The 69,661-nt window shown below is 33.1% G+C and overlaps 11 protein-coding genes and 1 pseudogene across 11 annotated transcripts; 6 read left to right on the top strand and 6 right to left on the bottom strand.

Annotated features, from left to right (window-relative positions):
• Positions 1–5,437: 5,437 nt before the first annotated feature.
• On the top strand, positions 5,438–6,946 carry LOC139882243 (11-beta-hydroxysteroid dehydrogenase 1A-like). Its single transcript, XM_071866602.1, has 5 exons — positions 5,438–5,620; positions 5,710–5,902; positions 6,009–6,094; positions 6,208–6,504; positions 6,656–6,946. Exons 1-5 carry the CDS (start codon positions 5,438–5,440, stop codon positions 6,944–6,946), a joined length of 1,050 nt encoding a protein of 349 aa, XP_071722703.1.
• Positions 6,947–7,317: 371 nt separating this feature from the next.
• Positions 7,318–10,334, bottom strand: LOC139882233 (recQ-mediated genome instability protein 1-like). Its single transcript, XM_071866593.1, has 8 exons — positions 9,837–10,334; positions 9,533–9,703; positions 9,309–9,454; positions 8,871–9,004; positions 8,028–8,503; positions 7,806–7,916; positions 7,595–7,723; positions 7,318–7,491 (listed from the first exon to the last, which is right to left on the bottom strand). The coding sequence occupies exons 1-8, from the start codon at positions 10,332–10,334 to the stop codon at positions 7,318–7,320; spliced, it is 1,839 nt and encodes a 612-aa protein (XP_071722694.1).
• A 304-nt stretch (positions 10,335–10,638) lies between these two features.
• Positions 10,639–14,678, top strand: LOC139882234 (ACT domain-containing protein ACR6-like). The gene is made up of 9 exons (XM_071866595.1): positions 10,639–10,673; positions 12,441–12,467; positions 12,858–12,899; positions 12,986–13,031; positions 13,112–13,226; positions 13,312–13,379; positions 13,460–14,023; positions 14,105–14,209; positions 14,292–14,678. Exons 1-9 carry the CDS (start codon positions 10,639–10,641, stop codon positions 14,676–14,678), a joined length of 1,389 nt encoding a protein of 462 aa, XP_071722696.1.
• A 520-nt stretch (positions 14,679–15,198) lies between these two features.
• LOC139882231 (SWI/SNF complex subunit SWI3A) lies at positions 15,199–17,749 on the bottom strand. Its single transcript, XM_071866591.1, has 6 exons — positions 17,689–17,749; positions 17,085–17,605; positions 16,213–16,701; positions 15,912–16,084; positions 15,501–15,639; positions 15,199–15,396 (listed from the first exon to the last, which is right to left on the bottom strand). The coding sequence occupies exons 1-6, from the start codon at positions 17,747–17,749 to the stop codon at positions 15,199–15,201; spliced, it is 1,581 nt and encodes a 526-aa protein (XP_071722692.1).
• Positions 17,750–19,513: 1,764 nt separating this feature from the next.
• LOC139882235 (DEK domain-containing chromatin-associated protein 1-like) lies at positions 19,514–23,398 on the top strand. The gene is made up of 11 exons (XM_071866596.1): positions 19,514–19,918; positions 20,021–20,054; positions 20,278–20,357; positions 20,487–20,546; positions 20,728–20,838; positions 20,928–21,008; positions 21,092–21,160; positions 22,161–22,668; positions 22,907–22,995; positions 23,105–23,135; positions 23,232–23,398. The coding sequence occupies exons 1-11, from the start codon at positions 19,514–19,516 to the stop codon at positions 23,396–23,398; spliced, it is 1,635 nt and encodes a 544-aa protein (XP_071722697.1).
• Positions 23,399–27,214: 3,816 nt separating this feature from the next.
• LOC139882236 (protein TAPETUM DETERMINANT 1-like) lies at positions 27,215–29,096 on the top strand. Its single transcript, XM_071866597.1, has 4 exons — positions 27,215–27,338; positions 27,541–27,645; positions 28,545–28,861; positions 29,016–29,096. The coding sequence occupies exons 1-4, from the start codon at positions 27,215–27,217 to the stop codon at positions 29,094–29,096; spliced, it is 627 nt and encodes a 208-aa protein (XP_071722698.1).
• A 1,404-nt stretch (positions 29,097–30,500) lies between these two features.
• LOC139882244 (glutamate-1-semialdehyde 2,1-aminomutase 2, chloroplastic) lies at positions 30,501–32,548 on the top strand. Its single transcript, XM_071866603.1, has 3 exons — positions 30,501–30,683; positions 31,149–31,322; positions 31,481–32,548. Exons 1-3 carry the CDS (start codon positions 30,501–30,503, stop codon positions 32,546–32,548), a joined length of 1,425 nt encoding a protein of 474 aa, XP_071722704.1.
• A 906-nt stretch (positions 32,549–33,454) lies between these two features.
• On the bottom strand, positions 33,455–34,579 carry LOC139882245 (membrane-anchored ubiquitin-fold protein 3-like). The gene is made up of 3 exons (XM_071866605.1): positions 34,450–34,579; positions 33,772–33,942; positions 33,455–33,510 (listed from the first exon to the last, which is right to left on the bottom strand). Exons 1-3 carry the CDS (start codon positions 34,577–34,579, stop codon positions 33,455–33,457), a joined length of 357 nt encoding a protein of 118 aa, XP_071722706.1.
• A 2,990-nt stretch (positions 34,580–37,569) lies between these two features.
• LOC139882237 (F-box protein At5g49610-like) lies at positions 37,570–38,380 on the top strand (annotated as a pseudogene).
• Positions 38,381–40,364: 1,984 nt separating this feature from the next.
• Positions 40,365–42,207, bottom strand: LOC139882238 (bidirectional sugar transporter SWEET10-like). The gene is made up of 6 exons (XM_071866598.1): positions 42,174–42,207; positions 41,566–41,602; positions 41,240–41,450; positions 40,980–41,141; positions 40,756–40,875; positions 40,365–40,652 (listed from the first exon to the last, which is right to left on the bottom strand). The coding sequence occupies exons 1-6, from the start codon at positions 42,205–42,207 to the stop codon at positions 40,365–40,367; spliced, it is 852 nt and encodes a 283-aa protein (XP_071722699.1).
• A 4,528-nt stretch (positions 42,208–46,735) lies between these two features.
• Positions 46,736–48,471, bottom strand: LOC139882239 (bidirectional sugar transporter SWEET12-like). Its single transcript, XM_071866599.1, has 6 exons — positions 48,420–48,471; positions 48,258–48,294; positions 47,938–48,148; positions 47,637–47,801; positions 47,387–47,506; positions 46,736–47,080 (listed from the first exon to the last, which is right to left on the bottom strand). Exons 1-6 carry the CDS (start codon positions 48,469–48,471, stop codon positions 46,736–46,738), a joined length of 930 nt encoding a protein of 309 aa, XP_071722700.1.
• Positions 48,472–68,534: 20,063 nt separating this feature from the next.
• LOC139882240 (S-protein homolog 6-like) lies at positions 68,535–68,993 on the bottom strand. Its single transcript, XM_071866600.1, has one exon. The coding sequence runs from the start codon at positions 68,991–68,993 to the stop codon at positions 68,535–68,537; it is 459 nt and encodes a 152-aa protein (XP_071722701.1).
• Between the last annotated feature and the right edge of the window lie 668 nt (positions 68,994–69,661).

Consider the following 69,661-nt stretch of genomic DNA (forward strand, 5'->3'; position numbering starts at 1 on the left):
TATCAATCAAGAAAATGAAATCAGTATTGCTATTAAAAACCTTAAAATGGGCTTTTTATGGGCTGGTTTTATCCCATGATGATAATGAACGTTCAAGAGGGCTCCTCACGTTTAACTTTTTTTGTCGTGTTATGATCATGGGCTATTAGAACAAAGACTTGTGGGCCATGACAACATTTTCCATAAAATCCTTTTGTGACGAGAGCTGATAGCGAGAGTAGACCCCACTGCTATATCAATAATATCATGTAATCAACAAAATTCCAACTCCATTAATTTTAGTGACCAGTTGATAAACGACACTTAAGATCATCAGATCGTCAACCCAAATCTTTCATTATAATTAGTGGAATAGTTAGAAAACGACTGTGTAAGTGAGCCTTTATTTAATTTAATTTATAAGTTTCAATCATTACTTGAAGCGTGGACATTATAAAACTATCATCTGTTTCCAAGTTTTGAGTGTTTTACATCGGACCAAGGAAATCATGTCGGCCGACTGTTTTTAAATCTAGTAACATGGACACGTGGCTTCTCCTCGGGAGAAAATAACAAACAATATTGCTGTAGCTTTCTCAATTTCCAGATCATGAAATCGACATTAAACTATACTAATACGGAGTATTACTTGAAAGAATTGGAAGGTCCGATATATACTTTATTTATTGTATATCGAAACCCACTTAAATACAGTCTGGACTGTGCTAAATCTAGTTCGATGGGTTTAAGGCAGAATCGGATTCTTGGCTCAAATCTTGCCACGTGTCTACTTTTTTTCTCTCCTCCCCTATATATTTACTCCACAAGTCACACCATTATCTTCCTTCAACAACCAGCTTCCTAAATAATATCTCCAAAACAAAAGTAAAAACTCTGATACATCTCTTCAATTTGGTTTTGATTGATTCAAACTTTTTATTAAAACCACAAAGATGACCCGATTTTGGACTTTTCTCACAAATGCTCACTCAATTGCTGGGTAATCATTATCTTCTTCTTCTTCTTCTTCTTCTTCTTCTTAATTTTGGATATTATGGTGTGATCAATTAGTAATCAGCTTGTTATTTTGTTAATTTGCAGGCCTGTGACTATGTTGTTATACCCCTTGTAAGTATATATCTTCAATTACAATCTTAATTGTCAGTGTACTAAATAAATTTGTAACAATAATTAATATTGCTAATAATATTTTGTTTTTATGGTAGATATGCTTCAGTTGTTGCTATAGAGAGTCCAACAAAGGAAGATGATGAGCAGTGGCTTGCCTATTGGATCTTATATTCATTCCTAACTCTTGCCGAGATGGTGCTTGAACCAATTCTACAATGGTACATGTCGTGACGTCACCAATTTTTGTTTAGTTTCTTGATCATGAGCAAAATATAATTAATTGTGATTAATATTGTAGGATACCGATATGGTATAGCGTGAAATTAGTATTTGTGGCATGGCTTGTTCTTCCACAATTTAAAGGGGCAGCTTACTTGTATGACAAGTTAGTGAGAGAGCAAATCAAGAAACGTCAACAACAGCATCAAGGAATTGGGAGCAGCAGCAACAGCAATATTATCAAATCCTCTCCCAATGGCAAAGGCAAGAAAAAATTTGTTGATTTCATAATTCCCAACAAAGTAAGTTATCACATTTTTTAATAAAATAAAAAATCAATTACTCCACTCTCTCGCTTTTCAAACACGAATAAGCCGACTCCACATGATAAAATCGAGCCTTGCGGCTATTGTTGTTGTTTCCGTTTAACAAGTGAGTGTTTTGGAATTTTACAGGATCATGAGGCTTACTAAGGAAGAAATACATATATGGGGCTCTTTTGCTTTCTCTGGGTGGCTTTCAGTGTATCTTCCTCCTCTTAATGACTGCTTTGACCTTTTTCTTTTCCTCTTTTAATTGTAATTCGCTGAATGTAACTTATAATACAAGATCACACTCACATACATACATACGTAATTGTGTGATCTTTCTGTCTCGTGTATTTGTAAATCAGATACAATTAATGTAATGAATCTTGAAAAACAAATCTTTTTCTCGATTTTCTTGATGTTAATACACAACCTAACTTCACCTAACCTATGAGTATGACGCTTTTTTAGATATTGTTACCTAACATACAAAATTTGGTAAAAGTAGTGAATGATGTTGTCCGATAATATCTATAGTTTTCGTCTAATTTTGAGGAGTATACATTTTATTTGGAATTTACTGAACGCGAACACGATTTTTTTTTCCCGATGATAACAAGAACACAAGTTAACTCGGGCATCTTTAACTCTTCAACTAAAAAAAAAAAAAACTGCTTCTTGCTACCTTAAATTATGGTAATTGGGCTGCATTCAACTGATGGCTCATTAGACGATTTCCTTTCAATTTTAACAGTCGAACTCTCGTGGGCTAAGGCCCATTATACATCATTCAGATCAGTAATAGTAGCACTCTAACGGAATTCTAATTCTATCCGTTAATTAATGAACGGAGGAATGTTGATTTGTTGGCTTTTAGGCTGTAAAGCTTTTTGTACTTACCTTTGATGATACGGAATCTTGTTTCACTAATGTCTATTATTCACTTGGCGCCACAGACTATACGGTACATGCACGTACTGATATACGTACTTTGTTTATTAGTACGAGTAATTAATCCACTAATTAAAACCCACTCGTGCACTTTGGAAAACTCTTAATATATATTGTGAATCTGTGATGATCCCAGAGCCAGACTGGAGATTTGCAAATTAATCAATTTATTTATCTGTGATTTGCAAACCTATACTAGAAGTCTAGAACTACCCAATAAGATAATCCCAGAGGTGGTGGTCTGGAGCCGTTTCCGACCCTCAACTGGACCAGAACCGAAACTCGTCGAACCGATTAATTCGGTTTTCGCTCACGAGTAGATCTTGATTCTATTCTATGCCTGTTAATGTAATATGGAATTTGAAATCAAGGATGTTGAACCGAAACTACTAGTTCATGAACCGAAATGATATCGTCTATAAAATTGTCGATTTCAAACCAATCGTGATTCGGACCGATCTCGTGCGACCACCTTAATTAGGCGATTTTAAATTACACGATTGATATAAATTAAATATGATAAATGACTTTATCAGACAAACAACTTTAGTACTCCACTTCCTCTGAATTATTGAACCAACTTTTTTCCTTTAAACAAATGTATTATGTGGGGTTGGTCGATATATTTGGAGAAAAGGATAGACAATTCCTTTATGACACAGTCCACTTCTTCTCCAATAAGCAAACTCAGTGTGTAAATAAAAAAAAAAAAAAGTAGTTTTAGTGGACATTTCCCTTCAATTTAGTTAAGATCCATAATTCATAAAAGCAAAGCTCGTCTATAATCGAGTCACTGTCTCATTAAACACTGTGTTCGTCTAAAATCAGAACATTAACATTTGAAAATTGCGACCCCCCTACATCATGAAAGGCAAAATTAAGGATATATACACTGGACTAAAAATAACATTAAAAAAATCTGGGGACTAAAATGAAAAACTTTAGGGCCCGTGTAGTCCACCAACATATTCTGATGGGACCTGATTATAAATTTATTTATACTAGGGACTATAAATAAAAATGGTAGGAGCAAAATTCCTACCGATCCTACATATCATAACTAAAGTTACGTTAGCACACATTCCTAGAGATAGAAATTGGAACGCTAGAAATTGAAACGCTTGCAGATTTCGGAAGGTAGAACAGCCCCATTTTATATTTCGGAACGGGATTTTAACTACATCAATTTCAAATGTGGTGAATTCATGAAACATGAGGGGAAAAAAATTGAAGAAAGCAAAAGTAAATAAATAAAAAACATAAACGAAAGTGCCTAATGTACATTAACATTGCCATATAACTTTTACAAAAGTCATAAAAAAAATTCATGTGATTAATGTTCCACAAAATAAGTTACTTTTCCAATTGCTATAAAATCCCAGTGTATTTTGTTTGCTTTGAATTCAGTCAGACGGCTTCTCTCATTTTCCTGCCTCTGAACTCAGAGTCTCTCTTCATTTCTTAAATGGCAGGGTAATTTTAGTTTAATTAATTAGCTCACATACAATATATATAAAATCCTAAAGTAAACCCTCATTTTAATTACTCCAAGATGCAGAAGATTAACAAGCAATATCATTTTTTTGACAGTTTGTTGCTGTATTTTTTCATAGCATTAATCTTTATTCTAGTATTATGCTTCACCATATCTTCTTCTATGAAATCCATTATTAGCTCAGCAGTCTTGCTTACACCAAAGTCTTTATTTCTAGTATTAGGCAATCTTATAATTGTTGCCCTAATTGGAGAATCTAAGTTCTTTACTTCCTCCGGTAAGTCTAACTCTCCGGCTATAATTAGCGACGTGTATTACGACGAGTATATTAGCCGGAGCCAAAAACTCCGACGGTGTGAAGTGAAGACGATGAAAGAGATGGGAGATAATAATTTGTCACTAGGAAATGTTGTGAAGAAGCAAGGTGAAGGAAAATCCTGGAAATTATCAGGTCAGAATCAGTACTTCAGGGAAAATCTATGGAGAAACCAAACAATCAGACGGCTAAGATTACTTCATCTGATGTGGAACTTAGCAGAAGAGCTGATGATTTCATAGCAAGGGTTAATAGAAGAAGGGTACTTGAAGCTAAATTACTAGTTTAATCAATAAATTAATGTGATCAACTAATTATATTAGGGGGGTACTATAGTATTAATAATACTATATGTTTGTTATACCGTCTACTCAAGAGAATGAATTGGTCTATATAGATTAATATATAGATCGAAGCTTAATTATATTATAAATAAAATGGTACTTTCATGTCAATCAGGACAGTCATGATTTAATAGTTTTACGTTTATTTTTTTGGAATGTTGGTGTTCGGCTCTTGAGAGCGCATAATTTTGAAGATTTATAGGTGGAAAAAGTATAAAAAAAATTTGATAATTGCGAATGAATAGAAATTTGATGATTGTATTATCTTAGTTGGATATTAAAGTTCGAGAGGGACAAATTTAGCTATTCAAGTGTAGTAAAACTAAAAATTGTAGACCCAATTGTAACTATAGCAAAGTTAGGTTTGTTTGCTAAAAAATCATAAATACAAGGAGTTCATATTTAGTTATTCCAAACTAATTGCATAATACTTTTTTAAGAAAAAATAAATCAAAGCGGCAAAAGTATCGGTTACAAGATATACGAAAAAAAAAGACAAAACGCTAAGCTAAGCTTGGATCTCACCAGTGACAACGTGTCGTGTTCTTAACAAACATGCAACACCGCCATCCAGCTCCTACTCTCTTTTAAATTCTATCCATGGCAATATCTCATTTATAAAATCCATATTCATTCAACAATTCACATTTTATCCTTAGAATCTTTCTCTGTCTCTTAATTTTGGTCCATCAGAATGGATTTGATTAATCAGAGCTTAAACCTAATGGCACCCATGTTCAGTTTCTTCTGTTTCTGTTTTCTTGTGCCTCCAATCTACTTCTACAAGTGCTTTCTCTCTGTTTTAAGCTTCTTTACCAGTGAAAACGTCGCCGGCAAAGTTGTGCTCATCACTGGAGCTTCCTCCGGCATTGGCGAGGTATAATCTTGTTCATTAATCCAAAAACAATTAAGGTAATCATATTTTTAATTTGAGTTATTGATGATCAAAATATATTTTTTGGGCAGCATTTGGCGTATGAATATGGAAGCAGGGGAGCATTTTTAGCAATAGTGGCTCGAAGAGAGAAACAACTAGAAGAAGTAGCAGAGACAGCTCGCGAAATCGGTTCGCCTGGTGTTATTACTATTCGTGGAGACGTTTCCAAAGTTGAAGATTGTAAGAGAATGGTCGATGAAACGGTTAACTATTTTGGTAGATGTAAGTGAAAATTTTAATTATCTTGCCTTGTACTACACGTTAGTTACTCTTGCTTAGTTACTTGTATATGAAGATATCAATAACTTGATATGTATGAATGGTGCAGTGGACCATCTTGTTAATAATGCTGGTGTGACACAAGTTTGTTGTCTAGAAGAGGCAGATGATATTACTGATTTTCGGACCGTCATGGTAAATCATCAATTTTCCCAATCTTATTCAATTTTGATGGATGCAAATTGTAAAATGAGGTAACTAAGTGATTATTCTAATGAACAATAATGGTGTCTGCTTATACTTTTTAGGACACAAACTTCTGGGGATCGGTATATTCAACTCGATTTGCAGTTGAACATCTGAGAGCAAACAATGGCAAGATTGTGGTTCTTTCTTCGTCTGGAGCATGGCTGCCGACGCCGAGAATGAGCATCTACAATGCAAGTAAAGCTGCATTGTTGAGTGTGTTTGAGACGTTGAGAACAGAATTCGGTTCGGACATTCCGATAACAATCGCCACACCTGGGTTCGTGGAGTCGGAGATGACCCAAGGCAAATTTGTGAGGAAGGAAGGGGAAACTGTTTTTGACCCGGAGTTGAGAGATGTATGTAACAATGTACTTGCATAATAAACCTAGTCCTCCGATGAAAGCATAGTCCTCAGAACTAGGGCCGAAGCATACTAATTACATAGTAATTTTTCTTAAATGAATATTAATTACTTAATATATACTAACTACATGTTCATATGTGTAGGTTCAACTGGGAGCATTGCCAGTGGCCTCAGTAAGGAATTGTGCCAAGGCGATAGTGAATGGAGCTTGCCGAGGAGATAAATACGTGACAGTTCCAGGTTGGTTCAAGATGAGCTATTACTGGAAAGTGTTTTGCCCAGACGTGCTTGATTGGACTCTCAGGTTCCTCTACTGCACTAGACCAGGTGAGCCTGCATACCAGGCTCCTTCCAAGAAGATTCTCGATTTCACAGGAGCCAAACACATTTTCTACCCTGATACGCTCCACAACACTCAAATCAAGTCGGAGTGAATCACTTTACTGCTACTGGAGTAGTTTTGTATTTTGTTCTGTGATGATAGGATTAGCTCACTGGTCAACAAATAAACTTACGTTGTATTTAATCTACAAACTTACACCAGATGAATACGAACTTATGTAAGTAACATAAATCATAGATTGCGGAGAAGTTGAACTTTACATCCCTGTCATTAGGAATCTAATTCAATCATAATCTATAAATAAACCTAACTAATTCTGACATTCAAACATCCTAACAGGATCTTTTTGGTCCTGAATCTGAAAAGCTTTCCGAGTGAAAAACGTTTCATAACCTAGGACGAGTGGTTCCATTATGGACTTTTCTACTCCATTCGAAAATTGAGCAACTTAAAGCAAGCTTCTCAAGGGGATAAATCAATGGCCTCAATAGGAGCTCGTACTGGTGCTTGTGCCGGAGCTAAGGACTTCTTACATCTTCTAAGAAGTGACCTTGCATCATAAGCGGTACATCCTTGACTCATCTCGTGGGCGACAGGAAGATGAGAACTCTCATTTATCTGTACAAGCATTGTGCCCTGAAACGAAAACATGATATGCTATTAAAGGATAGGCAGATCCACAATTATTCCAAAGATATCACACAAAAAGACCATTAATAAGCAGATGAGACTATATGACCTCGAAATTGGCTAAAAATTTCTGGAATTGTTTCAGAGTGTGTTTCATATCACTGCATATTTTCTTGTCTGAAGAACTAAGAGCAGCAGTTACTTCTCCCGGAGAATAACCTATTCCTCTCTGCACAACCTGAATATAGCACAGATGATGTCAATAACAAGAAACTTCAAAGGTCATAAAATCAAAAAGTGAAAGTCAGAGCTGAACTCACATTATGATCAATGAGGATCTCAGAAATGAGACTGCCATCATCAACATAAACGTGTAGTTCATATGTTGTCCTCTGCTTGTATTGGAATCCTTTAACACCAGTCAAAAAGCACTAGAAGATATTGGTTCACATATCAGACATAGATATTAAGAAGGGGGTTCAAGTTTTATTATTAATTTTATACACATCAAATTGACAAAAGAAAATCGAAATCATGCATACCTTAATTTTTCCCTGAACAGAGGGTGCTCTCCCATTCATTGCAGCCCACTTGGAAGATAAACGAGCCATGTACGTGAATGGGGTGTCAGTGAATCCAGACAGCATGTGGGGGTTCTCAAACTCAGTTGCCATATGAATATCCTCCGGAGCTATTTCAGCATTTCGATTCAAGTCATTAGCAGCATCTTGTCTGCGGACAGGAGCAGTATCAACATGCATGGTAGTGTCGGAATTTATATGAGAAGTAACATTATTCCTGCTGACAGGAACTGTATCAACATGCATTTCAGAATCAGAGTTCATGTTATGAGTAACATCAGTCCTGCTCTCCGGACCAGAATTAGTATGCATTTCCTCGACATCTGGAAAAATAGTAGATGATTGATTGGACATGGAAGTTTGTACACGAATGGGAACAGATACAGTTTCCGTAATTCTTTGGCATCTTATTGTGCAAGATCCAACCGAAGTAGCAGCTGCAGTACACAATAAAGACGACAGAATAAGTTTGAGGCTTGAATTAGGACTGCTCCCTCATAAATTCATAGTGCATTTTTGTATACCACAATGCACATAGTACACAGTTTGATTGAGATTTCCAATTTATCTACAGTTTCATGAAGCTCATTATATAACACAGCTCCAGTATGGAATTCTAAAAGTTTATATAGCCAACCCATATCTGACAACCCTCAACTTCCAAACTCAAATCAACCATAACTATTGGTGTCTTAGAAGTATTCCTAACGATCATTTTCAGAAAAGAAAACACCGAAAGAAAAAGAGCAAGAAGAAACAATTGACAACGATAGAAACTTGCTAGGGTAAGGGAAACAAACCAACCTCGTTGACTCGCTTGCAAAGGAGTTGCAAAATGAGCAGAAACATTAGGCTGCTCTTGAGTATCGCCGACATTTGATGGCCATGCAGCGTGAGTGGCTCGAGTTGATAAAGGAGTTGCAGCTCCTTCTCTTGTTCTGCATCGAGGACAGAGAACTGAACATGAGTTTACGTTAGATTATGGATTCCACAAATCAGTGTTGACCAAAGACCTTTAGAGGACCATAAATCAATTTATTGTGCAGACCAACTGTCGGAGACAAGACAAGATCTGAATTTAACCAATTCAAGGATGGTAACAGCCAGTAATTCAAAACAACATTCTTGAAAAACAGATTTTTCCTACCTGCCATTCTCACTCATGACTCATGCAACATGAACATCAGAATTTCAGAAAAATAAAATAAAAAATACTAGACATCCTGGTCACTTAGCAACTACCTTTTCCCCCTTGGTGGCTTATTAACTTCAGTCACGAGACGCTCACGAGCTGCTTCTAGCTCTTCAACCATCCCTCCTAAAACTGTGAAAGCTTCAGGCACCAGCATTAGAAGACCACGCCGGACATGTACGTTACAAATAGCAACCTACAACTAACAGAGACTAAGAAAAACGTCCCAGAATAATAGTCTTACAGTAACAAAAAGAAGATGAAAATGAAAAACCTTCAACCCAGCAGGGGAGAAAACTTTGAGATCATTAATGGGCTTGTATTCCATGGCAAAAACACGCTGGACACCATCTGTCATGGACAACTTGAGACACCTCTTAATTCCGGGCGGTGTCTCCTGGTATCTGCCCCTCAGAGGACAGCTGATATTAACTATCTCATCTACCTACAAATTGAAAATTTACATCAGGCATGCCAAAAATAGTTCATATGAAAACACTCTCCTACTCACTAGCACAAACACATTTCATATGAAAAAATATATATATATTATCTAAAACCAAATACACTATGCGCACCTGCAAGACAAAGGGTCCCTTTAAATCGACCATGTTTAAAGTATGCACATTTTCAGGCAACACCCCGCCACCAGACCGATTCATGTCGGAGAACAAAAACTGCTCAAAACAGAGCTTTGCTTTTGTATTCAAATCAAAAATTGCGAAGCCCTGACCAGAACCTTCAAGTCCGCGAACGCAAGCATCCAACCACTCATTTTTAAGCCTCAATCCCATTCCCGCCAGAAGATCCCCAATTGGAGAGCCAGTGCTCATGCTAGAATACACTGGAGGAGCAGAAGTGGTGGGATTGGGCGGCGGCGGCGGCGGCGGTGAAGAAGTAGGAGATGGAGTTGACAGGTTGTCTGAGACGTCGACAAAGTCGTCGTCGGAGATGATTGTAACGGGTTCCTGATTAGCGGGTGCGGGTGGTGGGTTAGGAGGGTTTTGGATCTGGACTTCATCGTCGGCTTCTTCGTCATCAGAAACGCATGTCAATCGAAGACGTCTTCTTGGCATTGTAAAGTGTAGATCGTCCAAATAGTTGAATTAAATTGTTTTTTATCCCAATTGGGAGTTCTTTTTTGCAGAGGGTTTATTGATTTTCCCTCCATTTTTAAGTTTCGTGGAAAGAGCTGAGGATGGAAATAACTAGAATTTGGGCTCTCAGGCCCATTTGACTACATGCTTATTACGGATTGGGCCGACTATATGTACCTCCCTCACCCGAGTCTCACAATAAATTTTTTTCTTTCTTTTTATTTATTTTATTTTATTAAACTTGAAGTAATAGTTAAAACTTAAAATCAAGTTACTATGAAGAATGGATGAAAGTGTGAAACGTAAAATGGTAGAAATGTAGAACCAACGAAAGTTCTCATTATTGGACTAAAAAATAATATTATAGAAATCTTGAGACTGAAATGAAAAAATTTTAGACCGTATAGCGCTTCGTCAATACATTCTAATTAGACTAAATAATAAATTTAATTTTTTATCATATACCAAAAATGAGAACGGGAACGACAAAGTTCTTGCTGATCCTACGTGTCGAAATTAAATGCTGTCGGCACTTATCCATCCGCTCTAAGAGATAGGAGCTTCCGTCCGCTCTAAGAGATAGGAGCTAGAGCGGTTGCCAATTTTAAAACGTAAGAGCGATCGGTTCTAATTAAGTTTTAAAACAGGCTTTTAACTACCTTAACAAATGGATTATATACGATTTTTTTCATTAATAAATGGTTGCATTTGAATTCAATATTTACAATAATCATATCACCTTATTAGTGAGTAAGTGATCTCTAATTAACTTCTCTTGTAATTTAGCTTAGCTAACATGTCAACTTTGCTCACCAGAATTGACTTCAACAATCTCTATTCTCTAATGCTCTATCAAACTAAATAGCATAAATTTCAATGACGTAGAGTCGTAATATTTGGAGTAGTTAGGTAAAATAATGCCTTGGTCAATAAATATATGATATCGTCTTTATTACGGAGTATTTAATTAACATGCATACAATAAAATTAAACCATTACCAAACCCTGCACTTATAGCAGTTGATATATCGTTCACCCAAAAATTTAAAAAGTTTGGTGTATTTTTAATTACATTGAGAATAACCTACGTGGATAAATTAGAATGTCTCGTTTTTTTTCCTTTTGTAGTTGGGGAAAGTTTTTCTGATGAACTGCATGCGAATATTTGCTTGCAATTAGCTGGTATATTAATTATCGGCAGATCAATTATCGGTTGCGTGGTCATTATATTAAATCTCATAAAGTGACCAAATCTCATAAAAACTAGTACTATTAGGGATAGCCAGTTTAGTTATTTTTTGGCAAAAATAACCGTTTGGTTTATGTTTGAAGCGTTTTTGAATTGTTTCGTCCCTTTAAATATAAAGTTTATTTTTTATCTTAATGTTTATGTTTTTTTAAATTCTTTAGTCCTTCGATCCTAACGGACGTTAATTTTGGCCGAGTTGGCACTTACAGTCAATCATAGAGTGGCACGAGTCACTTACGTGTAAAAAAATTCCACATAGACTTTGTTATTCTAAACCTGATTATAATCGGACCGAATCGAAATTGAACCAAAACTTAAACCAAATCAAACTTAAAAAAAATGAATAAATAATTTTTTATCTATCGTCTCTCCTTCATTCCGAAACACGTTGAAGGAGACGAGAGGGAAAGAAACTCGATAAACATATTATATTTTTAGAAATCGTCAGATCAATCTTCATATACGATATTTATCGGAAAGTACACCGCTAAAAAAAGTAACTTTCTAATAAATAGTTGTCGGGATGGACTTGTTCACCAAAAACCAATATATGAATCAGAAATTCATTTTCTAAAACCAATGTACTATGTGCAGTTCCAAAGTTTTCAGTTGCAATATTTTTTTTGAATTACATTCAGTTGCAATATTGATTTACTTATATTTCGTCACTTTTATCCAAACTGTAGGATAATATACTCCATCCATCCTAAAAAATGCACTATGTTTTTTTATGTCATTTTAAATTATTTTGATAATCTTTTTTTTTGAAGTTATTATTTTGATAATCTTGAGGAGAAATTATGCTGAGATGGAAATCGCCGAAATTGATTGAATAGCGAATTGCATTCCACGTCATCTGATGAATCATATCACGTGGGGATTTAAATTCCCCGCGCGGGACACAAAAAACGAGGAGAAAATACACATACTCCAATATTTTATCCAGCCAGCAGTCTACTCGAGATAATAATAAATTAATAACAATTAAAAAGGAATTATTGCAACTAACGCCTTTTAACTGTTTACTTGGGACCAACGGAAAGTGTCCACGTCATCTCCACCGCCAATTACGTTGGAACTTCCTTTAACCGCCTATCTCTCTCATCCATCTTCTATAACCCTCCACAACAATGCGATTTATAAAAATGGCCAAATACTCATTCTTCAGCTACAAGTTTTCTTTTTCTTTCTCTTTATAGCTTTTTTTTTTTGGCTGATAGCTTCAAATCGATAGTAATGGATATTGATGTTGTTGATGAATACACGAAGCTTGTTAGGAGAATGAACCCTCCTAGGTAATTAAGTAAAATTTCTAATTTTGGGGTTCTTAATTTTAATTTCTATATCCCAAATAATTTTTTTCCTGATTCGTTTGTTGCAGAGTTGTGATTGACAATGATGCTTGTGAGCATGCAACTCTGATAAAGGTAACTTAAGGCGCAAAATATATGATTATTATCAAGTGTTGTGCATTTCCATTGAATCTAAATTGGGTAGTTTTAGCTAGGTTGACAGTATCAATAGGCATGGTATTCTGCTAGAAGTTGTTCAATTCTTGACAGATCTTGACCTTGTTATATCAAAGGCTTACATATCTTCTGATGGAGAGTGGTTTATGGATGGTATGTATATATAAAATTTATGATCATACTCTGTTTGTGAAAAGTACTCTCTGCCTATTTTTGTTTTTCTGAATTCTGTTTTTAGTGTTTCATGTGATTGACAATGGAGGGAATAAGATTCAAGATGAAGATACACTTAATTACATACAGAAGGTAATTCCCAATATCACACTATTAGTTTATAAACTAGAGCTAGCTATATCTGAATTATCTTTTACAAACTTCTTTTGCAGAGTGTTGAAGCCAAAGCATGTTTCCAAAGTTCAATTAGAAAGTCTTGTGATAAACAGTATACGTTAATAGAGCTAACTGGCTCAGACAGGCCTGGATTGCTATCAGAAATATGTGCAGTTCTCTCGGACCTCGGCTACAACGTGGTAGATGCGGAGATATGGACTCACAACGGAAGAGCTGCAGCTATTTTTCATGTTAATAGAATTGAAGAACCCAGTCAGCTGTATATGGTTAAAGAACTCCTATACAATGTCCTCAAAGGAAGTTTTGATTTCAGGATCCCACGAATAACAATTTCATCAGTTGGGGTTATACATAGAGGCCGAAGATTGCACCAGATGTTCTATGATGACAGAGACTTTGAAAAACCAGAGGTCTTAAACTATAGTACCTCTAGTCCTCACGTGACCATCTTGGATTGTTGTGATAGGGATTACACGGTTGTCACCATCAGGTCTGAAGATCGGCCTAAGTTGTTTTTCGATATCCTCTGCACTCTAACTGATATGGAGTATTTAGTTTTCCATGGAACGGTCATCTCTGGACGAATGGAAGCTTACCAGGTATGAACAAACTTAAACAGTGTTAAACCCAAAAATGTAAAGTAACCATTTTTCGTCACTAATGATTTGGCGATTTAGCAGGAATACTATATCAGACACGTGGATGGACTCCCAATTAGCTCAGAAGCAGAACAGCAACGTGTTATAGATTGTCTAGAAGCGGCAATTCAACGAAGGGCCACAGAGGTATATATAGCCATACACTACCTTGTTGAACAAGGTTTTTCCAGGTTTAGAATGAAGAAGTAATATTGCCTAAATGTTGCAGGGCCTGGAACTTGATCTGTGCACAGATGACCGGTTTGGATTGCTCGCTGATATTACCAGGATATTTCGTGAGAATGGTTTGTGGGTCAGAAGAGCGGAAATTTCTACTATGAATGGGAAAGTGAAAGATAGTTTCCTAGTGACAGACGTGTCAGGTGACCTTGTAGACACCAAAATTGTGGATTCTATTCGGAGACAAGTAGGGCAAACTACACTACAAGTAAAAGGCAGCTTGAATCTCCCTCCTAAGCTTATCCCAGAGACCTCAGGAAGTTTCCTTTTCAGAAAACTTTTCAAAGGAGGAAGTTTCCAAAACTTCAAGCTAGTCAAATCCTACTCAATAGTCGATTTGCAAAAGTCCCTCTCAACGAAAGTGATGGAAATTTGATATGATATATTATTAAGCAAGTCCTAGAAGTAGCATATGATTAAAATTTATGAAGCCAGCAGTTAAATAGTTAGCTTTGTACATAAAGTTGGTATTTGCAGTCTGCAATTGATTGAGTGTAGAGAATGAGAAAGTTGTACAGAATTGGTTAATAAACAGAATAGGAAATGTAAGTTTTATAAGATGAAAAATGCTCTGTTGCAGTTTACACTAAGAGTAGTCCTAATATCTCACCCTTGTGTTATGACAATTTCCAAAAAAGAACTTGAACATTTGTTTGAGACCATGACCTTACATTGTTTTGACAAGTAGAAAAGGCCACAAATTGCAATGGGCAAAACAAAGATAATAATTAAAAGGACTTCGTAACAACATGAGTTTATACTAGCCCTTATACAATACAACAGATTAATAGGGCAATCACATAGGCACATACAAGAATTAGAATTCTGAAGTTCCTACCTTAATCTGATCTAATTGGCGCGTGTTTAAATTGTGAGGTACAAGTACAACCACTTGATTAGTTGAAGCCACTGGTTTCAGATTTGACAATTGTATGATCCTTTGATTTGGATATGCCGGCAGAGAAAGCCTTTTGTAAGACATCTATCCGCTCTGCTACAAGCCTCTCTTTAACCTTGTCTATTTCAAGGCTATCCTTCTCCATCATAAGCTCCAGATCATCAATATGCTTCATTTTGCAATCCAACTTCTTCATCTGAACAAGCATTCATTCGAAGAAGAGGAAAATTAGAAATAAGTTTTACAACTTGAAAGTACGAAAAAGGAAACATGAAGATCGTGAAGCCTTGACAGACAGACCTGGGCATCGATTATGGTTGCAACTAAAAGTTCAATCTCTCTTTCTTCCTTGGCAGCCAACAATCTAGCATGAGCAGCTGCTGATCCAAAAGCTGTTCCAATTGCAGCTCTCATTCGTAAAGTCAGAGGTATGCCATTCCTCCCTTCGACAATCTCATCACTTTCTGCAATCCAAGAAAGAATAACCAGATGGATATAACATGAAATCTCCAGGATGGAACCATTAAACAATAAACAGAAGCACAAAAGCATTCATGTGGCAACAAATACCTGTTTGATTAGACCCTTTTTTCATATCTAAATCATCTTGCTCAATGACCCTGAAACATATATGAAAGTATAAGAAATTTTCTACAGAGAAGAAAGTTGGCAAGAATTCAACAGCTAAACAAATCCTAATGAATTACACACCTCTCTGATTCATGAGGCTGAGGAGCAGACTGCCTTCCGTTAGGTAAAACATCATCATCATCAGTATCAAATATTTCTCTTGGGCATGAACTTTCATCACAAAGAGCATTGACTGCAGCCTCAGCAGCAGCCGCTGCAATGTCTGGGCCGACCATAGTTGAGATACGGGCCACCTAATGCCAAAAGTAGCCATATTATTTAAGTGATCTTTAATCAACAGGATAAACATTCTTCCATTTTTCAAGTAATTAATGTGAGGAATAGTAAATACGAAAGTGGAAGACCATGAAATGACTCTTACTTGTTTCATCAGTATACTACTGTCATCGGAAAGGGGAGTAATGCATTGTCTTTTCGAAGGAGGTTCGTCGCTTCCATGTTCCGCACTCTGATTTGTCGGCTCATTTCTTTGATCCTCTGTTCTGACAGTCTCTTGATTCTCAGTTGAAGGTAAGTTATCTGTTTTCAAACTATTCACATCCAAACTGATGCCCATTGAATTACCGCCTCCATGTGCCGAACGCATTAAGAAGTCCCCAAAAGGCAGCTCAATAAGCTTCAATATACAGTCCAGTCTAGTCTTTGTTTGTACACTTTGAGCGACAAGATCCCAATTGTCTCCATGTTTCAACACAGATTCCAACAGGAGCAAAGTTTCAGCCTCGGTCCAAACAGATCCAGCACTACTATTGTTGCTTCCAGAGCTGCCTTTGAACATGAAATCGTCCACAGACCTCTTCTCCCCATAATTTCCATCTTTGAAGCATTTTGAGCACAGTATAAAATTACCCTGCCATTGTGATAATCAAATAAAAAACTAACAATCAGAAACGCTTAGACAACCAACCACAAGGACGTGCTTGCACAACCTACAAGTTTCCAATAGCAACTAAACTGGTTTGTTAAACTAAATTCAGGCACATGGTCACTACATAAACTAGTCGTGGATGCAAGGAATCAAGCAATCATTTAAGGAAAACGACAAACTAAAAATCACGAGGTAAACAGCCACAAGAAAGAAGGTTGCTGTGACTTCGCCAAGCAATTACTCAGATGCCATATAGAACACAGAACAACCTCTTTAATGACAAAAATGACAAATGAATAACTGCCAAAAGCAAATTTAATCAAAATATAGGCATTCAGCAACATTTTATTTTATCAAGCATATACCTTGGTATACTCATAGCAGCCTAAGTCACAACCTTCACCACAATTCCCACACTGCAACTGCTTCCCCAAATCTCCAAACACATCTGAATAGGAAGCTAAAGGCGGAAGCTTGATCCCATTATCTCCAATCCCATCGAAATTTTGGGAAGGCATCGATATTGGCTTAATTAAATTTGGCATTGCCACAACCCTCACTCCACTGGGTGGTCCTTGTTCGACGATAACTTTGCCCGCTTCCGGCTCCTGCGTCGCATCACCACCATCGTCGCCTTGCAAGAAATTGATGAGCCCCCACTTCTCGAGAAAGAGGAAGACCTTATGAAGCAAGCTGACATCGCCGACGAGGGATTTACGGACTTGGGTAAACGTAAGACGACGAGAAGGGTCTTCTCTGTACTTGTTGATGATGAAGTCTCTGTACTCTTTGTAGATTTTGGGAGTACGCGAAATCGAAGAGCTGTCGAAGAATTCTTTGAGAGAGAGTCTTTCGGTTTCATGAATGTCGTCCCAACAAAACCAACCTAGCACACAATTTCATTTTGTAATTATTATCAAGCCATGAAATTTAAGCTTAGGAGGATTAGAGGAAGAAGGACTGACTTACTGGAGTTAATGGGAATGGTATAGAGGTCGAGCTCTGGTTCATTCGGATTCGGGTCTTCCATCTCGGATCTCGTTACTTTTGCTTGCTCGAGTTCTTTTGCTTTAAACTCGAATGAATGAATCGTTATAATTGGGTCACGCCGAATGAATGTTTGGTTTGGTTTACTGGGCTTTTTTCTTTAGCAATGGATCGTTGAGTTTGCGCGAAGGATGTTGTTGTAAATAAATAAATAAAATTAACATGATGTTTGATTTTTTTTATAATCGAGTTGTCTCGTAGATTTGAATTTGATAAATATATTATAATACATAAATTTATAATCATGATCGAACAAGTATAATAAAGTCGAATAAATATAGAGCCACTAAGTTGATAGATCTATAATTCGCTTAAAGTACATACGGTCGATCGCCGACCGGTAATCACCACCACCACATGCGATAAACCAAATCTTGGATGGCACAAATGCCTGAAAATTATCGAAATTATCACATATCTCTGGCCACCATCGGCCACCACTGCATATACTGCAACTCATACCGAAAAAAGGAGATGCTATCCGAATAAAGCCCCTGCCCCCCAAATCGTACATAAAGACTCGAGAGAGCTTCAAAAGCCACTTGTTGCCACCGAAGACCACCCACTCATAAAAAATGAAGTCGACCCCGTTAGAAAAAATGAGGAAAAGTGAGAAAAGAAATACGAAGAGTGAAAACACATAACCAAAATGAGTAGATCTAAGTGAGAGCCATTCAAAATTGCGGAGAAAAAAAAGGAGAGCCTTACCGTCGTCGAAAAATATTCAAACGACGACGGGACTAGAATTTGTCGTGGCCTGTATTTTCTGCGAGAATATAAGTGGGGTTTGAAAAACGATGGAGTGAGGAGGTGGTGAGATTGCGGCAGACGACAAGAAAAATAAAGAAGAAATTTATTTTTTCAGATTTATTTTCTCTATCTAAATTAGAAAAATGCCAAAAGTTGCTCCACATTCGATTTTATTATGGAATATGGTTAGGCGTAGTTTGTTCTCGTTTCGATTGAGTCGTGGTATTTACTTATAAGTATTGACATTTTTGTTCTAATAAAAATAAAATTTACGAAGAGATTTAGAAATTAACTCGTAATGTCTAAAAAAATTTGTTGTTAACGATTATTGGCTCTTGTTTATTCAATCGATTCGATTTCTCTATAATTTTTACTTTGTAAAATTGATATTGGTTAACTGATATTGCCATTAGTTCTAAGTTTATAACAACTAATTAGAAAATACAAATTACCCATTTATATAAAAAAAGTTCAGAAAAAGATGAATTTTCCATTGATGAATCACTTCAAACCAAAATTTTCATCAATGAATTGAACCGCAATTATAAATTTATCTTAACATTATTCAATTGAATCCTCTAAAAAAAACATTATTCAACTGATTGGATTATCAAAAAAATAAAGAAAAATGGAAAAATTATTCGATATTCGATCTAAAGAGGGAAAAAATAAACTAAAAGGGAAAATAAAAACTTTTCAGATGTGGTTTGCCGGGAACATTGACTAAAATATTTTTGATGCCAAAATTTTTGAAACCCCCGCTTCTCCAAATTCTTCGTCCCCCAAAATTTTCATTTTCAATTTGATTTACCCCCCCAAACCTAACTCTCAAATTCAGATCATATTTCCCCCAATTCTCCTCTCTAATTTCTCACTCTCTCCCTCCCAAAAGTTTAATTATTCAATCGATCGATCTAAGCCCTAGATTAGGGTTTTAGCAAATCTCACTCTCGCACTCAGATTTGTCTTTTATTTCTGTGTAATTTATTTATTATCCATGGCGAGCGAAACCCTAGAGGAGAAGAAAGCGGACGCCCCTCCCCCTCCTCCGCTGCAAGAGAAAGAGGTTGAAGAAGCAGGTGGTAAGGAAGTTGAAGAGAAAGAGATGGAGAAGGAGAAAGAGACGACTGAACCTGAGCTCCCTCAGAAAGATGAAGTAGTAGAAGAAGAAAAAGAAGAAGATGATGCCAAAGAGAAAGATGGAGACGAAGCTGAAGAAAACGGAGAGGAGGAGACTGACTCCCAGAAGAAGAAGAAGAAGAAAAAGGCCGACGAATCAATTAGCAAAGATCTCGTTACACCTAGCACTGATAGACCAACGAGAGAGAGGAAGCTTGTTGAGAGGTACTCTGCTCCATCCACACCCAGGTCTTCTACTCCAAAACCAGTCTCTATTGGGAAGGTAATTTTTTTTTTGCAATATTTTAAGCCTTATCTAGCATTTGTTTGAGTTTGTTTTGAACTGGGTACTGAAATGTATCTTATTTGTTTTGATTGATTTCAGGGTCGTGGGACACAGCTTAGAGATATTCCTAATGGCATGCTCACTTTGACTTTCCCAATCATTTTGTGCTCACTTTGCCTATTGAAATCCTTAAGTTCCTTTGGTTTATTTCATAAACACTAAAGTAGATTCCTTGAATTTAATAGGGGATAACATAATGTCCTTCATTCGTTCAGCATGCTGTGTTCTCTTTTCAGTTTTATGTACCTTACATTTATTTTTAGAGAAGAATGGCCTAATTTTGATCTTTGTATCAGTGGCTTTCAAGTTATCCAAAAGAAAACCTGATGACAACCTGCAGATGCTCCATACTATACTTTTTGGAAAGAAAGCAAAGGTGGCTGTTTGTTTTCTTTCATTTCTTAAAGCCAATCTACATATTAAATTATATTTTTTTGTTAAGTTGTTCGATAAAGGCTTCACAGCATTTTGTGTATTGTTGCTGACATATGTGTTATATGTACAGGTTCACAGCTTGAAGAAAAACATAGGCCAGTTCTCAGGTTTTGTGTGGGTTGAGAATGAGGTACACTCTTGATTTGTATCTTTTGTTTTGATAGTGTTATGTATGAATGGATACTTTGTAAATATCCTCCCCAGAGAAAACAAACCACTCCTTGCTATTTCGATGCAAATTAATTTCTGCTTACCTATCTGTGTATTACTGGAAACTGTCTTGATTGAGGTACTTTTAATGTTGGCAACAGGAAAAGCAGAAATCCAAAATTAAAGAAAAGCTTGATAAATGTGTCAAAGATAAGCTGCTTGAGTTTTGCGATGTTCTCAATATTCCAGTAAACAAGACCAGTGTGAAAAAGGTGTATACATTACTAGACATTTCTTAGTCTTCCCCAAATCAATGTCCTATTTTATTATTGTTGTTTGCTGAAACTGTGATTTGTTTCAGGATGAACTCTCTGTTAAACTATTGGAGTTTTTGGAATCACCACACGCTACAACTGATGTTATGCTGGCTGAAAAGGAACAGGTTTGTGTTAATTGGTTTTTGCTGCAACTGATGCAGGCTTGTTGACATGGAACTCTGTAAACTTTTGGTTTCTTGTTTTACAGAAAGGTAAAAAGAGAAAGGTCACACCCACCAAAAAGAGTGGGGGAGAGGCATCAGATGCATCGGGCAAGGTCAGTCATGTTAACAGTTTCCCAATTTTTTGTTAGAATGAATATTTTTTTGTTGAACAACTTTTACTTGGCTTTTGATGATGGTTTAAACCAAATCATTACATATAATCTGTAGCTGTTTCTTCTATGAGTTCAATCATATGAAGTGACTAGTTTCATCCACTTGTTCGGTTTTTTGGTTTCTTTGCTTTTCCAACCAATGCACCCAATGGTTATTTGGAAAGTAAAGTTGATAGTTAAGCTGCTTATCTTGGTAAAAAATATCATCTTTCTATGTGCATAGTTTATACAATGCTCTGATTCATTCATGACGGATGTAGCGTAGTTGGTTAACTTTCTTCTTTAACATCCAATACAGTTTGCTTGTTTTATAGTTATTTTTTAAAATTTTAATTATGAACTATTTGTGATAGATTCTGTCACTATCCTTCACTTGATGACATATATCTAGCATGCCAGTTAGGTAGTGGCATGATTTGTGTTTATGGACTTCTTTTATGAGTTGTTTGCTATGTTTGTAATAGGTCCGGCATTGCTTTGCATCTACATGATAACTCTTTAGGTTTCCGCTTTTGTTCACTTTCTAGAAGTGATTTTCAATCTTTTGCATTCAGAATTAATTGTGTGATTGCATTGTGTTGATTGGTTCATCTCTATGTTAAAGCTATTCAATAGGTATAAAAGGGCATTGTTCAATCATGAAACTGTGCTGATGTATATCAAAGTGGTCTTGATTGCACTCATACTCGGTTGTGACTTGTTTAATTACTTTTGCTGTTTGCTTTATTATTTGAGTTTATATGACAATTAATACTGGCCATCTTTTGTTTTGTTGATGAATTTGACACATCTAGAACACTTTTGCTTCTCTTTTGATTAAATGATTCTCGTTCCAACTCTATCTTTTCTGATATACAGTTTTAACTCCATCATGTATTATTTCACTGTGTAGTTTCTCTTAATTGCTCAGATTTTTTTTTCCTGCTACATTCTGTAGAAGCGGAAGCAAACACCCAAGGCACAAGATCAAGAAAAGGATGCATCTAAGGAAGAAGAAGATGATGACAAAGCTGGTTCACCAGATGCTAAAGACGACATGGATGAAGACCATGATGCTGATGCAGCACTGAAGAAAGACAGTGATAATGAGGAGACGAAATCAGAGGAAGGAGAAGATGAAGCAAAGGAGAAGACATCTAGCAAAAAAGACGTAAAGGAGGTTTCTGGGTCCAAAAGCAAGGAAAAATCTGCAAGTGGTAAGAAGGGCTCTTCGGCAAAGGCTCCAGTGAAGTCTGCTAAAAATTCTACCAGTTCATCTTCAAAGAGGAAAACTACTGATGCTGAAGGTACCTCTAAATCAAAGACTTCTGCATCCAAAAAAACAAAGGTCAAGAAGGAGAATCCCAAGGAGAAAACTGTTCCCAGCAAAGACAAGACTTCAGAAAAGAAGCAATCAAGCAGGTCAACAGCTCCAAAGACTGAAGGTAGAATAAAATGTTGCAATTGTGGTCTTTTTTATGCTGTCAGTTTTTTTTTTTTTTTTTTTTATCTGATGATTTTGCTTTGTGACGTATATGGGTGCCACATCACAATTTCCATGGTGTCGAGAAATCATTTTGAATGGAGTATGTAAAACATCATGGAACTAAAGCTATGCATTACTCTTTGGGGTGAATTTTGAAAGGTCTCTTATCTAGTGCTAAGACTTGTTCATGAAGTTTGAGAATTTGTGGCTCTTTGTTGTAGGGAAAACTAAGAAGAAGGCCAAAGAACCCACCAGGGAAGAGTTGCATGCAGTAGTTGTTTCAATTCTAAAGGAAGTGGATTTTAATACTGTAAGTTGTAGCTGATAAGTATCCGATCTATTTAATCAATTGACTTCCATTTGTCTCGTAATTTTTTTACCCAATGTTGTTAACTTGTTGTCTGTTGCTTGATATGCAGGCTACTTTATCTGACATTCTCCGCCAGCTTGGTAATTCTTATCTTCCTACTTTACAAGTTTAGAGTGTTTCATTTATTTTGTTTCCCTCTTTCTTCTGATCAATATGTAATAAATTTGGTGTTTTAGGTACCCACTTTAGTGTGGATCTCATGACAAGGAAGGCAGAGGTGAAGGATATTATCACTGACGTGATAAATAACATGTCGGATGAGGAAGAGGAAGACAGTGAGGGAGCTGAAGATGACAATGAGGATGCAGGTAATGGAGACAAAGATGGGAATGATGATGCTTAGCCAGTTTTAGTTAGACAACATACCTCAACATGATATGATTTTTCGGGACATCCGAGGTGAGTGACAAACTTTTCAGCCACATTTCTATCTAGATTGATCTTTTTATCAGCAGATTGCATGAATACTAAACTTTTGATGCTGTTTGGATTTATTCCCTTTTCAGATGAAAGTATTTTGCTGGGTTGGCTCTGTACCATATGCGGTAGTGGCTCCTTCATCGGTTTAGTGGCTCCTTCATCGGTCAAGTAATTTACAGTACTGATCTGACTTTAAAGTTTCCTTTACTAGTTTCTCTTAGATTTGTCTTAATCAGGATGATCTTTTAGCTGTACTTATCAACACTTTGTTCAATATTTTTCAAGTCCGTCACTGGATTTTCCCTTGTTTGAATTGTAATGAGTTTTGGATTAGCTGGTAAAATTCATATAAACTTTTGTTTCTAAAATTTACCAATAATGTATGTTCTAGCTCGTAGTTGGATGTCCTTTCTTGAATCACTTGTTTTTGTGTTTTAACCCGTCATGTTTGGAAATCCTTTTTTAATCCAGCATAAACACCCCTCATGTTTGTATTTCAAATCCCAATAGTCTCTAATATTTTAATTCTTGCTATATCGTCCTTAGTGTTTTCTTTTCGCCACTTATCATTACTCCCGAAGTAGGAATGTCCAAACATACAAATTATAGGGATGTGAATTTTTCATCTTCCTATAATATTTGTTTTCAGAAGCTTTTTATATTTATAAACAAAACCCCCCGAATAAGCATATTTTGGAGAGATAATATTTGAAGTAGCCATTTTCTTCTTCTTTTTTTTTAGGGTCGAAGTAGCCATTTTCATAGCTCAGAAATTAGCTACTCTTCAACTTGATTCTCAGTTGAGCAAAACTAGTGCATTTCTCCAGGTGGTGTGTCTGATGCATCGTCTATGTAAAATGACAAAAGTGCCCCTCTTAACTTGTATCCGGTCCGCCCCTCGCTGTCTTGGTAAACGTCCTCGCTGTTTCACTCTTTGTATCTGTTTGGGAGGAAAAAATTTAGGTGCATTTTTTTAGGTATTTTATATGTTGTTTTTATATAAACTGATTTTTTTTTTTTTTTTTTAAGATAATAGTGAAAAGAATATAGTTAAATATATAATTATTTAATGTAAAGAATGTATATATGATAATTATAAAAATGCATGTAAATCAAGTCTTTTGAAAAGAAATAGATGAGGACAATTTGGTGTTTAGAGTTTTTAGTTAATCCTAGACGGATAAAAACCCTCATGTCACGAACTAAAAGAAATAGATGAGGACAATTTTGGTATTTAGAGTTTTTAGTTAATCCTAGACGGATAAAAACCCTCATGTCACGAACTAATTGAGGGAATAGTATATCCCAATGCACAGTTTTATCCTTCTCACTTTCTACTTTCCACCTCCTTGGGCATGGGCTTTGGCTGTTGTCCACAGCCGAGCTTCTCTGTTCGATCCCTGAAATTATATTTCTTTTAAAAGAGAAGACGCAACCAAAAATAATACTAGTCTACTACTAATTCTGTAATAATGCAAATACAGTATGAAGCAAAAAAAAAAAAAAACCTCCACTCGTGTACACGAAAAATACTTAAATGTATCTTTTCTTCAGATTTTATTTTTTGAAATTTTTTTGTTCAGATTATAGTTGAGCTTCTTCTTAAATTGCGCGTGGATTTTATTTTATTTATTATGTTGGTCCACTTGCTTATTTATTAGTCCAATTCGATACAACACTTCTTATAACACAAAATAACAGACGTAATCTTGTTCATTCAAATTAATGAAAAAAGAGAAAAGAGAGAGAAATAAGAAGGAAAGGAAATTTGGTCAACAGGCTGTGGAGCTGAAGAGACAGCTGTGATAGACAATGTTTGTGTGCAAAGAAAAGTAGACAAGCTGATGTTTTTTGCAGTCCCTTATATTCAGTTATGGTCTCCTTCTTCTTCTTCCCTTTCAAATAATTTGCAATACAATCCTCCAAGATTTAAAAAAAAAAAAAAACCAATTTAATGTTTGGCACAGTAAATAAATATGCAGATAAAGGGAAAAACTCCCTGCAAATGCTCTGTATCATATGTTTGTGGTGCATTTAATTTCTGAATTCCTAATTGTAGGCCTAAAAATGTATAGCGTAGATAGGGCTGCATTTTTTCATAACAAAAGAAAAAACAGCTGAATGTTATGTTGTATTTTTACCCCCTTACGTGAAAAACATATTCAAAAGGTATATCTGTCGTGTTCCTTCTTTCTTTATTGCTAATTCAAATTTGAACCCACAAAATATAAATATACACATTTCAAAAAAAAAAAAAAAAAATCAGTGAAGGGACTAGTTAACTAGAGATTAAATATTAGTAGCAGCATTGTTAATTAAAGCACACTACATCTACATACATGAATGAGAATTTAATTAAGTTAATTTTAGGGATATGAGATGACATATATAATGTTTATCAAATCCATCGACTTTAATTATTGCGGCAATATATTTATTTAAACAAAGTTGTGTTTTTTTCAAATAGACATTAGTGCATATTACCCAACCATTATGATCATGCAGCCATTATTTAGTGACGCGTAAGTTTGGGAATCGATCAAAAGTATATATAGGAGTATGCATTTTTTGTTTGGAATGGAAATATGGAATAAGATGATCAATACTCATAACATATTTATTTTTTGAGAATAATACAAGTACTAACCAAAACTTGAAAATATTTTGCCTAATTTAATTTTTATTTTTTGAAATGAACCAAGTACTAGTACTGTACTCCTCAAAAGAAAAGTACTATTGCAATTATGAATATGTTATATGTAAAATTTTACTTTTGTCATCACCATCATACTAATTGGATACCATGTAGCAGAAAGTGCACGTGTCAATGACGTGGTCACTATCATAATCAGACTCAAATTAAATGCGAAAGCATGCTTACCATAGCAATTTAACCACATTATTTATTAATGCCACGTGCAACAACATACTTAATCTAACATAAATTGCTCATTAATTAACTACACAATTTATCTGTCTATAATTACAGAATTATTATTATGATAGATTTCAATTAGTTCCACTCATTTGATTTTTTTTTTTAAAAAAAAACTCTCAAAAGGAGAGTTGGAACGGCACGCGCCTCGGTGTTGATTCATAGTACGATCGATTCGATTCGATTCGATTTCAATATTTTCTATTTATCCGCTGTCTGTTATTAGTATTGTTTTGTCATTTCTATCTTCTTCTTCTTCTCTCCACTACTCTCTGTAAAAACTGTCTCGTGTAAGTAACTATGTCGTCTCTCCTCCTACATATATTAAACGCACCGTTTTATAAAATACAAATGTACTAATATGCATGTATATATAATATGAGTGGTTCTTCTTCTTCCTTATATTGATAGTTGAAAATGCTTTATCCAGACGCCGTCGTTTTAGCTTATTCTATCTGGCAGCTAGCTAGCCTTTCTAATCCTATATATACAATACAGCTCTCTCTCGTCTCGTGACTACTTTTAACATCTTTCTTCTTCTTCTTCAATACCAGATCAAATCTCAACCGTCCGATTCCTCTTCCTCCTTATCGCTGTTTATTTATTCTTGACATTTGATGTGATGTTTCTATAAATATATTCATCTCTCACTTCCTTCTGTTATGTAGATTTCTCCGGAGATATTTCTAGTACTAGATAACTGGAAAAACTTGCTGAATCGCCCAGAACTGCTAATCACTCCGAGTCCTAGTCCGAGTCCGACTCATCATCAACTCGATTCTTAAGCTTAAGAGCATTTTATTCATGGGAAAGGATTTATTGATTCCATCTTCGTCTTCTCCTTCTTCATCAATGGCGGCGATGAGAACACTCTCCATAGTTTTGTGCTCATCGTTATTAGTACTGTTTGTTCTCTCGTATGTATCAGGTGCGTTGTTAACTAACTATTACTTTGTTATTTTGCCATTTATTTTAACAAAAGCTCGTTCATCGAACCATTCATGGAGGTTTTTATTCCTTTTTTTGGTTTTCGAAAATGATACTGTTTATCTTTCAGTAACACAAGGGACCTCCATTTTATTCTTATTCTTAATTTTTATTGACTGATTTAGAAATTTTTTATGTTGCAGATTTGGGTATTCGCGGCGGTTCATCTAATCATGGGTTAGCTTTTAATCAGACGGAGAAAAGAACAATACTCTCTTCTTCACCGCATCGGAAGCTTCTTCTTTATGGTAACAACTCCTAAACTGAAAAAACATTCTTCTGCTATACAATGATAATCAAATTCTATAAACTCCTTATTTTGACTAGTGGGTCCTTTAATTTTTTGAACATTTTCTCTCATTTTGAATATCCAATTTTAATTGTTTTAAAAAATTCTTCTGCAATGATTCTAAAAATTGTTGGTGGGTTTGATTTTGTTTGCACGATTTTAGTACGTTTTAGTTGTCAGAGCAGAGAGGTGCATTGCCATTTCTCTGCCATTATGCTCTCTGCACGGTTATCGTTTTCTCTTTATGGCCCACACAAACCTTACACGACTTCATATATATCCAACAATGGAGATTTCTTTCCTAACATCAGGGTTTTATTACCGGTGCTCATTATCTCTAGTGCGCATGTTAGCAAAATCATCCATAGCTGCGGCAATTTAATGGATTATTATAAAATTATAGGATACTGTTTATGTTGTCATTGAATTTTCATTTTCAATAAAGAGGGTTTTGTGAATGAATGTGATTAATTTTCATGGAAAAGGCAATATATAGCTACATACACATACATTGGAAATTAAAAGCATGATGTATGATGCCTTGCCTCCTTCCTAGCTTGATTGCCTCTAGGCTTTTTTATGTGTAGTGGTGGAGACTGATCAAGTAGTATTTTTATGTTTTCCTTTTCCAAGTCTCCTTTATTGTACTGTTAATTCCTGTGAATCGCCTCCAAAAAGTGTATTTTGTCTGTTGACGCATTAGTTGGTTTTGTTTTCTTCTTTCACACTTTTATTTAATGATCTGCCAAGTGGGTATTTCTTTCTTGTTGCTTTTTCTAATAAAAAATGTTTTTTTTACATTTTTTGACACAACAAGACTGAATCTGGGTTTTTGTTTTTATATGGTTGTTTGTGCAGCAGCGATGGAGGAACCCAACAGAATGACTGGAGACAAGTGTACAAATGCTGATATTGTTATAAACCAGGGTCCCACAGCTCCATTGCCAAGTGGCATACCCACATACACTGTTGAGATCATGAATGCTTGTGTAACTGGGTGTGATATCTCCAGGATTCATTTAACTTGTGGCTGGTTCAGCTCTGCTCATCTGATCAATCCCAAGATCTTCAAGCGTCTTCGATTCAACGATTGTCTCGTCAACGATGGGAAGCCATTGGTGAATGGAGGCACAATCTCATTTCAGTATGCAAATTCCTTCCTTTATCCTCTTACAGTATCCTCAGTAGCCTGTCACTAATCCAAAGTTAGATGATGATACGAAATTATGACAATCAAACATTGACCTAAAGCAATGGAAGTGGAGATTACAAACGTACTCAAACTTGATTAAGTGATCTTCCTTATTTGCTTTATGTCTATGTTTGTAGAATTTTTTTGTGCTCAGAGGTTTTAGATACTGTATAGGGGGATATTATAGAGGAAGAGAAGCAGAGATGTATACTGACTGACTAATTTTTCTATTAGTCCATCTCTGTATACTTATATGGTAGTTAGATATACGGGAATTTTACTTAAAAACCGTTATTAGAAGAAGAATGTGTTCTGTTTCCTTGTTTTGCAAGCTTCATTTTGAGAATGTTAATAGAGAAGAATTATATCGCTATGTTTCTCATTTGGAAGGTACTGAAATAGTAGAGTAGTGTAGCCATTTGACTTTGTGATTAGGATCTGAAAGGTATAGGATATGGAAGATGACTCCTACTAGTATTATTAAAGATGATTTGATTGTGCACGTGCTTTGACTATACTTAAATTGGCTATAGTCTAATGCTACTATTGTGGTCTCTCGATGAATGCAATTGATAAGAAAGTTTGCTCTGATTTGGTCCTTTTCTATTTTCTTCTTCAAGGGGGTCCTTTGTATACTGTGTTATGTTGGGGACCAATTTAATTACTCTTTTCGTTGTATTTCAAAATCTTTGGTAGCGACAACATTATATAACATAGCAATTCTCTTCTCCATGTCCAGCAAGCAATCCCCCAATTTTCATAACAAATGCTACAACCAATGTTGCCCTAAAGCAAGATTTCTTATTTTTTTGGAGTAACCGATCTACTACTTCCGTCCCAAAATAGATGCAAACTTTTCAATGTATTTGGGAGTATTTCAGTAATTCAAATCATTAAAAGCTGCATCAAATAGATGAGACTTGAGAGATAATACCACATTGCCAATTGATTTAGCATTACCGTCAGTTAGAATGCTGCCCTCTCATCTAATATAAGCTACAAGGCAAGCAACAAAAGAAACTGGAGCTGATACGTTCACTACATAAGACGTATTCGAAACAAAATCGTCTAATATTACAAAAAACGTCATTAATAATACAAAACCTAACCTAACCTACTAGTTTTTTGATGAATACAAAACACATATCCTACTAGTTATATTATATAGACATTTCACAATTTTCACATTTGGGTATTTTAGCATAGTTGTTCAAACAATCTGCTTTATTTGGAATTCACATGTATATGAAAGAGTAGTCAAAATGGAGCACAAACACAAAGTGTTTACTTTTCAGAGCAGCAGGCAGTCAGAAAACGCCTTTGACAAGTTCCATCATCATATTATCATATATTTTATTCACTAATCATGGTTATACACAACTTCAGATATTAATTGGGCCTAAATGTAGCCCATCATATTTGGGCTTTGAAGGTTGTGAATGAAATATAAGGCCTTTACAACTTTGTACCTAATTTGATAAAACCCGAACCCGTTTAGATACTCGGGCAGACTTGTTTGGCGTCTTTCTTTCTTACATCTATAATTTTTTTTCTTATCTCATTATCAGAGCACCAACACACAGAGAAGAGAAGAGAAAGAAAGAAGAAGAGAAGCAAAAACGATGGCGTCTACTACCGCTTCAGGAGTTGGCTTAGGCCTTTCGTGTTCTACAAAGCTTTCAAAGAGAACCCCTTTGTACTCTTCTTCATCACGATCCTCTCGTCTGTGCGTCAAAATGGCAGTCTCCGTTGAAAAGAAGACTTATACCCTTGAGAAATCTCAAGAAGCCTTTAATGCTGCCAAGGTACTTCATTTCCTCACTATTGGATTATAATTCCTAGTTTCAGTGTTCTCTTTTCTCTTCAAGCAACTGAATTTTGTTATGCTTTTAAGAAATTGGTCTCCTCTCGTTCCAATCTGGGTCTGATCTACATTATCGAGCTTTATTCTTTCAATTTCACTCTTGTCGTAATTGTTTAAACATGTTTAATGTAGTTCAAGCTAATAGATACTGTGTTCAATGTCTCTCGATTGTTAAAAATGGACATCTTTGGTATTGTTAACGGAATTTAGGGCGGGCAATTCTATTTGGCCGCTTTTAAGCTATACGAGATGATCAGGATTGAGACGGGTCATTTCCTATGTCATCTCCTTCAACTGGAATACTGACTGAGATTATCACTTGCTTACAAATCTAAATGCAATTTTAGATCTCTCAACACACCCATTGTTTACTATCTCTACTTATATGTGAGAGTATTGTTTGCAGGAGCTAATGCCTGGTGGTGTAAATTCACCTGTTCGCGCATTTAAGTCTGTTGGAGGACAGCCGATCGTCATAGATTCTGTCAAAGGCTCTAAGATGCGAGACATTGATGGCAATGAATATATCGACTATGTTGGTTCCTGGGGACCAGCTATCATTGGCCACGCAGACGATGAGGTTTGTATCCTCTTATTCAGTCGCAAGTTTCAGAAAGAATGATCTTTTGTTTCTTACTCGTAGTGGTTTCCACCTTTTCTTTTCTCGAGAGTGTTTGGAGTGAAACTTTAAATAGGCAGTCATTGTATAAACTTCTCATGTATTTCGCTATCTGACAGGTACTTGCTGCTCTGGCCGAAACAATGAAGAAAGGAACCAGTTTTGGTGCTCCTTGTCTTCTAGAGAATGTTTTAGCAGAAATGGTGATTTCAGCAGTTCCAAGTATAGAGATGGTTCGTTTTGTCAACTCGGGAACCGAAGCATGTATGGGCGCCCTTCGTCTGGTTCGGGCCTTCACCGGAAAACCAAAGATCATCAAATTCGAGGGTTGTTACCATGGCCATGCCGATCCATTTCTAGTAAAGGCAGGTAGTGGGGTAGCCACTCTGGGGCTTCCTGACTCGCCTGGTGTACCGAAAGCTGCCACCTCCGAAACTCTGACAGCTCCCTATAACGACATTGCTGCTGTGGAGAATTTATTCAATGCAAACAAAGGGGAGGTTGCTGCTATCATTCTAGAACCCGTGGTCGGAAACTCCGGCTTCATAGTACCAAGACCCGAATTCCTAACCGCCATACGTAAGCTCACCAAGGAAAATGATGCGCTGCTGATATTCGATGAGGTTATGACCGGATTCCGTTTATCTTACGGTGGAGCTCAGGAGTACTTTGGGATAACACCTGATGTAACCACACTTGGGAAGATCATCGGCGGTGGTCTTCCGGTGGGTGCTTATGGAGGACGGAGGGATATCATGGAGATGGTAGCTCCAGCTGGACCAATGTACCAAGCTGGGACCTTGAGTGGGAATCCATTGGCAATGACAGCTGGCATACACACTCTTAAGCGATTACAAAAGCCAGGATCATACGAGTACTTAGATAAGATAACAAGTGAACTTGTTGATGGGCTCTTAGAGGCTGGAAAGAAAACTGGTCATGCCATGTGTGGCGGATATATCAATGGCATGTTTGGATTTTTCTTCAGGGAAGGACCCGTTTACAACTTTGAGGATGCGAAGAAGAGCGATACTTCTAAATTCGGAAGGTTTTATCAGGGAATGTTGCGGGAAGGAGTGTATTTGGCTCCTTCACAATTTGAGGCTGGCTTTACCAGCTTGGCTCACACTTCTCAAGATATTCAGAGGACCATCGAAGCAGCTGAGAAGGTCCTTGCACAAATTTAATGTAGTTAGTGGGTCCCTGTAATTTATGTTAAGTCGTTGCTATTTCTTTCCTTGTACCATTCGTGTATCTATCTATGACTGCCCTTTTTGTAGGTGAGTTTGGCGGCTGCTTTGTATGTTCTCATTCAATAAATTAATTACCACATGTTTGAAGTCGTTATGTATCATTTGCCATTAATATATTTATTCAAGTGGTGCTTTATTTACCACAATAATAAGTACAACTTGATAGAATATGTGCTCGTTTCGCTATCATGTTTGAAAATGACTGGAATAATAGTTAAAACTAAAATCTTTCTTTAGAATATTCTCCGAAACAAAAAAATCTTGGTTAGATCGGTAGATTTTGACTGTGAATTTAAACTTAATTATGTCATATTGGTTGATGGTTGGTTTTACTAAACAAGTTGAAGGTTGCAAGTCCCTGATGTTTAAGTTCAAAGATAAGATTTGCCTCATCCTAGTAATTAAAGCGATTTGTTCCCTATAATTGGATAGATGATCACTGATTTGCTAATGTAAGCCAAAAAGTCAGGGCTGAGGGACAAGCAACCTCCTGGTTTGTGAGCCAAAAAGTCAAGACGTGTAAGATGAAAAAGAAGAACAATTCTAGAACACAATATAATGATCAAGCTTTTACTTAATAACAAACTGAATACACATGAAATTCTTTCTGAAATAAGATATGATTGCCGATTCTGTTTTTGCATGTAGAAGACAGCCTATACAGATTTACAATTTTACTACAAATCATATTCAAGCTATTACGGAAAAGGAAAACAAACGGAGGAAGGAGGAGAAGAACAGAAACCCACATTCCACTGATCACACATAGGGGCAACGAGCATGGGATTTTGTGCGTTGCTCCCAAAGTAAACAATGTTTCGAAGTAAATAGTATTTGCTATCACAATATGGTACATGAGCAGACAACTTTTTTTGGTGTTGTATCAACCTTCTTTTCTGCATATGTAAAGGAAAACCATAAGCAATCTTGTCTGGAAATGACAATACATTCAATTTCTATACATTTAAATGCACAAAGTATTTGAAGCAGCTGAACATTAAGACGGCAACTTAGTTTCTGAGTACAAAGATAGTTGAAACCCTGATAATGAATATTAAAATTTACCCAGATAACTTCAAATGAACCAGCTTTGAATTTGGAAACCTCAATTATATGGAAATGAAACCACTAGTATCGAAATTAAGATGGAAAATTACCTGTTTTCGTCTTTGCAGGGGATGGCTGTACAACTACATGCATTATGATAAGCCCTCCAAGAACATCGCCAAAAGGTGCTTTGCACTGACCAACTGTCTTGCTGTTTTCTAAGATTTTACCAGAGCTTATCAGCTTGATTTCATTAGCAGCCTTTGGAACGATTGTTTTGCCTGGCAAACAAAACGAAAGATTTCTAAACAGCCACAAAATGGGAACTAATGATGCCAACTATTTAGGGGGGAAATAGTTAAGAAGATGCAATCAAGGTTTCCTCATGCTTATACAGAAAAAGTTACATTCAACAGCTAGATTTCATGCGATTCTTACTAATGGCTCACCAAGTTAATGTTCATTTGGAGAAACAAATCCATTCATTCACCAGATAATATACCATGATTCAATCGCTATGCGTTTACTTGATTATAGTAGCTAAAAATAAACATTGGCAAATGCTTAGGACTTGAACAAGGACATCGTATGAAGTCATACTATAATCGAGACTGCATAATGGGAATCTCTATAGTTTTATAGACCATGAACTGATAGAATGAATTAAATCACAAACAGCAACCATCAAGAGTGACAGACAATCCAATTTAGAATTCAATCAATACAATTTCAACGAATTGATAGAATGAATGAATAAATCACAAGAGAGGGATAACAAAAGATGATACCTTTAGGCCAATCAGAGAGAATCCTTTGCTTGAGCATATCGACGGTTGACGCCGATGCGTAACGGAACGGACCCAAATCGGACCCATCGAACAATCTGAACTTTATATCGACCAATTCTTCCTCCGGCATCGCTTCCTTCAACTTTCTCGATGCCACGTGTCGCTCACACACAGCAGCCTTTTCTTCTTCTTCTTATTCTTCTTCTTCCGCTTACTTTTTGTTCAAGAAGCAATCTAGAATTTCATTAAAACCAAATCTGTCTCAGACAGACACAAAAACAAAAGACAATAAATAAATAAATAAAATAGGGATCTGAAGAAAACAAGTTAATTAATTAATTATAATTACTTACTATTGAATTGAATTGAAGCAAGTAAAATACTAGTATACTAGTATAGTGGGTGAGGTGATGATGATCGACCAAGGTAGAATCTATCTAACAAAGTCAAGTCTGTAAATTCTCTTCTTTATTTATTTATGTATTTTGTTATTTTAATTTCCATTTCCATTCGGTCTAAAGAGTAAAGATGGGTTGGTGAACTGAAAGCAGACAAACCGACATCAAAACGACGCGGTTTGCCATATCAAAGAGTCTCTGAGTAAATTACGTAAATTGTTTTAGTTGTGTGTTTGGGAGGGAAAATTGTATTTATTAAATTGCTAACCCAAAAAAAAATTGGGCAGTCCACTATATACTGATTGGGCACTATTGGGCTTTACAATTGACTCGGCCCAAAACTATTCAGAGTCAAATTTTTTTAGTGTTTTTGGACTCCACACAGTATCCCCGGGAAAATGGATCACCGGAATAATCAATAATAATAAAGGATATTTAAGTTCTAGGTCCTGTTTTGTACAAAAACACATCCGAAGTAAAGAGAGAAGACTAAATTGAGATGACGTGCTGTTAAGTGTTAAGTACTTGAAAATAAGCTTCCAATCACTCCATAGTTTTTGGAAAAAAAAAAAAAAAAAAGATGCTGATAACAATTCAACCGAATCTGGCCGGTGATAAAAATGCGGGAGAGTAGTGCAGCCCAATAAGATTTTGAAATGAAGCTGGAATTCTGAGTTGGACAACACTCATCGTAGAGTCGATCAAAGAGAATGCAAATGTTGACCCAGAATTATTCATACAGTAAACAATTTCCGCGTACGGGTGGAAAGATATTATATTAGAGACTTCAATTCTAGTATTAATCTTCCGGCTGAGATTATGATTCAATTTGGAGAAGACAGCGGACCATCCCAAGCATAATCTCTGATTTAAAATTTCAAGACAAGTTTTTCCATTGGTAAAAAAGTCTGGCAACTTCAACTTTGTTGTGGTTTGATTTTCAAAATCCCATATGAAGAGACTAGATTCTAATATCATGTACAATTTTCCCTTCAAATATATTGATTCGGCTTTGCAATCTTCACCAGCCATCACGGTCCAAGTGAGCCAATCCTGGGTTATTGACGAGAAAATGTTCAGGTGATCGATTCCAAATCTCACCACGTAAAATTGATCGGAATGAACTCCATCGTAGGCTAGTGTTACGAATTCCTAGGCATTAAGCTAGAGAATGACATTGCTGCCCATGAATCAATTTAATGTGGCGAGATTTGAAAAAAGCTCAAAGAGCAAAACGTGGGTAAGTTGGACACTAAACATGTTGCTTGGGAGTTCTAAAGGGGAGAGTCTGTCTCGGTCGAGGATCGTGGAAATGGACTATTCCACTACGGTTTGCTACATCGACATGTTTAGACTGTAAAGGCCCACCCCTACAAATAGCCATCTACCTTCTAATCTCAGTATTGTAGTCATGATATGTATCCGGTCGATTTAACACGTCCTCACACTCCGAAGACGGACAAAGGTATCCACACAATCGAAAACGAATCTAGACTTTGATACCATCTTCAAAAAGGATCGAGGGTATAACTCAACTCTAAAAGCTATTTTATAGAGGAAGATTGCCAAAAGCCTTAAAGGAGGCCATGATCATGTATCGGCCGATGCGGGGACTTCAATAAAATGGTGAAAAGAATTAATGCCTTCTTTCCTTTCCTTTTTAGTAGAACTAATGTAATTAATAAATTCCCATCACCGTCTTCCAAATTATTGATTGAGTAAAATCTAGCTTTATCGATTTTCTGCTCTCTACCGTCCAAGTTCTTTTTAATGGACATGCTCTTTGGCCGTGGATGATTTCCTTCTATCATCTTTCTTTGAGTCTTTTTTTATTTTTTATGTTTGAACAAGAAGGAGAGAAAAAGTTATAACAAAAGGAAGAAGTGATTTTTCTTTTTATTTTTAGAGGGAGAGTGCTAGCTACCTTTTAATTTGTTATGGAAGTTGGAGTAGTGGTGAGAATTTTTAGTCAAAAACAACGGTATTTCTATTAAGACATTTGTTGTCATTATAAGCGTTCCTGACTTCTCTCGTCTTAATAGTTCACTATGTCTTATTTATGGACTCTCGTTCTTATCTTAGATCGGTAACCGGTTCAATATCGTCGTAAATAATGATCTAACCATAGACGAGAAGATGGAGTCTTGGCATCCGAAAGACGTCAATATAGCTAGATATTTTTTCTTATTGTCAAAAAAACAATATTCCTAGCTAGAGAGCTAGATGTCTTGATTCTCTATATCTATATAGTAAGAAATAAAAGAGGGGGAGAGAAGTTTGAGAGGAAGGAAAATATATATTAATTCAAGAAAAATAAATAAATGATTTGGTCGTGTTGAATGTAAGTGTGTATTCTTAGTAGTTTTGCCAATTGTAATGGATAATTTGATTCGTTTTGGATTGGGATATCTTATTTTCGTGGAATGAGTTAGAGAATCTTTGGGTGATATCAATAATCATGTAAGAATCTGTAATTTTTTAAATTAATTCAGTAATAGTAGTAATATTTTAATCGTTTATCAAAAAAAAGAAAAAAAAAAGTTTAAATAGACATACTGTTTCCTAATTTGAAACAGTCTGTGTTTGTGTCCTAATCCCAGGAAACAGTCTGTGTTTGTGTCCTAATCCCTTTTATGAACTAGGAGTATGATTCTTCTCGATCTCTATATAATCCAGCACTAGCTTGTACAACATACAAGATGTAAATTAATTTGTCTTTTTAATGGAGTCATCTGCCATTAGTCTTTCTTCCGATATAATTCTTGAGATGTTAGCTCGAGTTCCGAACAAAACTTTAGCTAAGTGTAGACTTCTTTCCAAGGAAATTAACATTCGAACAAACGAATCAACTTTATCGAATCTCCATCATCAGAGAACAAAAGTTGGCGGCTTCTTTATTCAACCCAGATATCGCTCCATACCTAAATCAACTTTTGTAGACTCCCCAACAACCGATGATTCTGGAAAATTGCCAATATGCCTGGATTTCGTACCTTATTTTGGTGGTACATGAGTATATAATATTATTGCATCCAGCAAGCAAGGTTTATGGCTTTGCATCCACTTTGATAAAGGTCTGTATCATTACATTGTATGCCAGCCTTGTACTAAGCAATACAAAGTGCTATCAAAATATAATTCGGGTTGGGGGGCAAATGTTGGCATACAAGTGTCGGGAACAAACCCTCTCCGTTTTAAAGTGGTAATATTTCAATTTTCTGTCGACAATGGTAACTATTTTGTTTTCGATTCAGATTCTTGGTGTTGGGATGCACGACCAAGGGAAGAGGGCCCAAATAAGATATGGACATTATATCGTTGCAGGGTTGTCGTGTCTGTTTGTGGCACCCTTAATTGGCTCACGATTGATGATGGAATATGTGCATTCGATGTAGAAGAAGATAAATGGAGGATCATTGGACTTCCAAATCATGAAATCGATGTTCGTAATGACGAGGCGCAAATCGTAGATTATGAAGGTAAGCTTGAACTAATGGTTATGCAAAGATCGAGAATATTGCATGAATGTGTGATCATGGTGTGGAATTGTGGGTGTACAGCTCGCAAAATCTATTGACAAAGGTCAAAGAGATACTCCATTAGTTTGGAACCTAATGAACACAAAACCTAATTTAATGAAGAGGAACACTTATTTTCATCACAATTGTCAAATGTTAGCCATTTGTAATGGTGATGTTCCACTGGTTAACAATTACAACCAAATCATATTCTACAAAATGAGGAAGATTTGAGTTCGGAACAAGAGAAGCTAAACCCCAATTGTCTGTCGATTTTTCCCTTTGAATCATATCGCGAGCCGCTAGGCACTTTAAGTAAATAAACAAAACAGTGAGAAATAGAAAACGCAGCCGATCGACAACGTGAAACTCTGCTTTCTATTGTTGCAATTCTCTATAAAAATATGTCACAAGTTTTTTTTCTTTCCTTAAGTAGAGGATCTAACTCTAGGATTATGTATTTTTAGGCCTGCTCATGGACCGGTTCCGATTCAGGGTGAAAGAACCGGATTTAAGACGGTTCCGATTTTTGAAAAATTTGAACCGTTCATGAAACATTCGCATACGGTTCAGTCTCGATTTAAGGCCGGTTCAGGTTGAAATTTAATTAATTTTAATTATTTTTTGGATTTAAGTTATTTTTTAATATTTTAAATGTATTTAAATAAAATTTAAGAAAATAATTATAATTTTTTTTAATATTTGATAAAATTAATGATGAAAAAATTTATTATTTTTAATTTTTTTGAATCGATAAAAATTAGGTTCGTGAACCGGTCAGAATATGAACCATCGGATTGACGGTTTCATAACTTGTGGTGTCACCCGTTCCGGACCAATTGATCGGTTTGGTTCAAGATTTGATAAGGCCGGTTTCGATTCGGTTTAGGATTCGAACCGGCCCATGAGCAGGTGTATGTATTTTATATTTTTAATCTTTATTTAATATATACAGCAAGTAAGTGTGCAGACCAATTTCAATGTGAATAATCAATTTCTATAAACAAACCCAACAACTATGACCAAACAATGAACACAGCAATTTAAAGGAGTTGTTGCGAGAGAGAGAGAGAGAGAGTCGAAGATCCATCAGCCATGGGAGAAATTCTTGCCTACATAGTATGTAACACATAAGTACATACATATGCTAATCAAAATCAGCCATTTGTCATTTAATGAGTTAGAATTGCCATGTAAATGATGATGTGTTAATCAATTATAAAAATGATTAAGTAAAAGATAAGTATAAAATAAAATTGGTAATTTAAGAAAATCGGATTATCTCTCCTCTCTCAAAACTTCTCCATGCCAGCCCCAAAATATCATCCTCTTTTTTTTCTTTTTTTTATGTATTTTCATTTTCGGCACTAGAACCTAAACCTTCATCTAGAATTTTTTTTTTTTTTTTAAGAAATTATGTGATTCAATGTTCTCGATTTTGGTTTTATTAAAAAAAATCAGGTGTTTTTTTTTTCTTCATTCATTGTGTACACATTCAATTCAGTTGGAGATTTTAGATTCGTGATTGAAGTCTAAATATTTAATTTCAATTTTTGTTATACAATTTTAATTAATCATTTTTGTAATTAATAAACACATCATGAATTACATGACACATTAGACCTTTAAATGACAAATGGCTGATTTTGATTTGCATATGTATGTGCTTATGTGTTACATACTATGTAAGCAAGAATTTCTCTTGTCAAAGAATACCATTCACGAACTTAAACAAAAAGCTAGTAATTTTCCATAAATTAATCAAAACAGAAATTACAGATAGACGAATTCAGCCGATCACAGGAGCTTGATCGATTTGTTATATAGACAGTTTACTACTACTAATAATTAAAAGGTTTACTTAATTAATATATTTCGAGAGCTATATATATACTAGACACAACAACTAAAAGAGAAAAAGAGGGATATGACATGATCATATCCTTATAATGTGACACCAATTAATTAAGAGTTAATTTAGTTAATTAATATTGCAAGGTCAGAGTTTAGGAGTAGATGCTTGAATGAGGTCAGCTTCAGTAATAATCTGGAGTTCTTTGACATGAGCAAGTTGGTCTTCAACAAGAAGAGCTTCAGTTGAATTGTTCCTCTCTGGAATGACTAAATTAATTTCAATTGCACTAAGCTTCGTCACATCAACAATGTGTTCATCTTGGTTCAATATTTTTGGCTCCATCGTCTCTAGAACTACCTTCTTTGAATTTCTGTACATCATGTAAAGCACCATTTGGATAATACCAAAGAGGAATCCAAGTGTATTTGGAACCTGCATTAATTATTTTTTAATTAATCATTATATTTTTGTAAGGAAAATTTGAATTATTAAATTGTATATTAATTAATTGTAGCAAGCTAGGTTAATTACTTACTGCTATATTCCAGTCCTTTAGGGAAAGACCATAGCAAAACCAGGCAACGGCATTAAAAGTGAGGCACAATGACAATGAAAATGACATGAACTCTACGCTTTTGGTTTGTATCACTTTTTTCTGCAAATACATTACAAAATTAATAACATTACAAACAGGGAAATTGATTTAATTAATTAATTATTGGTTGATATAAACAAAAATTATTAGTTTAATATAATTACCACAATGCAAAGGGGAGCAGCAAAGACACTGAGAGCAAACGCCATGCATATGTAACCAAGAACCCTAAGACGGGTTTCAACTTTTCCCAAGAACATCGTGACTAGACAAATTGTGCCGAATCCAAAAACGTTGAAGAGCAGAAACAGTTTCACGAGGATAATCTGGTACATAAAATCATGATTGTTAATTAATTAGTTTGATGATTAAGCATGATAATTCATTATAATCAAATTAAGGTTTACATATAAAATATACTAACCCTTTCTTTCTTTGGTGCATAGTAGAAATAGATTCCAAGATAGACAGTCTCAATGACACAGAAGAAGGAGTTAATAGTAATGAGAAGAAACTCATGTTGTTTAACTAAGGCATAGTACATCCATAGCATTGCACTGAAGAGTGCAACCACATAAGGAACGGATTGGAACCCTTGTGCAGTTTTTTTCTTGTATATTTGATAAAATGTTGGCCTGCAAATTTCATTCAAAAATTATATTTAATACCAAGTATTTTGGCAAAATAAATTAAATTTAACGTTGTTATATACAAGTAGAAGAAATTAATTATAATCGAATAGAAACTTACAAGGGAGCAAGGCCAACCATGAAAGAGATGACATTACCTACAACATTGATAAAATTTTGATTATTAATTAAAATTATTATATATCGTGTATAATATTAAAACATTGTACATAATTTTTTTTGAGGGAGATAATATATCATAATTAATGCATGTTGACGGTGGGCACATTATAGAAAAAATATGTGGGAGATATATGCCTAGCTATAAAAATAGATACTTCCATTCTACTTTATTTAGTATTTTCCTTCTCCTTCCCCGACCATAAAATCTAGTCATGAGCACTTTGTATATACTGTGACAACTTTCTTAATTAATTATCACAAGGTAATGAACATGAACACAAGGAAAAATTATAAGACTTGCTCTAGCCGCCATAAGACTGACACAAGGAATATTTATGCATGTGTTCAAGTGATGCTAACCCTAACCTGGTAATGAAAAAGAAAAAAAAAACCCTAAAACAAAGCCCTAGCTACCTAGTTACAAATATTTAGGCTTTATACAATTATACTGATCAAGATCTTAAGAAACAGGTAGCTTCCTAAATATGTATATAATAGAAAAGGGAAGAACAAGAAATTAAGAATGAAAATATAAGATTAATCTACCTAGAATGCCAAAAGCAAACGTCCAAGCTTCCATTGTAGCAAAAAATTTCTATCAACTGTTAGTAACTAAGTAGCAAACTCTAGCTCACTTGTTATAACTCTCTTTCTCTCTAGGATCGAATGTGTGTTTTGCAAATGACATGAAATGTGTGCATTTATACAGTGTGAAAAGATAGGGTTTTGATTAATGGAAGCTCGATGGATGCAAGTTGCAGAAGGAATCTTCATTGTAATGATCAATGTAACAGTTGTTGTAATTGTGGGCTATAATTTTTCATTTTTGTTTTACCTCAACATCTCATGAAAAATAATACTTTGAGAGAGTACACTTTAGTTATCCAAAAACATCTTTCCAGTTGTTCACTACTCACCTTTACCTCAACATAGTCAAACATCTTTCTAGGTTTATTGCTCCACTTAACCTGATTTGGCTGCTTTCTCGTCCACGCAATTTCTCTCCTGACAAGTTGTTACTTCTATTCTTAGGACATAACAAAATTTACGTTTCTCCCCACTTTCTTCTTTCTGATGTGTCAACCACCAAGTGGTTTATTAAGGTTTACAACTCATGTTTAGTCCTACGTGGCTTTGGAGTACTTCCTCTTGGGGAGACCTCTCTAGACTCGTTTCCTTAAATATATGTTCCCAACTTTTGATTTAATTAACGACTGATAAGACTTAACTAATTGCTTTAGTAATTAACTTTTCTGAAGAAGTGGTTAATTGTAATACGATGATTAATTGGTCCTCCTAAGCAAACTTAGTTAAAAGTTAGACTGATCATATACAACAATTAATCTAGCTACAAACCACATGTTTCTTTCCGTGCTCCTATATATACAGCAAGGTGTTTGATGATTAATCTATTAGCCATCTTAGATTAGTTCTGCTATATAATTATAAGTTGTCATCTAATTATATATATATATATCTTATTTAATTTTTAGCAAGGACCTTTTCCTAAGAAAGTATATACAGTGTTCGATCAACTTCTAGACGCTGATCTCATGACCAATAGAATTGAGGTCTTGTTGTCGACTTGATTATAATGGAGCTTTTGAAAGAATAGATCATTTCTATAGATTGCTTTCAGTCTAAGATCCAAAAATTATTAATAATGACAAAAGAAAGAAATGAAACTAATTAAGCCTATCAGCGACGAGGAAGGAAAATGGTTCTAGGTTCTCAAATGAAAGGGAAGAACTCAAATTTGACCAGAATAGTGCACTAAACTGTAAATGTCCGGAACACTCTAAAATTCGGTTAGGCCCGAATTAATCCTGTCATGAAGATTTTAATTATAAAAGCTCAAATATACAAAACATGTTCCAAATAGATAATTTAAAGGCATATTAATTCTTCCCTTATAAAGGACGGATTACATGCTTTGTAAATAAATATTTGGGTTTCATACAACCCTAATTGATCTCTAATCAGTCTAATCTACATATATATAAACACACACAATAAGGACATATTCCCTTTAAGAGCAAATTTCAATATTCTGACGACTCGCTTAGATCACGTGTATAGAGAGCAAATCTTGTCGGTCACATGTAGACGGTAGACGCTTAATCCCTCTCTCTTCTAGTCTCCGATTTCGATCAAGCTTCCGTGTCTTCCGTCGACGAAACAACATATATAATTAAGCTAAAAAGAATATGACGATAACTTCACCTTCTAGCGCAGTTAAGAAAACCAAGCTATATTTGTAGAAGCTAGCTAGCTAGGGATCCTCGGATTTTGGAATATTTCCTATATATTGGTACCCCCAAGATAACCTATAGAGAAGATTTTAATGACGCATGCACTATGGTGGCAAAGTCAAATCTCGTGTATAGTTCCGTGGAACTAGAGACATATTATTGTCACTCATTGCCATCAATATCGCCTTTCGCTGGGGTTTTCTTCTATGTTAGCATCGTTTAGGTTTAGACTCTGATTAATGTAGCAATTACTAAGTAAATTTTACCACAAATATTATTCTGAATCTGTGATCATCTATAGTGAACTATTACTTTGAACTTTAAATAGGTTACTATAACTTCGATCGATCTATCATCTATATATCTCAATTTGGTCTTACTACACTCTGCTAGATTTATTGCATTATTAGAAACAAATTAACAAAAGTATGCATATATATAGAGAAATCAATTAATTAACTGAACAAACTGAGGCCTAGAATGATATGGATATAAACCTAATATGTGACGTGGATTTGATTTTCTATTATGTCAGAACCAAAAAACAAAATGGATATGGGAATGAATTGCATCTATATACATAATACATATGCAGAGAGCGAGAGGGTGGGGTGATAAAGAGAGATTAAGGAATCTATACTACAAAGAGAAATGCATCAAATCCACTTGCTTACTAATAAAATTGTATATATGATCCACTACCTCTATGGAGCTTTCTGATGTGTAATCGCAAATATTATTGGACGGTCCTGATTTTACTAGAGATCTCTCTCGATATTCCTCAAAGCACCTAGAACAATCAGACGGTGGAGAATCCACTAAATCTCAACATCGTCATACAACAGGGTTTTTACTCGAGTGTATATTCTACTTTACTCGATAAAAAGAAACACACATTCTTTCACCTTGCTCAAGTATATTCATCTACCCTAAAGAGAAATGCTACATTCTCACGTGCCAGTTGATGTAGAATGTATATTTATTGCCGGCGACTATCTGATCGACTTGGATGGAGAAGCAAAAGCCGACGTAAAGATTTTGAGAAAAAGTTAATCGATCTTTTTTTTAAGTCTCCCTGAATATCCTCACAGTCGACAGCCGTTGGACTAATCCTTCATGTCCACAGAGAAAGTTAATTGATCTTTGATCTATAAAAACTCTCAATAACAGAATGTTATTTAATCTCCTCCTTTGGTCTTTGAGAATTGTCTAGATTGTTCTAAATTTTATCAGTAAAATTGTTTATGCTTCTAAGAATGTGCCACCAGTGCCACCGAGATGTAAATTTGCTTTGAAAGAGATAATTAATGCGCAATTTTTATTTGCTATATACAGATATAAAATGCACTTTGATTTACATTGAAATAAAACTCATGAAATATAAAATTGATCAAGATATAAGAAGAAAGATCAGAACTCTAATTTTTAATGCCCGATAAATTTGTTGTTGTCCCTTAAAGTTTAAGTCTGTGAAATATAATGGCTATGGCTACTATCTGAAAGTGAGACAATGACGTATAAAACGTCTTCCAGGAATATTCTTGATACTAGTTCTGGAAAAGTGCAACTTTTTGAAAGAATATTTTTCCTTAGAAGTTTTTTATCCAAATATAAAATGTCAGGAGAGAGGCGTTTTAGAGAAAATTAGCGGGAGAAACATATATTTATATACACATTAACCTAAAATTACAAAATATCTATTTTGAGGCTTAGAGAATATATAGCAAGAAAACGTTACGAATAAATGGAAAAAAAAATCTCTGATCTTGAATTTAATTGACATTTATAAAAGGATTTTTAACAGTTTGGGGACTTTAGAAGTAGGTGTTTGTTATAACAAGTGGAAGACAATTTTACATTGAATCAGAAAACAGAGTGTATTAGTAATAAAGTTTGTTTATCTTAGCGATATGACTTGCTTGAAGGCGCATCTCTGCTTCCTCGAGTTCCAAGAAAAAATTGATTCCAGAATCACCAAAAAAAACTTATATAGATCGTCTCACAATAAAATATTCTTCTCAGTTAACCCCCAAATTCTGAATTGGGTCCATCATAATCATTCAGATTGATTTAGAACACTTTTTTTTAATGTTAGATTGATTTAGAACTTAAGGATGAAACTGCTATCCTTTGACTGTAGGCTGTAGCGGAATCTTAGGACTAGTGACAGAAAATTACCCCTTTTCACTTTCTTTTAACAGAATTTTGAGTGGATAAAATTGTATTAGACATATCATCTACGCACTAGCTGTAGCTAGAATTTGAACTGACATTCAAACTCTGAAGTCTGAAATAGTTTAATTTAACCCATAACATTGTACATTATTCTCAAATATGTACATTTTTAAAGTATAAGGATCAAACCGTCCGAAGGGTAAACTTACGGCAGAAAAGTGGACCGAAATGAAAGTCTTCTAGAAACATGTATCAGTTAGCCCATACTGTCAGGAAAAGCTTCGCTAGTATTTGTATAGGCCTAGTTTCAAGTACGAGGCTTTTATATTTTTAATTCACGCAATATTCTTGGATCATTCTATAAAACCTATATATTCTTTCACTTGCACAAGTATTTCGAAAAAAACCTAGATTAATGAACAATGAAAATTCATATTTTCACGCCGAAAATAAAAGAAAATATCGCCTTAATAAGAAAGAGAAAAGAAAAAATACATAGATAGGATAGATACATATATTGAGCAATTCCTCTCCTTTACAATTTTCTACAACAGGAGGGAAATAATTGCAATACAGAAAATTTCAACCAAGTGAAATACAAGGTAGATACGTACGTACGTACGTACGTACTAGACACAAAGATACATATCGATCGAGGGTTAGCCACGTCGGATTTGATATTCAAACTTCACATAAAATTGGTTGGGGTAGATTCCCATTCATGGAAGGTTCTCCTACTACTTGCTTATCATGAGCAACCGAGCAAGTAGTCATTGGGTTATGATTACCAATCTTGTTCTTCTTGTCTTCACTCTTTTCTTCGTTATTTGGCTGTTGGTTGCTTGTAATTTCAGCCGCCTCGACATTAGCCATGTCGATTTCCACGACGTCGATCTTAACAGTATCGGTTTGCTGGTTTTCGGAAACCTTAGTGTCTTGTTTGAGTATTACTTGACTCTTGTTTTTGTAGTATAGATAGAGTATCATCTGAACAACTCCAAAGAGTACTCCTAACACATTTGGAAGCTGTAAAAGCAAATTAACGTGGTTTAGATATTTTTTTTCATATAGTTTACTAACATTAAAATTAATAAAGTTAATTCAATTGCTTTATTGGATACAAAAGATAACCTTTTCATGAGATATCCATGGCCAAAAGAAAAAAAAAAGCTAAATAATAATTGAATATGGTCGTCACATTTTTGATCCAAGTTGTATTATATGACATAACGTCTCTCTAAATTGGGAAGTTTTAAGTTTATTGATAAGTAGAAGACAAATTAATTAACTTTATTTAATTGAAAAGAATATAAAAGAGGAAGCACTACTTACCGCTATATACATATCCTTCAAAAAAATTCCATAAAAGAGCCACATAACAGCACTCAGCGTAAGGAACAAGGACAAGTAAAAGGGCATGAATTCCACACTCTTGGTGCGTATCACCAGTCTCTGCAAAATTATTAACAATTTATGATTAATAAAATAATCAATCATTTCCCAATATAATCACGAAAAGTGCATTTATAATTATCGATAATTAATATTTCTTAAAGTTCGAAGATACGGATAAAGTCCTTACCATAATGCTTAGAGGTGCAACGAACACACTGACGGAGAAGATTACACAAACCCATCCAAGAACTCGAACTCGGCTCGGTCCACTTGTGAAGAAGAAGTGTGACACCAATAGTATCGCACAAAATCCGGCAAAATTCAACAGGATGACAAGCCTCATTGTGTACATCTACAAAAGATAAACAGAAAACAAGTTCAATTTAATGAAATTTTATCTAGCTAGGGTATAAATTATTTCGAAAATCAATGCGCGCGCTTCAAGGAGAGATCTAGAATAATAGAAAAGGATAGGGTCTAATACTAACCCTAGCTTGCTTGGTAGCATATGCAATGTAAATGGCAATGTAAAGTGTCTCAATGAAACAACCAACCGAGTTGATTGTAACAAGGAGAAAGACATCAGATTTCTGTGATGCATAGTACAACCAAAGCGTGCCACTGAAAAGTGCAACCACATAAGGAATTGATTGGAACCCTTCTGTTGATTTCTTCTTCACAATCCTATAGAATGTTGGCCTGAAATAATTTCATTTCAAGAAATATTTAGTGATTATCTTTAACTATATATATGGTTCATCTAGACTATATCAAGAAGCAATTGCATGCTTAAATAAAATAAACTTACAATGGAGCCAAGAAAACCACGAACGAGACAATGTTACCTAATTAAAGAAGAAAATTAAGTGCAATTAGTTAAAAAAATAAAATTAAGGTAGGTATTAATTAAACTATAATAGTTTATAATCTTCTTAAGTATATATATATATATATATATATATATACCTACCTAGGAGGCCGAAGACAAAGACCCATGTATTGTCAGTAGAAAAAATGGCCATTTTTCTTTCTCTGGTCTTCCTCTTAAAACTTATACGATGGATATATCGAAATGAAGAAAAAGAAAAGAGAAGAGAGAATGGAAGCCCTAAGTGATTTCTAATGTGTGTTTAAAGAAAAGGATTAGTAGTTATGAGCTATAAGGTGTATGGAAGCGAGGTATATATAGTGATCAGATTCTGCATGAAAGCGTATATGATAATTTAATAGTTAGTGGAGATGTAGTAGTATCAAAATTGCATGCACTCAACGAAAATTATTGCCAACGCATCACTAAAATGTAAAGTTTGTTTACTTAAATTGTTAAGCGGCCAGAATTACGTTACGAATAATTTTTATTTTTATTTTTAAAAAAAAAAAAACACTTTGCCACTCACCTTTCACGTGACCATTCCTTATTGTCTTTCCTTTTATGAGTAACTTTTTCTAGAGGAAAATCATGACGAGCCGTTATTATTTCACAAACGTACGGTATTTATTAATTAGTACAATATATTTATACTATATACTGTACAACTGCCATCAACAAAATCTAACACCAAATTCACATCTCATGTCTTAAACATGTGTTATTTACTTTCAGGTGATCAATGTTGCACGCTAACTTTTACTTATTTAATTATTTTTCATGCTAGTAATTTTTTTTTAACATGCTGAATTTCGGCGTCTAAATTTATGTTAAATATCCTAGAGTTAAAGGTGTATTAATCCTACCGCATCAAAATACCTATATTTACAAAACATCATATATATTTTGATACGAAAAGAGTAATAGAGTATTAGTCCGGAATATTGACGAAGTTTTACCAAAACAAGTCAGCCAATCTTTGATTTCAAGATTTTTTTTCCAAGAAATTAAGTATACATTATAGAAATTAAATTCCTACTCAGAGAGTTTTATTATTCTTCGACAAGTAAACCCTTGGATCATGACACCTCATTCATGGATCTAGGGTTTCAACCTTTCGTCAAGCCAAATCCTTCGTCAATCATACCGGAAAGTCAAACTCCACCTCGCCATTAACAAAGCAAAAATGCCATACGCCGAGAAGGTTCCCCGACGTAGAAGACGAGGTTTTCCTAGGATTGATATCTCAATGATCGATCAATGGAGTAACCATGATTTCGTTCTTAAGTCGGACTCAAATGCGTCCACACATATGACATATATAAAAGTGTAAGACATTTATTTAGAGCCATTTATTTAGGTCCTCACATTTTACTTCCAATGTACTTTAACAAAAAAAATAAAGTGCATAATTAGTGGAAAGGAAAAAAAACATGTTTATTATATGGGGACTTGAAACTATAACCTCAGGTATATGTATGTACGCTACGTCGCTGCCTATGGGGTCGAATATTTTTAATCAAATTACGATTATGTTCTAAAGTTGCGGAGGACAGTTAACACCACAGATCACCATAATTGGGATTTAGGACTAATACATTATATCACGTCAATCAAATCTTCTTTAATATTTAAAAATAAAATTGATTTTTTTAAAAATTATTTATTGTTATTTTGATTGTTTTATAAATTGTTATCTTGATTGTTTATTAAACTTAAATTCATTTATTTACATAATTTAATTAGCGACTCTCCGAAGCTATTAAAATAAGCTACAGCAATTGATGGGGCAAAAAAATGAGAAGAGGCTATAGCTAGTTCACCCTTAGTGGACACTCCCTAGACCTAACAAGCTCTCCGATCGATTTCTGCCCTTATCATATATAATTCACATTTCAAGTTAAAAACGCTACGCATATTCACAAAAACTCAACAAAGATAGCCCAAACAAATTTAAAAATATATATATTAAATTAATTATTGCACACTTTTTTTTCGATAGCATTTCAAATGATAAATTCATGGCCTAAGTTGGTACATTTTCCCTCGGGTCATACGAGAATCTACATAGACTAGAATAGACTCTTTACATGTCGTATTAAGAAATGTTTAAAACGCGACCAAACAATAAAATCAATCATAATTTTTTACTTTCGACTACTTTAATTAATAGGTGTATATAGTTTATTAAGGTATTGCGCTCTATCTCATATTGCTTTTGACCATCACGCGTGAACAGGGATTTCAAAGTCAGCTTCGTATTGATACAGGTGTACCTCTTTGATCTTATGATAGTAATATGTATCTACCATGTTTACATCACAAAAATCCACCAATTTAGTCACTTTTACTAATTAATTTCGATCGACCGAATGCCACTATTTTATTACTTAACTTTAAACATAAAGGAGAGGTACGTACCGTCCATACTTAATTGACGACCACATTATGTGATTTTGGTTTCGAATTCAAATGAAGCCATAGAACATGCTAACTGCAAAAAGCATAAAACAGGCTTCAATGATTCAAGTTCCTAATAATTTGGTTGGAGTTTTATATTCGCGTAAGCTTTCGGTAAGGCCGGTCGACTTTTGTAGATAGGTTTATAAGTTAGGAACAGGTGGTAACTGTCGATGTGTCTGGAATACTTCGAATCGGATCTTTGTTTAAGTCTGTGATTCCGGCTTGATTATATGAGGCTTTAGTGATCGGTATATTTCATGTTATATCAATTCTTATATATAAGAGATTAATAACGCACAAATATCATATCGAGTTTCATCTACTACTTAATAACACTAGCGATATTTATATACCTTGAATTTAAGGTTTTGAGAATGTGTCAGATGCATTCGGTTGGCATTCTCCTTCTAAGAGGGAGTTAAAGCCAACTAGAACAGTGGACTATATGGTTTGGTTTATACTCTTTCAAAAAGTTGGAGGTTCGATTCATGGAGAGCTAATATTAAGAATTATGGGTCAAATTGTATTAGACAAGAGGAGTTAAAAAAGAATCAAGAATTTCTAAAGTATTTTCAGTTCTCTTTCTTTTTAATGAATTCATAATAATTATAAGAAAAAATTACTAAAAATGTATATGTTCTTGTAACAAAATCATAATAACCTAACTCAGCTTAATATCATATTCTTAATTTTCTGACCATTGTATAATATGATTAGTAATAAAAAATTATCATATGATCTTTTGCGATATCTTTGATCACTTCCATAGGTCTAGATTGGCGTTGAAGTGGTGGGTGGAGGACAAAATATAAGACCACCTGAGAAAGATAAGATTTATAATTAATATAATCTGCTTAAATGATATTATTAATTAATTACTTTACTAATACTTATTTTAATTAAAAAAATATGAGCATTAACATAGATTGTAGATATTTATATACTCGGTTTGCCCAGGTGATTACTGGTGGTTTGCACGTGTGATGTTACATGCGTTACGAGGTTTAAAGTTAAAAGGTGGAGGTGTTAAAACTTTTTCTGTAATAGCACCAAGACCAAGGTGCTTAATCTTTAGTCGAAGTTTCAGTCACACACATAAATTCATAAAGGTTGTAGTCTCATACCTCAACTTTCATATCGTTAAATAACCGTCGGTTTGTCACAGACTCTCAGCCATCCTAGATAATGGAACGTTAAAATTTAAATACAGACGGCGCTGACGAGAAATTACTTAATATTTCTTTTTCAAAAAATCACTTAATAGAGCTTCAAAGGGTTCCGTAACCATACATACCAAAGGCGTGTATATAGTTGACTGTTGACTACTATTTCCGTCTCAAAATATATAATATTATTTATATATAGAGAAAACGAAAACGTCATGTATTTTGTATTTTGAGACAGAGATTGTAGGTGCTCAACGATTTGAAAGTTGAGGTATGTAAGTGCAAGCTTTGAAAGTTTAGGTTTGAGACTCAAACTTTGACTAAATTTTCGGTACTTTCTTTTATTTGTCCAAAGCCAAAAGAAACGGTTACATGGTGCGGTTTTGGAGAAAAAGGGTGTTCGACGTGAGCTCGTGAAGTTTTAGTTCAACTAATAGTAGTATTTGTGAAAATAAATAAAAAGTAAAAAAAATTCCTTCCGCTATTTCGTTTCTTCTAATTTTGTTGAAAAACACTAATAAAAAACTAGTAAAAAATATATACTTATTAGCTTAATTATTCCAACTAATAATTCCCTTGATTATCCACTAAAAAAATGTTTTCCTTGCTTAATATATTCAAACTTATACATAGTCGGATTAATAACAATAATGCCTCAAAAGTGTTGCATTAGTGGAGGTTTCATTATCTATAGCATACTATTTCTTTCCTAGTGATGTTTGGTTTGATATACTAAGATTAATTAAATTAAATCATCATTCATTATTTGCATATAATTGTCCTTAACAATATTGATTAGACACTTAGCATTAGAGTAATATTATATTATTATGATTATTATATCTACGATAACATTGCTATAATCATCGAAAAAAATATCATCGAAAAAAATCAAGAACATCAATATTAATCAACGTACTTTTTTCCTTTGTGACTTGTAAGTGCTAATTATAATTTTTTTTATCACGTACCACGTTTGCAAAAATATTTGGGATGGCAGTGGACGGTGCGGGTTGCTATGGTCGTTCTGGTTTTATCCGCTTCAATTGGATAGTTGAATTCGATTATTGCGAATCGAGTTGTCATTTTCATCCATATTTAATTATTGTGTATTCCTTCAGCTTAATTCATGGAGTAGTAACTTGAAAAAAAATAAATAAATAAATCATCGAGTAAGATTTGCCCTCGTTGAAACAGAACGTGAATGGTTTACCGTTAACTTTTAAAGGTGTAATAATCGCAAGTCAAATCAATTTCTACGTAAAATCAGGAATATGAACTTATCTTAGGCATTTGGGTCACCTAATTAATGACTAAAAGAAGCGAGTCTTATTCATTTCAAAACGTGTTTCTACTTTTTTTTTCCTTGAATTTACTACGATGGTTTGTCTCTAAGTTAGTATTGCTAAACTACTTTCTCAAATAACAACTACTTATATTTTTGCATGGTAATCATAGTTGTATCATCCGATATATACATGATATATACGATACGGAGAAAATGATACGTATAAAATATTATTTCAAAAAATATCGTGAATATTGTATCGATAAATACTTTTAAAATCATTTTAAACTAAAATTAAATTGATTTTAGATTGAATGGTTCAATTTACAAATTCAAACTTTTTAATAATTAACTAAATGACATAAAATCTTAAATTAAATGTTATGTTCAACGCCATTTCCTTTTGTAGATAAATGTTTGAAGAATTTATAAAAAGGAAAAAATAATTTTACTGATTTTCTCTATTTTTTATATTATTTTAACTGTTTGATTATGCCATTTTTAATATATATAATGGTGAGCGATATACAATACATGAAAACTATTACCATCGCGATTTGATAACTATTATGATGGTAATTGGGATTCAAACTTTCCTCCACTCGAGTATCGGATGAAACAAAAATGATTGATTTATTGTCTGTCCGTGTAGGATAATATGGCGTTATAGAATAAAATTAAGATTTAGTGCGTATATAACACACTAGCTTCTAATTTAATATGTTTTTTTTTTTTTGATAATTTATTAATTTAATATGTTAGATATATATCAATCCTATACTTTTAATTACACGTTTATTTCATATACTATTAATAGCTGCGGACAAAACATTTGTGACCCACATGGCGCCAACTTGGATAGATGAACCATTTATATCTACACCTCAGCTAATATTTTTACTTCTTTTCTTTTTAGTGCCAATTGGCATTTATTTAATCAATTAATTAATTAAACATTTCATTTAAAAAATGAGGAACCAAAGAAATAAATATAAATGTAGAAGTAATATCTTCAAAATAAATAAATGTAGAAGTAATATATATAATGTAGCATTATAGAACAACATGATAAGACGTACGTACTCTAAATAAATAAATAGCAATAATTTAGACATGCATCAATGATTTGTTGCCAAATTGAGTAAAGTACGCTGTAGCTGAGATAATGACATAGCGCAGTAAAGGCATGCCAAGCTGGCGAGATGGATGAACACTAATCTTGACACATCACAAAGATTTAAGCGAGGTGGCATTCAGATTCAAATTTATCGACACTCTTTATACAAAAAGTTATCAATCATTCAATACAATCCTTTATTAAAATTTATTAAAAATACTATACTATATTATTGAATGGGAAACCATTAATATTGCATGGCTTTATAAAAGGATTTTCTTACGTCAAAGAGTACGTAACATATCGAGGTTGATGAACGTGAGTGACATGGTTGTTATCTATATCTGTCATGTTGCATGAATTTAATTTGAGAATTCGAATTAAAATATTAATTAGTCACATTATTTTACTAAATAAATATAGTTAACTTTTATGTCATGCGAATTTGAAGTTCCTACACAATTATCCATAGTGGTAAAATTTGAATAATGCTATTTCCATTGTAATAACGATGTTCCCTCTCATATACCTTTCAATGTTGTTCTATTTTCTCTTTTCAGGTTTGTTTTGTAACCTTTCAATGTTGTTTTATTTTTACTAGTTGTTCTCGTATGGTTTTAATTAATAGCTCGTTGTCCCCGTATTGAGTTAGCTTTGACATTATATTGACTTTCGTTATAAATTATCTTTAATAGACGAATTGAGAATAATGTTTAATTTTAATAATATCATCAATTTTATTTAATTTGAATGGTTGTAAGTTTTATTCGAAAATTATTAAAAAAATTGTCTCGATTTAGGTTCGGTCATGTAAGTTGTAACCATGTTACTTCTAATAAAATTCCCATCCCCTTGTTTATGAAAAAAAAAATAACTGGTGAATGTGTGCTTACATTACTCGCAAAAATTACTGTCCCTTTCCAAAAAAAAAAATTAATTAAATTTATTGTCATTATGCATTAAAAACATAAGTATCATGATATACAAATATATATATATGTGGCTTTCCTTAATTTTTGCATGAGCACTATTTAATTTGTGACCCAATGATTTTGTACATGTTCTGATCTTGTGCTGTCTTCAATATTGTTCTATGAACTCACAGCAACAGTATTCAAGCTGAATCTAATCTTAATTTGAAGTGTCCTAGCTAAGTACATGCATAGATTGGGCCAAAATGATCTTTGGTTAAAAGTTCAAGTGATAGCATATTATGGCGTCACACGGACCTATTTAAAAAGATAGGTGACGATATATGGATAATTTGATTTGAAGTTTAAAGTTCAATGCATGATTTTATCTATCGAACCCATTTTTTTCAGAGATAAGCCAGGCAATCTAGACTTTTTTTATTTTTTCTTTAAATAAAGTGGACAATAATTATAATATGAGTGACGGTAAGCTAGATAATCTTTGGAATGCATGATAAAAGAAAAATAAAAATATTTATTTAGCGAACCATAAATAATCTCAAAGTTTTGGATATTATCTACTTTATAGATTATAAGTTATTGGAGATAATATATAAAGCGGCAATTGGCCAATAATACAATTGGTGTATCATTGGATAGATCGATAGAAAACAAATCTTACAATAATTAAAGAAAAAACAGTAGTAGCCAAAATGCATTGCAGTAGCTAAAAAAGTGAAGTGATTTGAATGAATGATTTCCATTAAAACACATCGATGAGATTTATGATTCATGGAGACAATTTGCTCTCTTTTTTTCCCTTTGATAAAAAGACCACTGGCTTTTGGGGCCAACAAACAATCCATATTTTTATGCTCATCGATCGTGCCAAGTGGGCCTTTTTAATTTACAAGTTAATGTCGTACGGTAACATATAATTAGAAGGAGTGTTAATTAAATGATATTTAATGCCGAAGAGAATGAACAGAAGTAAAGAATAAATAGATGAACAACAATCAAAATTTGACATGTGAATATGGGGTATAAGAGAGAGATAAGTTTATTGCTGAATTTTTTTTTCTCCATTATTCCATCTTTGCCTATTGTACTTCCTTATTTGAATCTGTCACTTTTTTTCATAATAAAAATTAAACTTAATTATAATTTAAATTCATCGTTACCCACCTACCTTGATATTTTGGATTAATGCTCCAGTATAATCAGGTAAACGATATTTTTTTTAATAAATCCTTCGCTTGAATAGTTGAGAATAATATAAGACAAGTAAAGTTATTCTTTTAACTAGCAAAACAACGAATCGATCAAATTTTTTTTACTAACAATAAACCGATTAAATATTAGATATTATTTTACTGTTAAATACTTAAATTGACATTCTACTCGTCATTTTTAGCATAATATTTAGATTGTTTTTTTTTTTTCCTGTAAGAATCGGAAAAGAACATGTGTAGTATAAAAAAGTATATGGGTAAAAATAGAATAACAGAAAAAAAAAATATTGCGGTAAATTTATCTCTCTCCTACGTCACATTTCAAATTTTTATTGTTCTTTATATTTATTCTTTATTTTTGTTTCTTTTTCTCAGCGTTTCTTTTTTTAAAAAAAAATTAATACTCTTCGTCTCATTTTAGTTTTCGATAAAAAAATATTTTTTATCCTAATTATATATGTCAATTTGATAAGTTTAAGATAAAAAAATATGTAATTTTTTTAGCTTCAAATATATATATATATATATATGTTATGTTTTATGTTTTCATCTACCCTTACGCATTTATATTTATAGTTAATATGTAAATTAAACAATTCATTTCAACATTTTTTATTTTTTTAAGTTATTTTGATTTATAATTTTTTAATTCGTTTTAGAGTTAAATTTTATAATAATTATACTATTCATATAGAGCATGTGTAAAATATATTTGAACAATTTTTTTGGATAAAATAACAAACATGCCCCACATAAAAATTCAATCGAAGTTAGGTTTATCGTAAATTTTTTCAACATATTTTTACATTATATATATAAATATATAATTTTTATAAATATATGAATACTGTGTGATATTTGTAAAGATTATGTTGATTGAATTATTATTTTTATCTATTTTTTCTTAGTTTATACAAAATATCTAAAACTTGACGATTAAAATAGGATGGAAGGAGTATAAAATTATCAAAATTCTATTTTTGCTGTCAAAAATGTTCAACGTTTGAAGTTTAATGTACTGTATTCAAATATCCATGGACCCTTAAACTATCACTAAAATAACGTTTGAGTACATAAATTAACTAACACAATATTATGGCCATGCTTAAATTATGGTTCCGACTTCCGTCTAACAACTGGTTTTAACAGAAGTTTGGGTGCTAAATCGTCAATGAAATTAAACTACAGATAATTAAACTTCATCTCTTTCCTTCATTCGGTTTGATATCCAATCCATACTCGACCCCAACCCAACCGGAAACTTCAGAGTATTAATGGAAAACAGTTCAAGCTCGTTGACTGGGTTTAAAATTTTATTATCGCATAAAGATGTTATTACTCCTCTACTATTGAAGTATTCGGATCGCTTTTTTGACGGCTAAGATTTGTTCAGATTATTATAAAAAGATAAAAACAATAAGTAATAAATTTGGTATGGTGTATTAAGATTATCTACTTTAGTCTTTCTAGTATGTAACTGACCTTAGTTAGGTCCTTATATTTTCTGATCAGTCTTTTACGCCATTAGCATTTGTCTATAAAAATAGACATTAATTTGTACATTTTTATTCATTCAATTAATAAGAAAACCAGACGTTTAGTCTAATATTTTTAATTGCGTTTGAAATGATATTTCATTAGAATACAGTATCATATCATCAAACAGGAAAAAAAAAAAAAAAAAAAAGGATAATTAAAGAGAAACTAATTGTATTTTTACGTCATCTTGGGCTGAGGATAAAAATTTTCGGCCTATATAAAACAATACCTGAACCGGCCCATTTTTAATCATTGGAAGAGATTTCAAATTATAACAGCGGGCCCGTTGTTAATAATTTTCGGCCCATATAAAATTCGATATGACGTCGTGCATTGGATTTGATTTGTACATTCAAACTCGTATCCGTTTCTTTTTTGCCCCGATTTTTATTTTTTTGATGCGTCAGTAATAACTAAAATTGAAAAGAGAAAACGAAATCAAGAAAAATGTAAAAGCCATCAGGGAAGCTTCGTTTTTACCCCATCTTTGTCCTCGATCGAGTAAATTATATCGAAATCAATTAACCTAACCTAGAAAAAGTTCAATACACATATATATTACTATCAGTGGATTTATAACCAAACAAATGCGTTTCAAATTGGCCAAAATGCATTTAATACAAAAGATAGTTGTAGTTTACCCCTCTCTTAATATTTACTTATCTTTAATTGAGATCTGTGACGTGCAATAAAAATATAAACTTACTTGGGAGTATTTAGTAGGGATGACAATGGAGCGGATTCGGGACGGATAGTACTATATCCACCTCCGTATCCGTTTAAAATAATCACTTTTTATCTCCGTCTCCATATTCGTGATGGATAAAAAATTACATCCGTTTCCGCATCCATGTCGGGTAACGGATATCCATGGATTTTTTTATTCATCGATTTCTTCGAAAATTGAACATTAAATACACAAAAAAATCAACTGGAAACTATTTTATTTATTACCCAACGATAGTTATATTTTTTTATAGTTACACTAAACATTTATGAAATAACGTTGGTGCAACTTGACAAATAATAAGAAATCGATATAGCTATATTTTATTGGATTGAAAAATAATATTTATAGTTATTTTATCTAAGCGGATATCCATGGATACATCCGCGGATAAAATTTCGTATCCGTCCCCGCCTCCATTTATGAAGTGGATAAATTTTTCTATCCGTCTCCGTATCTATGGGAATTTTTTACCCTCCAAATCCGTTCCATGACGGATAAAATTTAGTAGACCTCCACGGATTCGGATAGAATTGCCATCTCTAGTATTTAGTCGCTCTTGTTTGGGACAAAAATCACAGTAGAAGAATAAAGTGGTTTTAACTTCTTTTACCATACGTGGTTTACCTAGTAGTAAAGTGGCCTGGATACGCATATGTTCGCTATATATATATATATATATATCGCGCCGTATGATATTTTGAATAACATATTCTAATTCTATAACCTCAGATATATAAACTCTCCTAATTTCTTCAGATTCGCAAAATATGGAAATGGTTAATATTATCTACGCAATTGGAATTATAGGCAACATCTTCTCAATTGCAGTGTTCCTGGCACCGATGTAAGACAATCTTGACTTTGTATTCTTTTAATTTATTATTATCATGTTTTGATTTTTTTTTTTTTTTGAGAATATGTAATGTTGATCTTCAATTGCATATCAAAAACTAGCTAGCAACTGGCAAACATTTTTCATATTAGGGATTATAATTAGTACAGTATTAGTTCCGGCTGTACTTTTTATCAGTTGACTTTGTTGTCCTTATATATATTGTTAACAGTGTGTATATCTAATCCAAATCTATAAATAGTAGAATTCATTTTACTCACTGAATTAATAAAAATTCAAAGTTTATACTGTAATTAATATGGTATTATTTTAATTTCAAAATTTTTAAAATATATATATGGTATTATTTTGTGTTCATTATACTCTCACTCTCTCTCGTTCTTGTTTTTATTATTATTTATTTATTTTGTTAAAGCGTGAGGTCTTACTCTCTTTGTTGTTTTTTTCTTTTTCATTTTTTTACTTTATCTTATTATTAAATTCTATTTTTTGTAACTGTTTTTTTTAAATTAGTCCCACATTTATAAGAATAATACAACAAAGGAATATTGGCCGGTTTCAGTCATTGCCATATATTTTGGCATTGGCTAGCTGTGTCATGTGGCTGTACTACTGTTTAGCTAAACCAACTGGTAATCTCCTCCTTGCCATAAATTGTTTTGGCATTCCTGTAGAAATAACCTACTTGGTTATTTTCCTCATTTTTGCCCCGAACAACAAGAGGGTATGTACATAATTATATATATTTTGAATTAAAAATAATTTAATTTAATTAATTCTTATTAATATAATGAACATGATTGCAGATGACTACTTTATTGCACCTCCTACTTTTCATAGTAGGATTTGCTGTATTTGTAGTGTGTACTACGGTGTTTTCAATTACTAAAAGAAAAGAGGAAAACATAATCGGCGTAGTCTGCACATTATTTTCCCTCGCCGTTTTCGCCTCTCCGTTAGCCATATTGGTAAGAAATGCACATAAATATTTTACCTAATCCATTTTTTTAAAATTAGTTAATTAATATTAGTATTAATTACTATTATACTTCCGTCCCAAAATAAATGCATATAAAAATTTGCATTTATTTTGGGACGGAAGAAATATATGTTATTTAATCTTACAGGGTGAGGTGATCCACACACGTAGTGTGGATTACATGACAATTTCACTGTCATTTTTCCTCACACTATGTGCCCTCATATGGCTGGTATTTGGAGCGCTCAAACATGATTACTACATCATGGTAAGTTTTAAATTCTAAACCTTTCTAATTAATGTTTAATTTATAGATTATTTTATTTATGTGTACGTTAATTAATTATATTAATTAATAGAACACACATCTAACATCAATTTTGTTTTTGTTTGAACGAATAGGTACCTAATATTTTAGGGGTACTATTTGGATTAGTTCAGATGACAGTGTACATCATATTCAGGTATTACATTACGAACAACAACAATCAGGCAGAACCTCGACCTGCTGAGGAAGACAATGGTGCAAACAATGTAAACGAAATTGAAGAGATTGTATAACTCTTCTTTTTCCAGCTATATTAATAGAATACTACTATCATACTACTTCCGTCCCAAAATAGATGTAAATTTTTTAATATAATTTTCGATTAAAATTGATTTTTTATATTTTTTTTAGTTAAGCAATGTCGGGTGAAGTCCTTATGTTTTGTAAAAAATTGATTTGGACTCTTCTTCTCTGCTGAATGGTATCTATCTGTCTATAACACAGAATAGAAATAAAAAGCAAATTAGACCTGCCATAGCCAACATCTTATCTTCTCTGGGATAGCTTGAAGCTATTATCTTCACACAATTTCTCCACACCATCACTGAGCCATTATTTCACGGTCACACAATTAATTAAGTATAAATAACTTTTTCCTAAACCCATTTACTGTCTGTGATTAAGCATAAAACTCTTTTGGGTATTGTAGATTTTTACTGATTGGAGCAATTTTCTGATCTGCTCAAGTGTTGTGTAACAAACGGAACATCAGTGAACGGTCTTGTCGTGATATCATCGGAATAAATCCCCTGTACAAAGCCATCGGCCCTTCACCTTTCACAGTCTTCAAAGCGCAATCCAACGCTCCGTCATACGGTGGGGATTTCCCCCTGCTCCGCCTTCATATATCAAGAAATCTAATTTACTGATTTGATTTATTGGGTTTATATTAATTTAATCATGGTGTTAATGGAATCTATGAAATCGGGTCCGATGAAGTAACGATGGAGGTTAGATCAATTTTGATTTTGATTCATAGTGTTGATTAATTGCAGAGCTTGAGGGAAAGAGAGAGATACGAAAGAGTGAAAATGATCCGGCTTCAAAGATGGTTAGTGGAAAATGTCGTTTGTTTGGATTTGGAGAGAGTCTAAACGACATTGACGAACAAAAATGCTTTGAATGAATTGATTAGTTGAGGGTTGAAGAAGCAATGCCTCCGATTTTCTATTGTGATTGCTTAAATGGTCCGTCCGACCGATGAAAAATTCATACCAATAAAATTAATAATTTAATATTATAAAAAAATTATATAATAATTATTTATATTAAATATTATATTTAAATAAAATTATTTTAATTTTATATTAATTATAATTATTTTGATTTTATTTCAAAATTTACAATCCTATTACAATTAAAAAAATTATTTTATTTTTAAAAATAATAAATATACCATAAAGTAAAAATTACATATTAATATTTAATTTCATAATAAAATTTTATAATTATATCTAATCAATTTAATTGTTCTTATTGTTTGAATTAAAATATGCCCGTTTTAGTTAAGAATAAGAAATAAGAATACAACGAATTTTTATTACGAATAATAGTTTAATAAAAAAATTGAAAAAATTAATATATATATTTTAATTTGATTAGGAATAATTTTTTAAATAATATGTCCGTTTGAATAGAAAAAAAAAATATGTACCCATTTTAATTAGGAATAGAAAAAATAAATATAATTGATTTTAATTAGTAAAATTGTTAAATAAGAAAATTAGAAAAATATAATGTATTATATTATTAGGAATATGTTTTCATTGTGTTTTGATTTCTTAAGTAGAATGAGAAAAAAATATTATTGATTTAAAATTATAACTTGAAACCTAATTAAACTTAAAGTTTTAAAATATACGTGTCAAATTACTATTTATCAATAAAAACGTCATGTGTCGGATGTTGATTTGATAATAAAATTTGCAATTATATTGCAATTAAATTTGCAATTAAAATAAATTTAAATTAAAAATATTGTTATTGTATATAAGATATTACGAGGGCTCCAAATCTTTTTTAAATAAGTAATAGAGGCTTTTTTTATCAAATACTATCTCCGTTCCATAATAAATACAAATTTTTAAATATAATTTATATTGAAAAATTTACATCTATTTTGAAACGAAGATAGTATAAAATTAAGGATTATTTTACCATTTTCAAAAAATATATTCTGGGCAGCACTGCAGCAGCCACAACTTTTGTGGCGATAGAGCTGCCCGTGAAGTTTGCATTTACCCTTTACTTACATTTTTTTAAAAAAAGAAAAAAAAAAATCCTTTACTTTCCCATTTTTATTTATTTTTTTCAAAAAAAAAAACAATATTCATTTTTCAAAGTTAATTTCAAGGCCTTTAAGCCCATTAAAGTATGAAGCTTTGAAATTAATAAGCAGCCTTTGCACTAAGTTTGCACATCTGGGCCGAAAGTTTCCAATGGTACTAAAAACGAAGCCTATATAATGACAAGATAGGATGCGGTCAATTTCCACGGTCCAAAGTAAAAGCCCAGCCTCGATCGAAGTTACGATTTTACCCTCACTATAAAAATTTGGTTCGAATAATAATTACTATATTAATTCCAATCTCTATGATAGCACTTTTATTTAATTTGAACATTGGAGTGAAAGATTGGGTTGAACAGATGGCCACACGATCAAATAGAATCACGTCTTGCTCGTCCCTCTACAATTTACACGTGTGGGATAAGTTTCACTTCATGCAGTGTATATATATATATATATATATCCAATTGATTAGAGATACACATTTAGGCTGTATTTCTTTTGTTTATATTAAGATGTACAAATTTGAATATACATATAAATAATAATAAGATATAATCACTGAACTTTAATAGTATTTTATTTTGATTGTTTACTTTTTAAACATCTATAATTTATTTATTTTTCAATTACTAAAACTAAAAATTATATTAAAAATGAATAATAAATAATATTAATGTTGAGATTGTCTAAATATAAATATATTTTATTTTATTAAGTATTAAAGATATTCATAATAGTTAATATTAAATTAGAATTATGTTGATTAAAATGATTTTAACTAATATTTTTTAATTTACTTGGAATTTTGAAATTATCATAAAAATAAATTAAAATATGTTGGTTTTTAGTTTTATGAACATAAAAAGACAAAATATATTACTAGTATTGAAATTTGATAAAAATGTTTCTGACAAAATAAAATAAAATGAAAGAAATTGATACGCGCTGGAAAAAATTACAAAGGTAGGATTAGGTTGACTTTTGGAAGATTGATTGAAGAGTAAAAACACTAGCGCGCATATTTAAGATTTGAATGAAATTAACTTAAATATTCATCACTTAATTCGTCAAATGTATTAAAACTCATTAAATTTTTAATTTTTTGAAAAAACAAATAATTTTAATGGACCATTATCTGATCCATTCAAATTAAAATATATTTTAAGATTTATTAAGTCGAGACAAATATATTTTTAATCGGATCGCTTGATTTTAGCCTACGGTCAGACCGACCATACAAATGGAGTTTGTTTTTAAAATCACATGCCAATAAGGCATCCGTTTCATTCATTTTCCCAAAATAAATCGATTCAGTTTAATATCTCGAGAAATTAATTGTTAATTGCCTTTTGCTCTCTTGGTTACTTATTGTGGTAAATCTTTTATATGTAAGCTGACATTAATGAAAAATAACAATAATAAAAAGAAGGCACGAGTTTAAAAGAATCATGAGGTGTATGGTATTCTTATATTATTTAAAAGGTTTTTCTATGAGGGCAACATTGCACTCTTATATTAAATTTCATCCCACTTTTTTTAATTCACTGCAATAATAAATTCTTATCTTCTAAACTTAGAGGCGGAGGCATGTATAAGGAGTGGTGTTATATAATTTTAAAAAAAATTTAAAATAATCTTTATATTTTTTAATGAGTTAAAATTAATCTAAATTTTTGAATCCATAAAAAAAATTTAGAATAATCCTTATACTTCCTAATGAGTTCAAAACTACTTATATCAAATAGGAATTTTTTTTTTCTTTTTCTATAATTAGAAATTCTAATTAATTTAGATAACCTATATCCTTAAAAATCCTAATTAATTAATAGTTCTGGATTTTTTTTCTTGTTATAATTAAAAATCCTAATTAATCACGTAATCTATATTAAATTTGTTTGCTTAATTAATTTCAAAATTATGATTGCACGTGTACGTGTAGCTTCTTTTGAATCTTCTCTTCTTCCTTAAACAAAAATAAAATACAAATATAAATATAAATACAAGAATTTTTATTCTAATACGGTATTTAATTTTTAAAAAATTTAGGTTTTTTTTTTTAAAATTAAAAGAGCAAAGCAAAGCTTCGTCAGCTTGTAAAGTTGGCATTGATATTACCCGTCGCTACAGCAATAGTGGAGAGGGTATTTTCTGTAATGAACATTATGAAAAATCGACTGCGAAATAGAATGGGAGATGAATGGATGAATGATTGTTTAGTTACTTATATTGAAAAGGATATTTTTAATAGTGTAGAGAAAGAACTGATTTTTCAACGATTTCAGAAAATGGCACCACGTTGTGGGCAATTGTAAATTTATTATCGGTAAATTTTTATATATAATTAAATTTATCATTTTATTTTCTAAATTTATATGTATGAACTCACTGTCGTCGGGTCCTGGCTCCGCCACTGTCTAAACTCATATCAAATTAATTTTAATTAATTATTATCAATAACATAACAAATTTTAATATAATATAATTTTTCAAATAATTTATCTGTAAATGTAATGTATATATAAATACTACTTAAATATAAATTCACTTGATATGTATTTATTATTTTTAAAAAATTACAAGTATATTATACTACATTTTACTGACATAAATTAGATTTTGTCATAACGTAACTTTTACATCTTAAAATCAATTACATTTTATAATATATAATAATTACAGAAAATAATTATTTAATGTGATAATTAAATTAACAAACTAGTTGAGTTAACTATATTAATCAAAGATGGTTAAAAATATTATTTTAATTAAAATTAATAGTTGATCTATATTAGTTGTATTGTAGTGCAATAGATTGTTATTTAATGCTTAAAGATTAATTATAGTTAATTTGACATAGTTAAGAAAATAAGATTTTTTTATAATAAATATAAGAATTTATTAATTTTTTAGTGGATTAAATTTAATCTTTAAAGAGTATAATATTATATTAATTAGACCATCTGCATTAAAGAATTTAAATATTATTTGGAATTAAAATTGAAATTCAATTAGCAATAGAGCAAAAATTTAGTTAAATTTTTTATTTGACATAAAAAAGTTTAAATTTTTTTTTCGGGAGAACTAAGCAGTTGGTTCTGATGTTTATTTTTTTTTGCTATATTGTTCTATTTCAACTATTTGATTTTTATGTTTGATATTTTGTTAGGGTGTTTAGTCCCTCGCCTATAACGTCCGTTAAAAATAGATGATATGTCAAATTTGACAAATAAAAGCGTGACACATATCATCTTACAGGTCCAATTATGCCATGTGGCATCCCAAATTCGGTTAAACCATAAAAAACAGACAAATATTAAAATAATAAAAATATATGGACCTTATCAAAAAGAACAAATAAATATAGGGACCTAATCTAAAAAATCATCTTATTTCATTAACCTAATCTCATCTCGCCGCTCCAGCACTCATCACTGCCACTGTCACACCCACGACCATCCATCACCACCACCACCGATCCTTACATTCTGAATCAAGCTCAAAATCGACACCACCCCCAGTTCCTACTCTGATTGTTTAATGTTTATTCAGCTTCCCTTCGCCCCAAAGGAAATAAAACAATATTCATCTTCTACCTTGAAACTTCGATCGCCGCCCGCCACAGCAGTCAAGCGACGCACGACTCGATGCTTCTTGCCTCTGTTACTTGTCTTTTTCCATCGAGTTTGAGGAGAAGAAAATGAGGGATTTCGCCCCAATAAAAGTAAAGAATTTCTAAAATTAGAGATCACAACGAAAATTGGATTGTGTAATTTTGTCCGAGGAGAGTCAAGAATGTGTATGTTCACCGCCGACCCTCTGATAATAAAACGTATTGCATAGTGTTATAATTATTGCTATACACAGTTGCATGACTTAGAACCTGTCTACTTGGACATTAAATTAACTTTTGGCTAAACAATGTACAAATCGTAAGAAAGCTTGTGTAAGGTGTATGTGGTTCAGTGGTTGGCAATTTAGAACAACGCAATTGTTCTGCTTAGGGACTTGAAACAATTTTTTCCGTACCATTTAATTACAAAATTTTGATTGATATTGAAATCCCTTTTTTATTGGATTAAATCGTGCTTCGTTGTTATATATGAGTTCCTCACTTAATTTTAATCACTTTAGAGTCAAAATTTGTTAAAAATGAGTTAGAATGGTAGCTGGTATGAATAGATATGGTGAATCGGAGCTTCGCCGGATTCCGGCAAGTATCATCAGAATCTAGTAATTCCCACGATGTTACTTTTTTGTTGAATCTATAATAAGGTCCCTAGTTTAGTTTAAAAAGTCATCCCAAGTCCAACCAATTTTCCATGTTTAAAGTTTGGCCCCTATTTATATTAAAAGAGCATGTTTCGTTCTTACATGGCATAATTGGACATGTAGGATAACACGTGTCATACTCTTATTGGTGAAATTCGACACGTCGTATATTTTTAACGGACGTTATGGGTGAGGGACTAAACACGCTAATAAAATGTCAAACGTAGGGACACAGTATCCGAAATAGAACATGAGAGACAATGTAGCCAAAATAATCAAACATTAGGGACCAACTGCTTAATTTTGTCTTTCTCTTTCTATTTCTCTTTCCATTTTATCTCTCCCAACCCAAGTGATATTTTAATATTAAGAGTTTGTTTGGAAGTCACCGTGTAATTACACGACTGTGTAATTATTAGGACGTAATTACTTGTCCGTATAATTACGTATGAAATAATTTTTTTATGATGTTTGGTTAATAATATGTAATTACGTTGTAATTACAAATGTTATGTTTGGTTGTATAGTTAGTATTTATAATATTAGATTAAAAAATATAAATAATATAATAAGAAAAAAATTTAAACTATGTAATTATACCAATGCCTATGGGAAGATCATAATTGAAAGTGTATAATTACAATCCCGAATTATATGCAATTACATAACTTCGTATAATTATACGGTTGTCCAAACGCGTCAAACTGTAATTACACGCCATTACACGATTTTTCAATTAAGAGGTGGCTTTCCAAACACTCCTTATATAAAGACCACATCATATAATTGTCAATCATCTAATTTTATCATTTTAATTTATAAAGAAATAATTAAGTTGGGATTTGAAAATTTAAGTTATGTTATGAAGTTATTGAACCCAAATTTTCAATAAATTCAATATTTTTCTTTTTTACCTAAATGTCACTTATGTGTCAAAAATTTACATTCAAAATTGATCTCTACCATGAAGATGCTCTTTAGAAAAACCCTTACTTAAAAACGACTTCATTGCAATTTTTTAGCATATATATTATTGAGGTTACATGAAATCTTTAAGCTTTGGAACCTGAGATGCTCCACTCATACCATAATTCTTCTCTCTTTTTCTCATAATTGGTAAAGTAAATTCCTTCTTGAGTTGCGGTCCAAGTACAAATAGTACCTTTGACGCACTTAAAAATAAAATCATCAGCCGCTTTAAATGCAACAAAACTCGTAAGGTATTGATGATCTGTCATAAACGATAAATCGCATGTGAATTGTGTTGATTGCTTGAAGTTCATGCGAAATGAAAACTCGTATGATTGGCCAATCTCTGTTATAGAGTGAAATCCCCTATCATCCTTTTGATTTGTGCAATGAATACCTAATGGTATGTGATTTGGGAGCTTGGTAACGATTCGTACATGGTACTTTGTCCATGGCGTATAAACCGACGATCCAAAGGTGAAAAGAGCCACGAACACGAGAAATATGATATATTGGACTTGAATAAGTGGATTCCTCCCCATGAGTTTTGGAAATTAAAAAGAACAAAGAAAAGCTTTAATTAATTTGAAAATGGAAGTTTTGAGGATAATAACAATTTATTTGAAAACGAGCTAGTTATGCCTGCATTTATAGATGCTAAAACACAATTTTTATTTTTAGTTTTTTATGTTGAGTTAAATCTTTGACTTTGGTCAAAGTATTTTTTTTTTTTTTTTATGAATAGATGTATTTATTAATGACAAAATTTTGAATTTAATTTATTACATTTGTCAAAATCTGGACTAATCTTTTATGTCCATTATCAGATTTTTATTATCCGACATTAATTTCTATTAAACGAATACGATTTGATGAAGGATGGATAGAGATGTGTGTATGGGTCAAAAGACATCTACTTTTTTTTTAAAAAGTTAAAAAAAATTATTATTATTTTTTTTTTTAATTTTTTCTAAGTTAAAGACATCAATTTTTTTTAATCTAAAATTTCAAGTCGATATATTCAACACATAATTAAATACAAATCAAAACACGAATAGAAATATAAAGAGTGTTTCATTACAGATACAACCGCTACCGCTTAGGCTCCACCACGATAATTCGAGGTTCAACTGAAGGCGGCGTCGAAAAATGGTCGCAATAAAATTCTCTAAATGCGATTTATTTTTTTATTTACTTATTTTCACAATAT

This window comes from Rutidosis leptorrhynchoides, unplaced genomic scaffold, assembly GCF_046630445.1.
Source record: "Rutidosis leptorrhynchoides isolate AG116_Rl617_1_P2 unplaced genomic scaffold, CSIRO_AGI_Rlap_v1 contig247, whole genome shotgun sequence".
NCBI lineage: Eukaryota > Viridiplantae > Streptophyta > Magnoliopsida > Asterales > Asteraceae > Rutidosis > Rutidosis leptorrhynchoides.

Bases quoted from the DNA above. Each gene is read 5' to 3' on its own strand.
- LOC139882243 (XM_071866602.1), top strand. From the start codon at position 5,438: ATGGATTTGATTAATCAGAGCTTAAACCTAATGGCACCCATGTTCAGT. The intron at 6,095-6,207 runs GTAAATCATCAA...TATACTTTTTAG, and splicing joins CTGATTTTCGGACCGTCATG to GACACAAACTTCTGGGGATC. The intron at 6,505-6,655 runs GTATGTAACAAT...TCATATGTGTAG, and splicing joins TTGACCCGGAGTTGAGAGAT to GTTCAACTGGGAGCATTGCC.
- LOC139882233 (XM_071866593.1), bottom strand. From the start codon at position 10,334: ATGCCAAGAAGACGTCTTCGATTGACATGCGTTTCTGATGACGAAGAA. The intron at 9,005-9,308 runs GTAGTTGCTAAG...TCCTCGATGCAG, and splicing joins AAGCCACCAAGGGGGAAAAG to AACAAGAGAAGGAGCTGCAA. The intron at 7,492-7,594 runs GTCATATAGTCT...TTTTCGTTTCAG, and splicing joins AATTTTTAGCCAATTTCGAG to GGCACAATGCTTGTACAGAT.
- LOC139882234 (XM_071866595.1), top strand. From the start codon at position 10,639: ATGGATGAAAGTGTGAAACGTAAAATGGTAGAAAT. The intron at 10,674-12,440 runs GTAGAACCAACG...TTGATTGAATAG, and splicing joins AAACGTAAAATGGTAGAAAT to CGAATTGCATTCCACGTCAT. The intron at 12,468-12,857 runs ATCATATCACGT...TATTGATGTTGT, and splicing joins CATTCCACGTCATCTGATGA to TGATGAATACACGAAGCTTG.
- LOC139882231 (XM_071866591.1), bottom strand. From the start codon at position 17,749: ATGGAAGACCCGAATCCGAATGAACCAGAGCTCGACCTCTATACCATT. The intron at 16,085-16,212 runs GTAAGAGTCATT...TTTTGGCATTAG, and splicing joins GTAGTATACTGATGAAACAA to GTGGCCCGTATCTCAACTAT. The intron at 15,640-15,911 runs GTGTGTAATTCA...TGTCGAAGGGAG, and splicing joins CAGCCTCATGAATCAGAGAG to GAATGGCATACCTCTGACTT.
- LOC139882235 (XM_071866596.1), top strand. From the start codon at position 19,514: ATGGCGAGCGAAACCCTAGAGGAGAAGAAAGCGGACGCCCCTCCCCCT. The intron at 19,919-20,020 runs GTAATTTTTTTT...GATTGATTTCAG, and splicing joins AACCAGTCTCTATTGGGAAG to GGTCGTGGGACACAGCTTAG. The intron at 23,136-23,231 runs GTAATTCTTATC...TTGGTGTTTTAG, and splicing joins TGACATTCTCCGCCAGCTTG to GTACCCACTTTAGTGTGGAT.
- LOC139882236 (XM_071866597.1), top strand. From the start codon at position 27,215: ATGGGAAAGGATTTATTGATTCCATCTTCGTCTTCTCCTTCTTCATCA. The intron at 27,339-27,540 runs GTGCGTTGTTAA...TTTATGTTGCAG, and splicing joins TGTTCTCTCGTATGTATCAG to ATTTGGGTATTCGCGGCGGT. The intron at 27,646-28,544 runs GTAACAACTCCT...TTGTTTGTGCAG, and splicing joins TCGGAAGCTTCTTCTTTATG to CAGCGATGGAGGAACCCAAC.
- LOC139882244 (XM_071866603.1), top strand. From the start codon at position 30,501: ATGGCGTCTACTACCGCTTCAGGAGTTGGCTTAGGCCTTTCGTGTTCT. The intron at 30,684-31,148 runs GTACTTCATTTC...TATTGTTTGCAG, and splicing joins AAGCCTTTAATGCTGCCAAG to GAGCTAATGCCTGGTGGTGT. The intron at 31,323-31,480 runs GTTTGTATCCTC...GCTATCTGACAG, and splicing joins TTGGCCACGCAGACGATGAG to GTACTTGCTGCTCTGGCCGA.
- LOC139882245 (XM_071866605.1), bottom strand. From the start codon at position 34,579: ATGCCGGAGGAAGAATTGGTCGATATAAAGTTCAGATTGTTCGATGGG. The intron at 33,943-34,449 runs GTATCATCTTTT...TTTGTTTGCCAG, and splicing joins TCTCTCTGATTGGCCTAAAG to GCAAAACAATCGTTCCAAAG. The intron at 33,511-33,771 runs GTAATTTTCCAT...TTACATATGCAG, and splicing joins CCCTGCAAAGACGAAAACAG to AAAAGAAGGTTGATACAACA.
- LOC139882238 (XM_071866598.1), bottom strand. From the start codon at position 42,207: ATGGAAGCTTGGACGTTTGCTTTTGGCATTCTAG. The intron at 41,603-42,173 runs GTAGATTAATCT...TCAATGTTGTAG, and splicing joins GTTTGCTTTTGGCATTCTAG to GTAATGTCATCTCTTTCATG. The intron at 40,876-40,979 runs GTAATTATATTA...ATGTATTTGCAG, and splicing joins CTGCTCCCCTTTGCATTGTG to AAAAAAGTGATACAAACCAA.
- LOC139882239 (XM_071866599.1), bottom strand. From the start codon at position 48,471: ATGGCCATTTTTTCTACTGACAATACATGGGTCTTTGTCTTCGGCCTC. The intron at 48,295-48,419 runs GTAGGTATATAT...TTCTTTAATTAG, and splicing joins CTTTGTCTTCGGCCTCCTAG to GTAACATTGTCTCGTTCGTG. The intron at 48,149-48,257 runs GTAAGTTTATTT...AAATTATTTCAG, and splicing joins GTGGTTTTCTTGGCTCCATT to GCCAACATTCTATAGGATTG.
- LOC139882240 (XM_071866600.1), bottom strand. From the start codon at position 68,993: ATGGGGAGGAATCCACTTATTCAAGTCCAATATATCATATTTCTCGTG.